This window comes from Mirounga leonina, unplaced genomic scaffold (assembly GCF_011800145.1).
Source record: "Mirounga leonina isolate KUSES-001 unplaced genomic scaffold, KU_Mleo_1.0 Mir_488, whole genome shotgun sequence".
NCBI classification, from domain to species: domain Eukaryota; kingdom Metazoa; phylum Chordata; class Mammalia; order Carnivora; family Phocidae; genus Mirounga; species Mirounga leonina.
In genome coordinates, this window is record NW_023270777.1 from 6216820 (window position 1) to 6288908 (window position 72089).

Consider the following 72089-nt stretch of genomic DNA (forward strand, 5'->3'; position numbering starts at 1 on the left):
GAATTTTGTTTATAGTGTTCCTTGACTGGCAGATACCCTGAGTGCTTGGCAGAAATAAATAAAAAAATGGAAGCAATTATGAACTTAAGGAAAAACAAATAGTTGTACAGGATCTGTTTAGTGGTGAACAGTATTTATATAGTTATAATAATGAAAATGCTAGATACGGATTTCACAAAAAAATTGAAATATAATTATATTGGGAGAATGAAGGAAAGGGAAAAGAGGGTATAAGTGAGCTAGATAATAGGGAACCAATAGTTAATGTCTGAAATTAATAGAAGAATTTCTAGTATTTAGAAATTTGAGATTAAATAACAGTGAAAGTTAAGGTTCCTGGAGCCCTTTGAAGGAGTTGCTTCCTGGGACTTGAAGGAGTAAGAGAAAGGTTTAGTAAAAATAAAAAATAATAATAATAAATAATAATAATCCTTTTAGCCAAGCCTCTAAGCCAATTTTTTTTTTTTTTTTTTAGATTTTATTTATTTGTTCATGAGAGACAGAGAGAGAGGCAGAGGGAGAAGCAGGCTCCCCGCTGAGCAGGGAGCCCGATGCGGGACTCGATCCCAGGACCCTGGGATCATGACCTGACCCGAAGGCAGACGCTTAACCATCTGAGCCACCCAGGCGCCCGCCTCTAAGCCAATTTTATTGGAATAGAATATTTTGTTTAAAATAAAACTCAAAACAGAAAGGTGGTGATAAAATAAATTATGCAAACACAAGCCACATAAAAACATTCAAGGCAGGGGAGCCTGGGTGGCTCAGTCACTGGGCATCTGCCTTTGGCTCAGGTCATGATTCCAGGGTCCTGGGATCGAGCCCCGCATCGGGCTCCCTGCTTCGCGGGGAGCCTGCTTCTCCCTCTCCCACTCCCCCTACTTGTGTTCCCTCTCTTGCTGTGTCTCTCTCTGTCAAATAAATAAATAAGTAAATAACAAAACAAAACAAAAAAACATTCAAGGCAAAAGATATATCAAATATTTTTTTACTGAAGCTTATAGCCCACCAGGAAAATATAAAATCATGGATATTTGGGCCTCCCAAACATCATTAAAATAGGTAAATCAAAAACTGTTTCAAATTGCAGGAACAGTTGCCACAAACAACTATATTTGAGGCATTAGCATATCTCTTTTAGTCTTGTTAAATCAAAAAGAAGCAACAAGGGGGAAAGGATATGGAAAGAATTTAAATACTACTGGTAAAGTGGTTTTAATATGCTACACTATGCTATAATATGATAACATGCTGTCTGTTAAACAGAAATTGTATGAATCATGCATTCTTATTATGAATCTATAAAACTAGAAATAAATAACCAAAATGTAATAATAAAATAATGCCAGTCATCTGGAGATGTTAATGCACTGTCCTCAGGAGTTCTTGGAAGAAAGGAAACATTAATCCTTCAATGAAACTATATTTAGAAAGCAATGATAATGTGAACAGTACAAATTAAAACTTATGGGAAGTGGTTAACAGAGCATTGTTAAAAAATTCATAATCATAAATACCTTCATTCTTAGACAAAGTGAAATGAAGAAAAAATCGCTGACTCAAGAAATTGGAAAAAGAAAAATAAGAAAATTTAAAAAATGGAGCAGGTAATATAGGAAAAAGGAAATGGTAAAAATAAAATGTATATAAATAACAAATTAATGAATTGAGATTTATAAATAATAAATAGTAAAAGTTCAGCTTGTCTAATAAAAAATAAAGATCACTCATAAACATAACTGTAGGCATTAGAAAATATTTACAATCATAGATATCAAATAGATAAAATACATATTGTGAAAATATTTGGAAAGCTCAAAGCTAATCAGTTTGCAAACTTTAGAAAAATATAAATTAGAAAAGTTTACTAAAGTAGAAAATCTCAAATATTTCATACAGAGAGAAGTTGAAAAAAGTTAAGGTATTACTAGGAATAAATACGTAAATTCTACATACTTTTGTAGGCAAATTCTTTCCGACTTTCAAGGGACAGATAACCCCCGTAGTGTAAAAACTGCTCTACATTCTGTCACTTCTAATTGTATATTGGAAAAACAATCAATCTCTCTGAATCTCAGTGTTTTAACTCATAAAGTAATAATAATAAATATACCTGACTATCAAAATCTAAGGAATCGTAGATACACTTAAAAAAAATTCTAGACTTGGGCGCCTGGGTGGCTCAGTTGGTTGAGCGACTGCCTTCGGCTCAGGTCATGATCCTGGGGTCCCTGGATCGAGTCCCGCATCGGGCTCCCTGCTCAGCAGGGAGTCTGCTTCTCCCTCTGACCCTCCTCCCTCTCATGCTCTCTGTCTCTCATTCTCTCTGTCTCAAATAAATAAATAAAATCTTAAAAAAAAAAAAAAATTCTAGACTTGATAAGAAACTACAGGAATGTGGTCAATTATAAAATCTCAATACCATGATAATGTAACAGTCACATTTGGAAAATGTCACAGGGAAAAGGTCCCATTTACATGAATAACCGAAAATCCCAAAAAAACACACAACAAGAACGGTACAGGCGCACCGTGTGCTCAGAGTCGCAAGGAATACTTGAATAAAGAGACACAGATTGAGGATTTACAGTAGGGTTGACATGGTTTGACTGTGGAAAATATGACGTATGTGGGCAGTCTGACACTGAATTTATAATTTCGCTGTGGAATTTACTTTTGCATTTTGAGTGATTTTTATGAAAGTCCCGGCCAGACTATTTTCCATGACTTTCAACAAAGCAGAGTATCTACTGTCACAAGTTCTCTAGCTTACATTTATTTAGTTTTCTACTGAACACTAGTGAACAAATACATTTTCTGTGTTTAATTTGTATTATTAGTGGGTTTGCTTCTATATTCTGAAGAGATCTCCTCTTTTGCCCAAATGGTGACTCATATAAATGAAATACACAAGGGTTCTCATGATTAGGTCACCAAGGAGGCATGAGGGACCTCCCAAGAGGCCAGAGCAAACAACCATCTCGACCACTGGTCTGGCATTTGGGGCAGCGAGAGGAGGACAAGCAATTAGACATAACACATCTCTGTGTGAGCCCAGGGTGAATGCCAATTCCCAGGGATCTGTGTTTTCAAAAAAGACCCATGACATAAGCGATTACTGGACTACAGCTGCTTCCTCGGAGTCCCCCATAGCTGCTGCTTTATCTTTTGGCAGGAATTTGAAAACACTCTTCTCCCCCAGAATCTGGTCTAGTAACGGGGTTCCCAAGTGAGGAGGTGTAGCAGAGATCGTGGGATTTTAACTACAACTCCCCTCAGGCCAGAACAGTACCATGGCACTCCATGGGAGTGCGGGCACGAAGGATGGGCAGATTCTTCAGAACAGGCTAAAATGAATTTCACACACACATCCACCACTTGTATGTCTCCTGATATTTCCGTCTTGATTCATCTCTCTCTAATCTTTCAGAGACCATTTTTTTCCATTGTCTTTTCTAAGTGCATGTGATGCCCACGTTGGTGAGTACGGTGCTCTGTGCTGTTTTCCAGGACCTCTGACAATGCTGGCTTCATTACCATCAAAAGACACTGACTGAGCGCCATCTGTGTTCAGGAAATGGGCCTGGGAGCTAAAGGTACAGAAAAAGCTAAGATCGTTTCTGTTACTGAGAGGTGTACAATTTTTGTTGTCACCTGACTTGAAAACAACATCCAAGTAAAGCAGTATCAGCCAAGGGCTATGTGATGATAAAGGTGTTTAGGGGATAGAGGGGATGGTCACTGAGGACTATTGGGGGCCAGATGGGGAAGGGACAGATGGAGGTGCTGGAGTTTAGTGGCTGGCTTGGACACCTACATCCTAGGGCACTGGGGGCTAGAGTGCTGCTTTCTTAGAGGCTAGGAAAATAGCCCAAACCTCTACCCCATCCCACACTCTCACCTGCTGCAGACATACCCCAGAGCAGAATTCTGTGGGACTATGGCTTTCTCCCCATGAATTTAAGATGGCCGGACTCATGGCAGATCCTGGGCAGAGAGGCTGGGAGAGGAGTTGAGGGCCTAAAGTGAAGGAGGGCAGCCTGGCCAGAGGGGCTGGGGGTATGCTGAACCACATGGTCCCAAGAGAAGAGGGAGAAACACTGCAGGCTGAGGCCTTCAGATCTCAGCAAACCTTCCCACCGGCACCCCAGGGCCCCCACCTCGGAGCTCTGCTTCATTTCCACCTCCTTCATCAGTGAGGGCTGCAGACAGAGGAGAGAACTCTCCGAGAGTCTCTCTTCTCTCTCCAAAAACAGGATCATGTAATATGAGCTTAAGGTTCCATGAAATGGTCTTACCCTGCACACCTGACCAGAGTAAATTCAGGAGCCGCATTCCCCAGCAGAGAGCTCTACTTTGGTATAGATCCGCAGCAGGTGGAGCGTGAGGTGGGGTTGGGGTCTGGGGTGTTTGCAGCACCCCATTTCCCATCGGGCTTACACTGCAGTTACCCACACCTGCTGCCAAACCTCAGCACCTCTGTTTGCCCCTGCTCAGCTCTCTCTCACTAGCCCCTAGTGACCATTCTCATCACCCACAATACTTTCAGCATCCATGGTCTGCACGGTTCACTTGGCCAGCAGCTCATCTTGCTTTTCCTTGGAATTGTTTTTAAGTCATACTTATCCAGTAAATAGGCTGGGGATCGGACTCTGGCTCTGCCACTTTATAGCTTCCTTACCTGTTACCCTAGACAGGGAGGTGGGGGAGGGGGCGTTACCAAATCTCGCCCAACTTAACATCACTAGTCATTAGGCAAATGCAAATCAAAACCACAGTGAGCTATCACCTCATGCCTGTTGGAATGATTATTATCAAAAACACAAGAGGTGCAATAGCTAAGACATGCAAACAACCTAAGTGTCCCTTGATGGATGAAGGGATAAAGAAGTCATGGTCTATATACAGTGGAATATTATTCAGCCATTAAAAATGAGGAAATCTTTCCATTTTCGACAATATGGATGGACCTTGAGGGCGTTATACTGATATAATAAGGGCAGTAAGACAGATGGAGAAAGACAAATACTCTATAATCTCACTTATATGTGGAATGTAAAAGAAAAAATAAATGCATAGAGCGATCTGATTTGATCCGATTTGGAGGTGGGGATGGGGGACAGGTTTGGACGAAGGTGGTCAAAAGGTGCAAAGTTCTAATTATAAAGATTTTTTAAAAAGGGGGAAAAAATCCTCACCCAAAGAAAGAACTGGTTCTTTCCATGGCAAAACATGGCAAGACAAATTTGAGATAGATCTGGAAGGTTGAGCTCAAGTTCTAGGATTCACATTGGCCAGGAGGAGACTAGTCTACAAAGGGAGAATAATGTGAGCACTCTGGCAGAAGGGAAATCATGCAGCTCACTCAGAAAGCATCAAGGAGGGGCTCCTGGGTGGCTCAGTCGGTTGAGCATCTGCCTTCTGCTCAGGTCATGATCCCAGGGTCCTGGGATCAAGCCCCACGTCAGGCTGCCTGCTCAGCGGGGAGCCTGCTTCTCCCTCTGCCCCTCCCCCCTCTCATGCTCTCTCTCTCTCTCTCTTACTCTCTCAAACAACAAAATCTTAAAAAAAAAAAAACATGGAGAAGCCCATGTTGGTGTGAGTAGGGGAGCTGTGGAAAGGCACACCTGGAGTGTCCAGCTGGGGAGACTCACCAAGCCAACACTGAATGATGCTGAATCACATCCTGACCTTCCGGTGCCCTCTCTGACTCGTTACTCCCAAGTGTGGCCCATGGAGCAGTAATACAGCATCGCCTTGGAGTTTGTGAAAAGGCAGACTTCCAGGCCCCACCCTAGACATTCTGAAACAGAACCTGTATTTTCGCAAGATCCCATGTGACTCATGTGCACGTTAAATCTTGACAAGCACTGTTCTGTTGCACAGATTATTAAAAGCCCAAGCCTCCCTCGAAGCCTTAACCAGGAACAGAGGGCTCTCAAATGTAGCTGACAACTGGGTTTCCAGCCTTGGCCCCGAACCCCCATTTCCCCAGCAGCTCCCTGCATCATCCCCGGAGCTGGTGCATCAGAAGTTCTCACACCTTGGAAGGCACCATCAGCCAGACCTGGGTATTTACTTAACGGGCAGGCTCCTGGGCCCTGTCCTCCTGCCCTCCCCAGGCGTTCTGATGCTGATTGTCTGTCCCGAGGCTGGAGAAAAGCAGTGGGCTAGAAGGACCGCTTATCCTTGTCAAGTACAAGATTCTGGAAAGATTGGGGAGCTCAAAAATATTAATATTTCCTGTGTAAAAAAGCTCTGGATTGGTTGTATCGGTCTTTAACTTGCCCCAACCCTGCTTTAACTGGACATTTATCATAGTTAAAGTATAAATAATACCATTAGCCTTCCAAGCAATGATAAAATTAGCAGTGTAAACAAAGCAAGTAAGTGACCTTAGTCAGACCCCTAGCTGACTCTGACCCAACACCTACTAAGACGATTAGTCAGGGCAAATTTGAACAGGGCAAAGGGGCCCTGGGGAGGAGAAAGAGTCTCCCTGTTTATTTCCTGAGAACCATCCAATGCACAGGACCGGTTCCTAAAAAGTCTGCAGATGATTAGGGCCCTGGATGTCTAGAGCTTCAGCCCAGCTTTGTGCCAAACTCTGTCATGGTTAGTTTTCTCCAGGAGGAAAGTTCCTTCCAACTTAAAATTGTCTTGCTGTTAATACTCCAGCTCCCTGAGAAGGGAGTGCTGTGTCCCAGAGCTCCAGCGAGTCCCTATGCAGAGTGGGAAACCAGCCATGGTGGCCGCTTCCTTTCTTGGTGAAGGTGGGGTCCGGGCTGGGTGAATGAGAAGTGTGTCTGTTGGTTTGAGGCAGACACCCCTGCCAACCCTCCCCACCCCTTCCCAAGGGCCTTCTTAACTCGCACGGCCAAAGTGAGCTCCCCTTCCTCTAAATCGCAGGTTGGTGTTACTGACTTGGACCCCCTTTGTTGGGCTCCCTTTTCTGGGATCATTTCCTCTCTTATTTGCTAATTTCTTGACAGTGGAGGCCCTGCATGACACTTCTTTTTGTCTTCTGTGTTGAACTGACCCAGTATCTGAGTCAGAGGACCTGGCTTATTGTCCTGCTTTTAATGAGTGAAGGAGGGAAATGTTCCTTCCGTACTCTTTTGAGCTCCTCCTAGAAGAAGACAATTTAATCTAGCTCTGTCAGGTTGCAGGTATTCGGGGCCATTTCGACCAGGAGGCCGTGTGTTAAAAGGTCTAGTTTGCAGGTGAGAGCATGTGCATACACGTGTTTGTGTGTGCATGTGCGCACGTGTGTTTGTGCCTGTAGGTGTGCATGTGTATATGCATGTTTGTGTAGATATTTGTGTATGTGTGTTTATGCATGTATGCATGTTTGTGTGTGTCTACATCTGTGCATGCACGCACATGAATGCATGTGTGCATACAACTGTGTGTGTGCATGTTTGTGTGCGCATGGAAGTATGCACGTGTGTGTGTGTGTGTGTCCATTACTTTCTTCTCCTAGGCAGCTGGAACAGTAAGCTCAGAGTGTGACGGTCCCTCTCTGTCTGCATCCTCATCACACACATACCAAACAGACTCGAGGCTAGTTGGAAGGTTACTAGTGGCAAATAGAGCAAATATACACCATGCCCTGGCTGCCTGGGATCTTTCTGGCCCCTTCCTCCTCTTCCACTTCATGTCCACTAGCTCCAGAGTCATGCCGAACCCTGTTGTGGCAGAGCACTCAGCATTAGAAGTTAAGCTCACAAGCCCCACTTGCCGTGTCTCCCCACAATGACTTCTCATATGAAAACAGCTGAGGAAGGGTGTCTCTGGCTTGACCCCCTGACCCAGTTCCCTTAGTTCATACCCGGATCCCAGCTACTGTACTCCAGCCCCGTGCCTTCTTGCAAATCACATAAATGCTTCAAATTACAGGTTTCTCCTCTAAAATGGAGACCATGGTATTCATGACCATGCTCATGGAGATTTAAATGAAATGACATTGGCAAGTGCTCAGTATAAATTGTAGGAGCATATTCAAAAGGAAATCCCTTTACTGTCTTTCCCCTCAGGTTCAGTGTGGTTTCTTGATGAAACGAAGACAGTGAATCTTTATAGGACAGTTGATTGAACAAACAAGACGTGTTTCTTGACTACAATTGATGATTTAATGTGTCCATTGAGAAGTGATTTTATATTTTTGCATTGGGGTTTAATGGAGTATAAATACTCTGGTGGGAAGAGTGGGTGTATTTATCAATCGAGAGTTGGCTTCGAGGACAAATAATAAGACTCTGTCATCTGAGAAGTCAATCTGTTGGAGTTGGTGTTCTGGAAGGCGGCTCCCTTCATTAAACTAGTGTGGTTTTATTGCTGTTAACAAATTGATTTTTTTTTTTTTTTGCTGGACGTGCTTACTACGAGCTTGACCTCTATAAACATATTCTCGGCACAGAAAAAAAAGTGGATAAAGACACTGATGTATCCTTCCCCAAATCAAGCTCTTCTGCCTCATCTATTGAGGTTTCTGTGCCCAGGATTGTAGGAAACCAGACCCTGACAAGAAGGACAGGTCCTGATAGCCTGCCGTGTGGACGGGCCAGCAGATTTCAGCTCCGCTCACACAGGTGACTGCAGTCTGAGCTTGGAGGCGTGCATCTTCTCGCCGTGAGCCCTGATGTCCACTTGCCCACTGTTAGAAATCAAAGCTGGTTGAAGTCCCCCAGGAGTCCAGGCCAACCTCTTACAGCAATCTCTTCCTATCCCAGTTTCTTCTCTGCTGCCTACAAGCAAATTTATATCTCTTGTCTGCTAAAACAAAAACAAGTCTAACAAAATGAGATGACTTTTCTCTTATCCTATCTTCCTGCTTTTCTTGCTTTCTTTTAGTGTTTATATATATATATATATATATCTTATTCTATTATCTCGCTGCTTTTCTTACTTTCTTTGAGTGTTCTATGTACACGCAGAGTACTCTAACCATCCGATACTGTTTCTTAACCAACAACTTTCTTCTTCATCCCTTTGGCCCTGACCACTGTGCCCACATTGCTTCCTAAAAGTGGCCACTCAGCTGGCAAATCCAAGACCTGTTTTGTAGGATTCAACATCCTTGACCTCTTTGCAGCATTTGACCCTGTTATATATTTTAAGTTAGATGAACTGGGTCCTTTTCTCTTCTTGATGCTTTGATGTCTTGGGGCTTTGCTGACCCCGGAGAGACTCCCCTTTCAGGACTAGCCTGTTCCTAGAGAGAGTAAACAACTTGCCCTCAACTGCACTTTTCAGATGCTGACCCCCAGCCACCCCTTATATGGGGGGGGCTCCTGTTCAAGGCCACTATTCCCTTGTGCTAATCACCCAGGACGACTAGGTACCAGACGAGTAGGGCCAACCCTTGTGTCCTAGAGCCGGCTGAAATGATTCAGACTAGCCACCCTCAGCCAGATCACCCTTCTTCGCACGTTCTTTCCCACAGAAACCACAATATAGGCTCTTACTCATGTTTTCCCTCATTCCCTGGGTCTCCCGACTGAGTGTGGCCCTGCGTGCCATGCCTTATGTTTCTAGGGATCTGTGACTATAAAAACTGCTTCCATCATGAGAGTCATTTCCATGTCTGTGTCTCACCCTAACCGATTAAAACAAATCCCAGGCACCCTTAAAACATATATTCTCTTTTTGGAAAGTGACCCTCCTTTGCCTCTGGAAAGCTCTCTGGTCTACTGACTCCTTCTCCTTTGTCTTTTTGCATTGTTCTACTCTGATCTGCTTATAGAAGCTCTGAAATCAGGATCATACCTACAAGCTAAGGGATTTCTAACTGTGCAGTGAGGTAGATGGTAAACTAAAAATAGTTTTGTCTTTGTTGTCCTTTTTAATTTTTTTGGCGGGGTGGAGTGACAGAGAGGGAGACAGACCTGAGACTTCAGGACCTGAGCCCAAATCAAGGGTTGGGCATTTCACCGACTGAGCCACCCCGGCACCCCTTGCCTTTGTTTTTCTTAAAGGGAGTAAGGAAGAAGGGTTTAGGGAGGACAAGGGTTAGAATAAACTTGTAAGTGTACATTGAACATGCTAATTTGTGAGATGAAGTCAAAGAGCATCTTTACTTTATCTCCCACGGTCCCTTTAAAATTGCCCTTGCCTTTGGATGCAACTGGCCGGACCCGAGGTTGGGCACTTAGCTCCCATGCCAGTCTGAGTTACACAAATGCCCACGCAGTAACCTAGACTCCAGACTTGATTTGACATTGAATCTTTTCGCTCTCCCTACTAGGGCTGTCTAATGGCTGCCGAGGAGGTAGGTGCAGTCAGCTTTTTCTTTACTTCTGGTTCACCTCAACCATAATCTTATTAACGTCAGCTTATGTCCCTTGCAAGGCTGGAACATAGGAAGAAGGGAAGAGAAAATGACTACTCACAAGTCTGATTTGACCGAGGCTGTCCCAAGATGGCTTTGTTCTCGTTGTACCTGAGAGGGATGAAAGTTGGCTCTTCCTCCAGAGGGTGCTTTTCTGATCCCTTCAGAGACTCTGCTGCTGTTTGGCCCCCTGACTTCAAATCCTGGGCCTCTCTTGTGGCTGGTACTCCCCACTCAGCCCCTAGATTTCCGGTTGTCCATTCTAGACAGAATTTTTTCTGTTGGATTCCACTGCACTTAGGTTTTGAAATGGCTCGAGGGTGACATTCCCATTTAGGACCTACATTGGAGAGGAGCACAGGTGCTTCTCAGACATTCAGGCTGCTTTACCTTCCCCATGTTGTTCTTCCCAAATGCGGGAAACACATCTCGATGCTCCGAGTGGCCTTGCTTCAGCCCTTCACCAGGCCCGGGACTAGAGGAAGGCCCTGCGTTCCCCTGCCCCATTGGTGGGCAGTGGGACTCAACCCACCAGCGGGGGGCTGTTTCCCCAAAAAATCTCTTTCCTTCTCTTTGGCACAGAGCTTGGAAATGCTCTCCCTTGAACTTGCCTTTGCACCCTCTGTTCCTCCAAGTCAAATCTTTCTCATAGCACAAAACCTATTTTTCAGCATGAAAGAAATGGGAGAGGGGTTCTTAACTGATATCTAAATATACCTCTGTTTTTAATGATCTTCCTTAAATGTGTGTCACTATATAGATTCAAAATTACATACACAAGGTCTGTAGGTATTCTGTTTCTTCTGACAAGTGTATTGCAAAGAGAAGTCAGACTTTCCTTTATAACGTTTAGTCACCATGCCTGTGCGAAAGTTTCTCTGTTTGGACAAGGCCCTGGTCTAGGTGAGTGATCCTCAAGCATGGCAGCACATCAGTATAACCCAAGGGACTTATTTAGAATTCACACACATCAGGATCTAGTCCAGGATCTAGTTACTAAATCAGAGTCTCCAGGCCATCAGTGTTTTTATCAAGCTTCACCTGTGATGATTCTCTTGCATTGCTAAGTTCACAGGTCTCCTGGTCAGAAATACCAATGCTACCTTGAAGGAAAGAGACAGTCTCTGATGGGCAAGTCTTATAAAACTTTAGTACTCCCAAGGAGCTCCCCTGTACTTCCTTGGGAGTACATTCCAGCAAAGTCATATTTTTTTAATTTCTTTGTCACGAGGGCTTCTCTTTCATTCGCTTTCTCTGCTCTGGAAGAGGGAGCCACCTCCAGGTTTATCCAGTTAGCTTCTTGTTGAATTTGTATCCGTTGTTATGGATGTCCCTGTTTAACGGAGTTGCTAGGAAAGCCTGAATCATAACCTTCAACCCCATGGTTTTTATGTTCCAGTGCTAAGTCCCTTATTAACCAGTTTATCCACTTGTTCTTTACTAGGCTTGACTACTTGGATCTCTGCTGCCAATTCTCTTGTTTTGTGTCTTGGTAGCCTTGGGGATTTTAAACATTTCACCCCTTTCTCTTTCTCCTTAATCAGAGAATTGAAGTTCTCCATGGTTCTCATCTGTAACCTCTGGATATGAAAAATGATACCAAAAGTTCATGACCATTCAAATGTTTTCCTGATCTGCTATTTTGATTTTTGTCTTCAACCAATGGTGAAGAGCTCTGTTCTAATTCAGTCTCAGCTTTGATGCTGAAGGTTATTTGGGGGTCTCCTAAGAAGTAGGTGGTAGCAGCTAAAGCAGGACACATAGCTGGAGATGAAGGTCTTGGGTGCTGGGAAGAATTTATACCTCTCTTCTTCATCATCTGTGGAATCTAAATAATTTAAAAAAAATCTAAGTCTTCTGTCTGTTTCCGATCTTCCCCAGCCTTCAGCAACTTTTACTTCTCTATCCGTGTAGTTACTAGAGTTATTCCTGTCAATTGTAAATCTCCACAGCCTAATTCTCCCCCAGCCCACCCCAGCTCCTTTCCAGCTTCCTGTTATTTGCAGATCGAAATCCAGAAGCAAAGCACTCAATTCCTCTACAACCGGTGCCAAAGTGCATTTCCAGGTTTGACTTCCATTTCTCCCTACTCTGCCCTGAAAATCTTCCATTTGTCATGATTCTCCAAAAATGCCATGCCCTTTCATGGAACATGCTTTTCCCCATGCAGTTCCCTTCTCCATGACTGGAATTGGGAAGGGGAAAGGGAACTCATGAGTTGAGCTGCTACTGTGTTCCAGGCATTCTGATAAATGGGCCATAAATGGTCCATGAGAACCACTTCGGATTTTTTTTTTTTTTTTAAGATTTTATTTATTTATTTGAGGCAGAGAGAATGAGAAAGAAAGAGCACATGAGAGGGGGGAGGGTCAGAGGCAGAAGCAGGCTCCCTGCCGAGCAGGGAGCCCGATGCGGGACTCGATCCAGGGACTCCAGGATCATGACCTGAGCCGAAGGCAGTCGCTTAACCAGCTGAGCCACCCAGGCGCCCGAACCACTTGGGATTTTATTCTAAAAGCAATGGAAAACCTTTGAAGGATTCTTAAAATGGCTTTGAGGAGGTATAATTAATATGCAGTAAGCTGAACGTGTGTGTGAAGTGTACAGTCTGATAAGTTTTGACATATGACTGGACCCAGGAAATTATCATCATGCTCAAGTTAATGAGCATACTTATCCCCCAAAGTTTTGTATGGTCCTTTATAATACCCCACTCAGAACCTTCCCTCATTGCAGCCACTGATTTCCTCTCTGTTATTATCGATTAGTTTGCATTTTATATAAATAGGATTAATTATTTGCATCTTTACACAGTAAGTACTTGTGTGTGTGTGTGTGTATGTGTGTGTGTGGCTTGGAGGTTTTTCATAGATATCTTTTATCAGGTTAAAAAAGTTCCCTTCTTGTCTTATTTTACTGAGAGTTTTTTATCAGGAATGGGTGCTGTGTTTTGTCAAATGTTTCCTCTCAGTCTTTTAAAATGATCATTTGTTTTTTTATTTTTATTTTTTAGTCTGTTAATTGATTGCTTTGAAAGTTAAGCCAAAAGTATATTCCTGGAATAATCCCTACTTGATCATGACTTATTAGTCTTTTTATATATTGTTGGATTAAATTTGCTAAGATTTTGTTTAGAAAATTTGTACCTATATAGTTTTCTTATAACATCTTTTTCTGGATTTAGTATCAGAGTAATGCTGGCCTAATAGGATGGTTTGAGAAACATTCCCTCTTTTCAGTTTTCTTCAAGTTTGTTCAGATGGGTATTCTTTCTTCTAGATGTTTGGTAGAATTCACAAGTGAAGTTGCCTGTACCTGAAGTTTCCTTCATTAGAAGGTTTTAAACTATGAATTCAGTTTTTAAAAATACAGAATTATTTGGTCAAGTTCCCTGTTTCTTCTCGAGCAAATGTTGGTTTTACATCTTTTAAGGAATTTGTCCATCTCTTCTGAGTTTCGCATTTATTGACATAAAGTTGTTCGTAAGAAATAATGCTTTTAGTATCTGTAGAATCTGTAGTGATGTCACACCTCTCATTCCCGATATTGCTGACGTGCACTTCTCTACCCACCTCCACCACGCCCCAGGAGTCAGGCTAGAGTTTTATCAGATTGATTGATCTGCGCAAATAATCAGCTTTTTTTGGGGGGGGGGGTTCTGTTTGTTTTCAAGGAGGAAGCTACACACAGGGTATGAGACCCATTCTCAGGCTTTTTTTTTTTTTTACTCTGGTGGGTGAAAGAGAAATTATTTTCTCTTGTGTGACCTCTGAGGAATTGTTCTCTCTAATCCTTCAAATGTTTCCCCCCTGCCTCAGTTTTCTCACAGGTATGCACTGAGCAGCACACAGGGAGGACACTCTACTAAACTCTGGAACTCTCTTCTCTCTGGAACTTTCTTCTCTCCAGTACTCCTCCCTGAGCTCTGGTTTCCTTGGTCTCTTGGACACTTAGTACTGTCTCCTCAACTCAGCAAGACCACTGAGCTTTCTGCTTCCCTGTCCCTGTGCCATGGCCTGGAAATTCTTTTCCAACATTAAGCTGGGGCAATCATACGGCTTTGCCTTGTTTCTTGTCTCTCAGCTGTCACTCTCCTTCATCGCCTCATGCTTAATGCTTTGAAAATAATTGTTGCACATATTTTGTATCATTCTTTAGTTATTTCATATAGGAGCATAAATCTAGTCCCTGTTATTCCATCTCTGTCAGAAACAGAAGGCCCATCCCTTTGAAGGATTTTAAGTAGAGGAGCAAGATTAGACCAGTTGAGGTTTAAGAAGATCATACACTTGATCTTTGCCAAAAGGCCAAAAAGATCATATAGACTGCAGCGTGGAAAACAGATTGGGAAGTGGGAGAATGGGTAGACTATTGTAGGAATGCAGGCAAGATGTGGTTGGTATTGAAGGTAGATTTTTGCAGCGAGCATGGAGACAGAGGACAGATCCAGATGCCTTTGGAGATAGAATCCACAGGGCTTGGGTGTAGAGTGGGGAAGAAAAAGAAGAGTCAAGGTTGCTTCCTAGGCTTTTTCTAGACCAGCTGGGCAGATGTTGAAAGTGGGCAGGTGACATGGGGGGAGGGCATTGTGGGAAGGCAGAGGTCAAGGGTGACTGTGCGTAGACTTGAGATGCCTCTTTAATCATTCAGGTGGAGCTGGTCAGAAAGGCAGAGGGCCATAAGAATGTGCAGCTCCAGGGAGAGGTCAGGACTAGAGACAGAAAAATAGTCATCTACATGTAATTGTTCAAAGCTCTGGGACTGAGTGTGGAAGAATGTAGGTAGAGGAGAAAAGAGGACCCAGTACAGAATCCAAAGGGTCTTCACCAAACGGTCAGGGAAAAGGAAGAGCTTCGATGGAGACCAAGAAGCACCTGTCTTCCTATAATACTTAGTTCCTTTAAAAACCATGTATCATTCCATGTTATAATTACCTGTTTTTCCACCTGTCACTCAACTAACTGGAGAGCCCTTGAGGTCAGGGGCACTGTCTTACTTTGTATCACTCCTGTCTCACATAGTACCTGGCCCACACTGGATCCTTCCAGTGAATGAATGAATGAGGTTAAGAGATGATTGGTGTCAGGTCAAAAGGACACAGGCTCTTTGTAGTCCGAAGGGCTCCAGAAGACAATTCTGGGAAAAATGAGGCAAGCTCAGGGAAAAAACAAATGGTCCAGAAACATTCCCATGAGCCCCTGATGTGCACACTGGAGAAACAATCTCTCAGGTGACTTCCATGGATGTGGTGAACATGGACGGGAACTCTCTGTCTGGCTTCCTGCTACAGAACTCATGAGGAGACAAAACAATGTGTTGAAGTCGGGCTTCCTTGGTGGAAGGACTATTCTTTTGGTCTCTTGTCTGTTTTCAAGCAGATCAAAGCACGTCTTATGAAATGTTTTGGCCTGAATTAGAATTTAAGATGCACAAAGGTCCAGAGTGGACATTAATAATAATAAAAAAAATCATTTTGACCCTTTTGGACCAGAGGCCCACCCCAGGGGTCGGAAGAGGCCAGGTGTATCCCTGCCAGCCCCCCAGAAACATAAAGATGTCTTCCCCGAGGAGTCGGGCTAAAGGTTACTGACAGCTCCCCGTCTACCCCCTGCCATGCTGGAGAGCCAAACCGCCCTCTCTTGACTTACGGGACTGGCAGACACAGTGACAGGAGCCTGGCCGAGGAGCCTGGCTGACATCCTGGCCAGGAGTAAAATCCGAACAGAGTGCTGTAGAGAAAGGCAACCGTCAGAGGTTAACCACGACATTTACGGTTTCGTAATTTCTGCCGAGAGCCATGGTCTTGGGTGCCCCACAGTCCGCAAGCTGAGCAGACCCTGAAAGGTTTTAACTGTCCAGTTGAAGCTATAATAAAGTTTATTTTCGTTAAAACGTGAAATGAGTCTGAGTTTGGATTTTTCAGCCTGGTGGCTTTGTGTAAACAGTTTACTTTACATCGTTTTTGGCTCTTTTTCAATAAACCACCGTGATAATCCCATTCACAGACAAAACAGATCACAGATTAGCAGACAGGCCGCTGTAAAACAGCGTGTTACCTGCTCTTCGTGTGAAATGTAAAGGTCTGTTTTTAAGAAAGGACTCGTCCATCTCTGTTCTCTGAGTTGAAAACAGGGTTTCTCTGGACTTCTATGGAAGACAAGAAACATTACATTGTTTCGCTCCTTTTTATACCACAAAAATAGATTTTAATTAAGCACATAAAGTGAGCCGGGCTAGGAGCTGTTATTTTCCAGAGAAGGCATGCTGGCTTTATTCAAATTGGAAGAGACCCCAGGAGGATGCCAGAATCACCTATTGCTTACATTTCATTTTAATGTGCTCAAGTTCAATAAAAGTTTATCATCTCCATTAAACCAGTACCTATTGGAACTGATTTAATCTCGTTAGCACAAAGAACCACATGAAAGAAAAATCAAGTCCCCAGGACAAGATTGTGCATAGCATGGTTTGCGGGTATAAATTACATAAAAGAAATGAAGTACCTACTAAAGACGAAGTGCGTCTCACCTGCTCTCGTGTGTGTGCACGCGTGTGCATACGTGTGTGTGCACGCGTGTGGTCGTGCCTTCATGGCTATCCACAGATCCACACACTCAGCTCTGCGAGTCTCTGGCTGCCTGCCACAGTGCAGTGCGCCCGGGAGGCTGCCAAGCTCGGGAGTCCTGAGCTGCTCAGTGTCACAGCATTGTGGTGCTCCCACACCGACCGTGAATTGTGTGACATGTGAACAAACAAATGTCATGCAATCGGGGTGCTAGTCAAGCATCCGCTGGCAGCAGCACAATGAGGACATATATCTTGACTCCAGCCCCAGAGGCTACACAGAACGCACACAGACACACGCAGACACACACATGCCCTCCCCGAAGGGGAAAGGGTCAGCTTGCTCTTCGCTTTCAGCCTACTCCTTTCCATATACCAGAAAGCCTCCCGAAGTTCAAGCCTGGACAGGAAGGGAGCCCAAGAATCCAGGGATGTTCGGCCTTTTAGTCAACGTGTGGCTTGACCGGGGAGCCTGGGCCACGAATGACAAGTTGGTGTGGGGGTAACCGGCTTCCCACAGGTGTTTGCTCCCCTGAGACACATCTGACGGGCCAGTGGATATAGTAGATGTGGTCTGGGGTCTGAGCTCAGTGGAGACAAGACTGCAGGCGGAAGCTGAAGGACCTGGTTTCTCTGGAAAACTCTCTGAGCGCTCTGGCACAAATAGAACTTCTTAAGGCCCCAGGTGAGAAGGGCATGGGAGAGAGCATGTGTTTTCCCCCAGTGTTATGCCATGAATCAGCGGAGGCTCTGGGAAGCACAGCCTCATGTTGGCACTGAGTGTTTTGTAGCTTTGGGAACAGAGCGTACCTGTCACCCTCTGCACAAACCTCATGTCTTAGCTACAGGGATCGTAGTGTGGCACAGCTTTGAAAGCTACTTGGCAAGGAAGGGAGCCTGGAGTGGAAGAGTATGTGATGACATTCTTTTGGATGCCTGTGATTTTCCCTCGGGATCTCTTGAAAATACCTGGTTAAGCTTTGAGTGGGGGATTCTAGGTCCCTCGTACACAGGATGGAGCATGAGTCGTGGAGGACTGAGTGGGTGTGGGTTACAATCCTCTTGACTCCCATTACTCATTGATCGAAGAGAGATTTACAGACCCTCTCTTGAGTTCCAGGCATACCCAGTAGACCTGTATTGGTCAGCTTGGGCTGCCATATTACACCTTTCCATGGCTCGGTGGCTTAAACAACAGAAATTTCTCCCTCACACCCTTAAAGGCTGGAAAGTCCAAGATCCAGGAGGCAGCAAGGCAGCTTTCATTCTGAGATCTCTGCTCCTGGTATGTAGGCAGCTTCCATCTCAGTGTGCTCACATGGTCTCTTGTGCGAATGCAGGGGGAGGGAGAGCGTGGGAGCTCTCCGGGGCCTCTTAAAAGGGCACTGAGGCCATGAGACCGGGGCCGCACCCCCATGACCTCATCTAACTGGATTTCCCTCCCAAAGATCCACCTCCAAATTCTGTCATATTAGAGGTTGGGGCTTCATGTATGGTTTTCATAGCACAGATGCTCAGTCCATAACATGACTCTGTGGAGGAGGTCATGGTCCCCCAAGACCTTTACAAAACAGAGAGGACCACACAGCACCCTGGGGAGAAGAGTTGGCAGCATCAGCCTCCTCTCCTCTCTTACCTCTGCTCACTGAGCACCATTCATGTGCCTGTGTCTGTCTCTCGAACATGCCAAGTTCACCTGCTCTTCCCTCCTCTGGAATCACCTTGCCCGCCTCAAAACATCCTGGCCATCTCAGCCCTCAGCTCATGGCCACCTCTTCACAGAGGCCTCTCCCACCTTCCTGTGGGACTCTCGCCCGCTCTCATATTTAACCTGGTGGGTTTTTTCATAGCACTGAGAACTAGGGAGAAGTATTTTGTGTATTTGTCTCCTTGTTGATCATTTGCATACTCCCAGCAATGTGGGCTCCATGACAGCAGGGACCTAGTCTTTCAGAACTATTTCTGGGTCCCCAGAAAACTAGGACAGTACCCAGGCATGGTAGGTGTTAACAAAGAAGTGTTGATGAATCCCAAGTATCACAAAGACACAGAGTACACCCAAGGGGCGGGAGGGGTGGCGGAAACTAACCCTCTCTGGGCACCTGAGATGGACCTTGTAGGATGGGAAGGATTTTGAAGATGGACATATGGGATGAGGAAGGAAGGTAATCCATCTCTTTGGCTCTGGAAAGACCACATGCAGATTAAATTTTCCTTCCTTCCTTCCTTCTTCCATCCTTCCTTCCTTCCTTCCTTCCTACCCACCTACCCACCTACCCGCCTGCCTACCTACCTACCTACCTACAAGCTTCTCTGGAGAGAAGATGGTCTTATGCTAGAATATCTGAACTTTGGCTATCAGGAAGTTCTTCTCGATGTCTGACTTTAAAGCTGAACTTCTTCCTTCACCAACTTCAGCCCCCTATTATCTGCCTTTTATTAGAAACACTATAAACTCTATTCATCAAGCATTCAATGGCAACACTGTAAACTCTATTTGTCATCCTTTACATTGAGAAAAAGTCCATGCAACTGAAAAACAGCAATACTCCTATTTCCAATGTCCTCTTTTAATTAAAAAAAAAAAAATGCTAAGTAATGGGGCACCTGAGTGGCTCAGTTGGTTAAGCATCCAACTCTTGATTTCGGCTCAGGACATGATCTCAGGGTCATGAGATCGAGCCCCATGTTGGGCTCTGCGCTGGGCGTGGAACCTGCTTGAGATTCTCTCCCTCTCTCTCTCTCTGCTCTTCCCACTTACGCATGCTCGTTCTCTCTCTCAAAAAAAACCAAAAAACAAAAAAACTAAGTAATACTGGGTCAGGGGCAGGGAGCAGAATTGTGCTTTACGATGGCTCTCGGTTTGGCCTTGTGTTAGGGAAGCTTCTTAGGTTCTCATTTGAGTGGGAAGTAGTAGGAAGAGCAGAGCAAAGGGGCTTTGGGGAACACCGTCGCTCTAGATACTTGTTCTAAAGCTTCATAACCTGAATCCTCAGGGCACAGGCCCTGTTCTGAAAGCTTTGCTGTGCAGACATTCATTCAGCACACATTTGATGGCATCGCCCAGAGGCCCGACATTGCGCTTGGTGCTGACTCATCCGTGGAGGTGAAGGAGACGTGGTCCCACAGCGGGGCAGGCGGAGTAAGGCCTGAATCCTGTGGGTGGGACTTACGTGTATAGAGTGGCGCATGGCAGAGACAGAACAAGACTTGGAAGGCCAAATAGAGCCCTCTGAGTGGTGCCTTTCCAGGACGCTCTGGACCACAGGCCTTGGTTTAGCCTGGCGTGTAACAAAGCCTGGGCCAGGGTCTTCCAGAGCTCCTCAGGGACTCGTGGCCACGTAGGCAGGGCAGGAGGTGCCCTTTCTCCATGAGACAGCCCAGCGTTTCTCCTCTTTCCCTAGGGCAGTGCTCCTAAGGTCCTCTCGGTGGGTCAGCTTTGGTCTTCTCTAGTATACAGAAAACATAAATTAAGGTTCAAAAGCAGGACAGCAGCTGAGAGCTGACTTTGAAGCTTAGGGCCTTAGGTTGAAGGGAATTCTCTTGGCTGAGTCACAAAGGGAATAAAATGCCATCATAAGGAGAGTAGCTTTAGGTTTTCACTTTATCTTCAAAATAAAAGATTAGGGACACAATTCTGGTTGAGATGGCTAAGCGATGCCTGTATAATTGAATTTCATGCTCATTATTTCCCTCTGAAGTGGTGTATACAAGCAGTCATTGGAAAGCAGGTTTAACAAATACACTGGCCAGGGCCCTGCTGAACTTTACACCTTTCCACAATTTTCCACGTTCTTTCAGCCTCCCCGGCTGCCGTGCACGACCATCTGAGGCGGCGCCGATCTAGCCGGTGCACCAGCCCAGTTCGAGAGCAAGCTTCTCCTCCACCAGCAAACTCGTCATAGGATCTGAACATTTTATTTTCTGCACAAGATTAGACATGGTCCGGGGGATATTTTATGCTGCGTTGGGTAGGCAATTCGCCTGGAGCTTTGACATCTCATAATTGAGCTGTGTCCGAGTCTGAAGGGAGAACACACCAAAGCTCTGGGATACTGTGCATGTGTGGGGGCCGGGGGGGCCCTCAGGAAATCTTTGGACCTTTTGCTTAATTTTGATATGGACCTAAAATTTCTCTAAAAAAATTAAAGTCTTTTTTTTTTTTTTTTTAAAGAATATACCAGAGTTATTGCTGTGATAAAAGAATATACCAGGGGCACTGTTGTGTTGTGGGCCCAGTCTTTCTTACTCAGCTTCCTTTTTTTTTTTTAAAAAAAAAAAAAAGAAAGAGGCCTAAAGGAGATTGTTCAATGCCAATGAATGAACTGCCTCTCCTGAAAATCCAGGAATTGATTTGGAAAAATTCTCAGCAACTTGAAAATGGCCACATTATTATTATTTTTTTTTAAGGTTTATTTATTTTGGAGAGACGGAGAGAGAGCATGAGTGGGGGCAGGGCAGAAGGAGAGGGAGAGAATCTTAAGCAGACTCCCCACGGAGTGTGGAGCCTGCAACGGGCCTCAATCTCATGACCCTGAGATCATGACCAAAATCAAGAGTCAGATGCTTAACTGATTGAGCCACCCAGGCTCAGTTGGTTAATAATAGTATTATTATTACTAGTGTCAAATCAAATAAAGCTTGATTTGACAGTAATAATGTCTGTAGATCCCGGGGCGGGGGGCCTCCTGGATGGGGAGATGGTCGAGTTTCTTATTTGGGCCCTGCTGTGTTCACAAGAACTTTGGGGACAAAGACTCCCATGCACATCTTTCTTCCCAAACAAAGGCTTCCGATGCAGCCTTCTGACAAGGTGCATCCTTGAAGGTTCCGTTGGAGCAAGGGCAGGGTTCACGGGTCTCCCATGTTGACGGCAAGGTGCCGTGAGTCTTCTCTAGGACAGAGGCAGGGCGACCCTACAACATGCCAGTCAGCCCTGTGATGCTTCCCGTACATTATCTGAGAGGCATAGGTATCATCATCCTTACCTGCCGTGCTTCTCGAACTTTCTTTGGGGAAAGACCGGGGCTGGTTGGGTTTTGGGAGGCTTTAAAAATGTCTCCTTTTTCTCTCTCCATGTTGTCACAGACATGTATTTTTGGTTCAGACCCTGTGCAGAGATGAGCCCAAGGATCATGCCCGTAGATGTTCTAGCAAGAGCCGAGTTGCTACAAAGTGTTGCTAAACTCACCTCCTCAAGAGGCACGTAGCTGTGCACCAGCACCTGATCATCAGAGAAAGGAAGCAACCCACCTCAGCTCGTGCAGCTGATCTGCAGGTCCAGTCCAGGTCAGGATGACTCCAGCACCTCTGTTCTGTATCTATCCGTGAAAAACGCTATGAAAAGTACAGTTGACCCTTGAACAACATGGGTTTGAACCGCGTGGATGCATTTATATGTGGATTGTTTCCAGTAAATACAGTACGGTACCATAAATATATTTTCTCTTCCTTACGACTTTCTTAATAACACTTTCTTTTCTCCAGCTTCCTTTTTATGAGGATACAGTAGAGAGTACACACAACATACAAAGTATGTTTATGTTGTTGGCAAGGCTCCCTGTCCACAGCAGGCTATTAGTAGTTAAGTTTTGGGGAAGTCAAAAGTTATACGTGGATTTCTAACTTCCTGGGGCAGGGGTTGGCACTCCTCAGCCCCACAGTGTTCAAGGATCAGCCCTAATTATGCCAGAATTACTAAATTTCCAGTGAATTCTCGTGGAAATGAAATGGGAGGAAGGAGAACCTCTCACTTCCTGCAACTCTACTCTCCTGATTCGAACTAATCAAACTAATCAGGTGCATGACCCCCAACCCTTCCAGGGAGGACCAGGAGTCTTGGTGGCTGTTCTCCCATTTTCTTACCAACCTCTTCCCTGCCGCAGCTCCCCTCACTCACCCCTTCCCTCCAGTCCCTTATGGTGGAGCATGGAATTCAAGGAGGTGAGGGGGAAGAGCAGAATCAGAAGAGTGAAATAAATTATAGTGTCCAGAGAGCCCTCAGGAATCCAAACATAGTAAAATTATTATGTTTAATGTAAAAATTGAACTTAAAATAATTCTGCTCTGTGTTTAATAACAACAGGTAGGGCTCAGCTAAGCCAAGTCAGCCAGGTCCTCTCGGCCAGGCGGCCTGACTTCTCTTAGCGAAAAGAGAAAGCCAAGGAGAGCTCTTGAAGGTTAATAGAATCTATCACCTCCTCAAGAATGCAAACTGTATAAATACTCAGGTTTTAAAATAAAATCCCCCAAAGCCCGTGTTGCAAAATGAGGTCAGCCTGGTCTGGCAGGGCCTTCTGTGCTGTGTGGCAGTGTGTCTTGTGATCAGAACATCCCTGACGTGTAGACACAGCCTTTGCCTCTAGATTGTATATTGAAACCAGAAAAGCAGAACTCCCATAGCTCAAGTTTATAGAAATCCGTGACAATGTTTGAAGTAGTTTAGTTGAGACTAAAACAGTCTGACATCACAGCCTTGGGGAAGACGATGGAAATTTCTTAATTTCTGTGGAAAATTGGAAAAAAAAAGTTCTGCTCAGGTGTTCCCACTGGCCGTTCTCTTCTGGGTTTGGAAAATCACACGGAGGTACAGAGAGCCTGCTTAAGATATCAGCCAGGTCTTAGAATGCCATGTATCAGCCTGTGCTGGTGACTTTCCATTTGCCCACCCACCCCGATTCATTCTCCATACATCTCTGCTTTGCCTGGAGCCCAAGAAACTGATCCCGATGGATTGTATTACTTGGGCTCCCCTCATCTCTGACTTCAGCTGGATTTGGCCAACAGGAGCCACCAGCGGGAGATTAGGGGGCAGGAGGAGAGAGAGGGCAGATGCAGGTCCCCATGGGGCCTCCTGTTCCGTGTCTCCAGCTCTCTGCAGGCTCTCCCAAACAGTTCCCTCCCATTGTCCCTTTTTGGCCAAAGTAAGAGTTAACAGTTTTCCACTGGGTGACTCACTACAGACCCATCTGTTTTCTATAGGACCAATCTGTTTTCTATAGGGACTCTGGGTGATAGGCATACTTGCCCCTTAGCCTTAAGCTCCTGACCAAGAGTTTCTGTGTCCCTATCTTAATTTGTGTATCGAATACTATATTGATTGTGTGGAGGATAAATGAGCTAAGCTCATCTTGGTAAGAATGACGACAGAAAAGGGTCATTACTTTCTATCTTTCAAGCATTTTTTTTTTTTTTTTTTTTTTTTTGCATTTTCCTTCCGATCATTTGTTGATGGTAAAAGGAGACAGTGCTTTATTAATTTGACCTTTTTCCTGTTTCTGGACTGATCTCATCCTCATAGGCACCCACCTATCAGTGGCCACTCACCTAGGTCCAATCCCATCTGGCCTGTTGGAGCATTGTTGATATCCTCGCCCTGCCCTTTGGTCAGAAAGTTTCTGCATTCTGTCCTGACCCCTCTGCTGATCTCTTGACACTTTCAGGCCCTCTGTATCCATCACCAGAACTTACAGGACCTCTAATACCCTCCACACCATATACCAAGTATGGGCAGCCCAGAGTCCACCTGCAGCCCATCTGTGTAGATGCCTACCTGGGCTCATGGGCTCCATATTGGTCTGGCACCCAGTTAAACCTGAAGCATTTGGAAGGTGCTTAAAATGGTCCCTGTCTGTGGCCAGAGAGGTGAGGAACGAGCTGCCTTGCAATGGGATAACCCTGACTTTTTGTTTTTAACCTGTTAATGCTCTGACAAAGATTTTGAACTCAAGGGGATGGTCGGGACTCATGCTCCTGACTTCTTGTTCCTTCTCCTCCTCTTTTCTTTCCCTTCATAGCTCTTGCTCATGCACCAGACTCATTCTCCACTTCCTCCTAAGGCATTCAGGGGCCCCTTGCTTGGGCTATCGGGTTTTACCTGCTTGGGAATTATAGTAAAACTTGATATTTGAATCTCCGAACTCTGCTTTTAATAGGTCAGAGGAACTTGGGAGGTGGTAATCTTTTTCATTTCTCAACAAAGACTGGCTTTCGAGATTATCATTTCTGTAGGAAGACTTAGAGCTGCAGGACTCCTGTGTGTGTGTATGTTCTCCCCTCCCCTGCCCCTCTCCTTCCTCTCTCCCTCTCTCTCTTTCTTTCTTTCTCTCAACAAATACTGATCCAGTGCCCACGACATCCACGCCATTCCCATTTCCTTCGCAGTACAAAATAGTGTCCATTGTAGTGTTTGGAAAGCGGCCTTACACACATACTGGGTGTGTTCCAACAAGGAGAATGGGACCTAGAACAAAATTACTGTCAGACATTTTGGTAGGATGTTTTGTTTTGTTTTTCCTCATAAGAGCTAGATCCTGTGTGTAACTTTAATCGGAGCCTGTAAATGTTTTCATGATATTATAGACACGCAGATTTTATAAACATGTGTTCAGGTCCAAGAGATGAGAAGAAGAGACACTCATCGAAATCTTCTGGGCAGGGAGGGACGGACAATGTAATTACAGAGCGCAGTGGTAGTAAATCCGTGTGTCATCTTTCTAGAGAAGTGACGGCACTGCTGGATATTTTGATGGTGAATCCATAGCATCTGTGCCTCTTCCTCTTTCTATGGTCACTGCTGGAGTTCAGACCCTCAGCTCCTTACTTGCCTGATAACGTCAGCCTCCCTCCTTCTCCCTCTCCCAGCTTGCCCATAATTCCCCACCAGTCTGTGTTCTGTTGTGCAACCAGAACCATCTGGGGAAGAGGGTGGACCTAATTTTAGAATTTAGTTTGGCCCTCATAAGCAGTAAATTTTAAAATTCCAGCAACATTTTTTGAAGCTAAGGGGGCTGCTATTAAGGGATGGGTGACTCAGGAACAGGCCAAAACTTATTCCCTGTAAGTCCTCAGGGCTGCGGTGTGAGAGGGAGGGAGGAAAAGGATGGGCAAAGGACTTTGCAAAGTGGAAAGGTTGGATATAGCCTTGAAAGCTGAGGAGCAACGAGGAAATCACATCTCTCCCACCCTCAGAGTTGACTTGGGCTGGAGATCGCCGCCGCTCCCAGGGGTCAGGCAGGTGCAGTAAGTAGGTGCTGTGGGCTGCTCGTAGGAGATCATACACACTGGCTGAGCAGGGAAAGCCCCACTCATCCGAAGGGACCACTGTTATTCAGCTCCAGCCACTGGAAATCTTCCATTTTCTTCCAAATAAACTGGAAGTACGGGCTTTTTAATGTAAAATGTTATAATTTTTGCATGCCAAACTCTTGGCTTGGATTTGGCCCTGTCTGGGACTTTCAGTGTGTGATTTCTTGTTTATACTACTATACTATATCTGAGATGTGAGGGTGTTGGTGGTGCTGGTGATGGGGTGTGTGCGTGTGTGTGTGTGTGTGTGATTAAACAGTTACCTTCTAGAAAATTAGGAGGGTGAAAGTCTCTAAATCACCTTGAAGATGAGAGGCCTGGAAGTGTCTGTGTGTGTGTGTGTGTGTGTGTGTGTGATTAAACAGTTACCTTCTGGAAAATTAGGAGGGTGAAAGTCTCTAAATCACCTTGAAGATGAGAGACCTGGAAGTGCTCCCTCCATCTCAGAATGCTCCTTCCCAAGTTTCCTTTATCCCTGCCCTTTCCCCTCCCCCACATGTAGGCACATCAAGGACAGACCACTCTGTGGGACACTTTCCTGCTCCCACCTCCCTTGGAGCACTTTCTAGCTAGCGTAACTCAGGCTTGGAGAACAGGCCATGACTTTTGGGATACCACCAACCTGGGTGGACATGGGGTGGCCTTTCTAGAAAGCCTCACAGTGGGGATTAGAATAACGAGTTATTTCTGCAGAGAAAGGTTGACCTGAGGAGTGGGTAGCAAAGGGAGGAAGTGGAGCCTCATGGAGCTCCTCACTTGGGTTTTAAGAAAACTCATATTAAACATACGTGTGTGAGTTTCCCTCCATGTGATGGTTTCGGTCTAATGGAAGAGACCAGTGTTTAAAAATCAATCCCCTAATTAATGAGGTGAGTGCAGAATGAGGTCCTAGGATTATGTATGAACAAAAGAGACTGACCTGGCCTGGGATGGAGAGGGCAGGCATCAGAGAAAGCCTCCCAAGGAAGTGAAGGGGGATCGGGACGATGGGCGAGTTAGCCCTGGGGCAGGGCAGTGGGGAAATATTACAGATAGAGGGACCACTGTATGCAAAGCACATGCTGGGAAGAAGCGTGGGCATTCCGAGAACTGACAGGAGGTCAGAGTGGGCAGTGGGTCAGGAGCAAGGCGGAGCATAGGGGGAGGATGACCTGGAGAGAGAGCAGGGCTTCTCTGGGCCGGGACTTTTATCCCCTGAGCACATGGAGAAGTCCAGCCAAGGTTTTAAGTAAGGCAGGCATGCTGGCTTCAGTGTAGAAAGCAGATTAGAGCAGAAGGCACAGTGAATGCAGGGAAACCTCTGGAAGGTTCTTTAGGCTAATATGTTTTGGACTCTTACCATGTGCCAGGTACTGGTCTACATTCTTTGCAGCATGAACATATTAAATCCTCACAGAGCCCTATGAGGTAGGCATTATACCCATTTTGCAGGTGAAGAAACAAAGGCACAGAGAGACCGGCTTTCCCAAGGTCAGCCCTCAGGTGCGGTGCTTGGACCAGGGCAATGTCAGTAGAGACAGTGAAGGGGACAGAGTTGAGGGAGGAGATTATGGATGGACGCAGAGTGTGCGGGCCAGGCATTACCAGTGGAGATCTCCAGCTTCCTGGCTTATGCTGGAGGATGGATGGAAGAAACCCTCCTTAAAATTGAGTAACTGGGGAGGCGCTGGCCACACAGCTAGTAAGAGGAAGAAGCAGAATCCGAACTGGGCATTCTGGCTTTTGGGGGGCTAGGATCTGTGCAGCAACAAAAGCTCAACTGAGTAATGTAAAAGGTTGAATTGGCTTTATGGAACAAGTCATGAATCGGGCAGCAGCCCTTCTAGCAAAGAGAAAGAGGCTCCATGGAGCAGCAGAAAAGGAAAGGTTTTTCAAGGCAGATGGGGAGCGGGGGTGAGGGGAAAGGAAATTATTAGCAAAGAATGCACTGTTTTAGGCAAGCTTGCTCACCTAAGGGGAACAGTGGGGATCTATCGGGGAATTTCCTAATGCTGACCAGGAAATTCTGTGTTGACTAGGTTAAAGGTTGCATTGCTGGGGGAGGCTGAAACTGCAATTAGGTTAGGTATTAAGTTTTGGTTTGCTGACATGGGGCCCTTAACATAAGGGACTCCATTTTGGATCTGTGGCTTCCTTTTTAGTGGCTCTTGACCAGTGCAATATGATGCATTTTTTCCTAAATATATTGTGGGAAGAGGCAAGAGACATAGCATGCTCCAAGGCCAAGAGCATAGTTAAAAACCTCATTAGAAAATTTTCTTTTCAGGGCACCTGGGTGGCTCAGCTGGTTAAGCGACTGCCTTTGGCTCAGGTCATGATCCTGGAGTCCTGGGATTGAGCCCACGTCCTGCTCCCTGCTCAGCAGAGAGTCTGCTTGTCTCTCCCCTGGCTCATGGTCTCTCTTTCTCTCTCTCAAATGAATATATAACATCTTTAAAAAATTTTTTTTCTTTCCCCCGGAGTCATCTTGGACCACCAGCTGCCAGTCATCTTTCCCTCTGTGACAGTGTAAGACTCCCAGAGAGGGCTAACAGGATCCCAAGTTTATTTGGCCATTGGATGTGTGACTTGGGCATGTAGCTCTTCTCTGTCCCTTATTTTCCTTATCTCTGTTTAATTTTACCTTCTTTGTGGGATTCTTACAAGGATTAAACAAATCCATCATCTGTCTATATCTTAGAATAAGATCTGGTATACAGCAAGTGCTATTGTACGTGCTTGCTACTATTATTTCTGTGGTTATTGTTGTTAACAGCGTTAACATTTGTTTCTACTCTGGTGGTGTTGGTTGCTTTAACACACCCTCCCCTTCCCATGCTCCGTTTTCCAAGAATTATGTTAACTTTCGTTCCTTGTACTCGCCCCGCCCTGCCCAACTCTGGATATTCTATCAGGACTCCTCGTTTTGTGGGAATTGTTTGTAAACTTCTGCATGTTGATCATCCCCAGTCTAAATGCCCTGAGGGAGGTCTGACATTGTGGCCGCAGTTCCCATCCAAACTGTCCAGCTATTTCAAGTGCCCTGAGTCCCTCCTCACTTAGAATCCAGGGCAATGGTCATTTCTCCCTGGTTGCAGAATTAGTGCAGATATGGGGACATCGGATCAGTTTTATCCACGAAGGCCTGGATAAATGCCCCCTCTTTTGCTCCTTTGGATCCTCAAGTCCATTAGTTGATTGACTCTGCAGGTGAAATCAAGAAGCATCCTTTACCTGTAAGCACAAGGCCCTGCGGTGGGCAGGGTGGAGGGTTAAGACGCAAGCTTAAAATCTGGCTTGACACAGTTTACACTGGACACACGTGGAGAAAGTTGAACAAATACTTCGGGATGGATTAGAACAGAGATGTCACAATTTGCAACATTTGTCTCCTCCCTTTTTCTTTTCAGAGACATAATGATGAGAATCATAGTTCTCTGGCGTCTGTTGGGCTCTGTGTGTCAGGAACTTGAAGCTCTTGGCCTGTATTATCTCATTTGACCCTAAAAAAAGACTGTCATGGGGGCATTTGTTAGCATCCCCACTTAGAGACGCTAAGGGACTTTCCTAAGGTCACGCCGCATTGGAATACTTGCATCATTAATTTGAATATCATCTTGGAGGCCAGAGAAGTTTGCTCCATTTACTACTATTCTTCTCCATCGACAATTCACTGATGGTGGCATTCTCTTGTAGACAATGTCCACTGATGGTGGACAGCTTCTCTTGTAGCTTTCTCAAAGTGTCCTTGATTTTTCACATACTTCCCTCCCCCATGGAACGATTTCTTCATCCTTCAGTGATTTAATATATGTTCATCATGTATTTACTCTGACTGAATTAGTTCCTAAAAATTGCTGTCTTTATGGGAAGTGGTCTAAATAGGTAGGTCAGAGTTCCTCGAGTGGCTTCACTTAAATGAATTCTGGCAACCACTAGAAAGAGGTCGCTGCAGAAGAACAACGTTTGCAAACTTTCCTCCACCAATCCAACTAAAAGAGCAAAATAGAAGTTTTTGAAAACAGCCAAAAAAAAAGTAAGGAAAGAAGGAAAGAAAGAAAGAAGAAGAAGAGAAAAAAGAAAAGAGTGTGCTAGTAGTATTCAAATCAAAGAGTGACTACAGTCTCACCCCATAATCCTGGAGTATCATCTGGAAACCAGAGGAATGGACCACTGTAGGAATCAACACATAATATCAACACCTTGACCACACCAGAAACTGTAAGGAGGATGAAGATGATAGAAGAAAGATGATAGAAAAATCTCCCTGTTCTGTCCAAAACCAAGGGAAGTGGCTTAAGGAGAAGGAAGAGGCAATCTAGGTGAGAAAAATAAACCAGTCAACTAACATGAAACAACAAACATGGTGGTCACTTTGGAATGGATGTTCTTCCTAACTAGCATGGCTTAACTTTGAGTCAAGAGAGGCTGGAAAAAAACAAAAAACAAAAAAAAACCTGCTGGAGTTTACTGAGCTGTTTTCATCTGGATGGGAGAAGAGCAAGCACATCTGCCAGAGCTAATTATCTCTAACAATAAACTGAGATACATCAGAATGGAAAGATGAAAGAAGAAAGAAAGAATCCCAGAACCAGAGAAAGAGCGGGTAAGCACGGATGAGATGCACCCCACCTCCTCTGTGGTCAAGTGTTCGTTCATGGTACATGTCAACACTGGACCTACCACCTGGCTGGTAGGGCAACGGAAGGGGCTTTGGTTTAGAGAAGAGGCAGTGACCTGGGAGAGGATATGTTTACAACTGTCTCCATCAGAAGTGAAGACGGGATGGCAGTTTCTAAACTGGGACCAAATTCCCAGACATAAGGGCACAGACACAGGATATTTCCATAGCTAGAAAGGGGAAATATTGCAATAAAATTTTTAAAAAAGATTTTATTTATTGGTCAGAGAGAGAGAGTGAGAGAGCACAAGCAGGGGGAGCGGCAGAGGCAGAGGGAGAAGCAGGCTCCCCACTGAGCAAGGAGCCTGATGCAGGACTTGATCCCAGGACTCGGGGATCATGACCTGAGCCAAAGGCAGATGCTTCACCCACTGAGCCACCCAGGCGCCCTTGGCATAGGATTTTTTTTTTTATGACTTTATAATACAAAGTAATGGAGACAAAATTTACCTATTATAAATGTGGGTGGCACCAGATAATCCTCCCCCTGCTCCTCTCCTCTCCAAACAAGGAATGATAAAATATGCTCCCACATTATAGAAAAGTCTACGCAGGACTTCCTACCACAAAGGTGAATAACATGAACAGAAGCCACAGTGGCAGCCATGTACAAATACTGTGCACTTTCCCCATCCCTTATGCCCACAGAAGAAATGTGGCATGCAGAAGGTTGATAAAAAAATCCATTCCTCTTTTTAAGCCTGCTAGGTTTTCATTCAGATATAAAAGCCACAGTCTGGCACATTCACATAATCAAGGACTCAGAGAATACAGTTCGCACAAGGCAAGGTTTTTAGGTAAAATATAGGATTCCCAGTTAAATGTGAATTTCAGATAAACAATGAATAATATTTTAAGATAAGTGTGTCCCACATATTGCATGCTATACACTTAACACTAAAAAAATTATCCACTGTTTATCTAAAATTCATATTCCACTGGGAGCTTTGTAATTTTGTTGGCTGAATCTGGCAACGTCAATACAAATCATTCTGAACCATCTATTTTATGAGGAAACTTAGCCATTTAAGTGCTAAGCTGATGGGGGGAAAAAAGAAAATCAAGAAGCTGGACTCTAAAAGCATTCGTATGAGCATCCACTCTATTTAAGTACAGATCCAAGGGGAAAAAACTGGAGAATCATGATTTCAGAGAAAAGTATATATATCACTAACCTTCCGAGAAAACATACACTATCAATATACATATGTAAATGTGTGTGTATGTATAATATGTTAAAATGCTCAGCTATTCCAACACAAATTTGGAGGAGGAGGGATGAGCTGTGGAAATAAGTGAACTGCTTTTCTTACCTCCCACAGCAAGCAGCTAGGAGATGCTGCTCTATGTTAAAGTTGATTAATGAAGAGTGAGCATCAGAGGAGACTCACAGCTTAGGACTGGCTTGGGCTCCCAGGTCAGGAAGTCTAAACTGTGGTCTGAAGGTACATTTGGCTGCAGAACATCAAGACAAGTTCCATCTGACTTCACCAATAAGTGAGACACATTGACTCACATAACCGCAGGGTCACACTTGGTTTGCACACTCATGACTCGTTTGACTCAGGGGCTCAGCTATGTTCTCAGGAATTGGTGTCTTTGCCTCCTTTGCCTTTCATTCCTTGACATCAGCTTCATGCTGGGTGGGGGACTGCCAGCCATGGCCGCAAAATCCCTGCCAACAACATCTGGGATAATATCCTCGGCCAAATCTAAGGATCTAGAGAGAATGATATTGCTTTCAGGTCTTTCAAAAGGAGTGAGGAACTGCCCCGCACCCCGCCCACTGCACGAATCTCTCCGAACCTACTCCTTCGCCCCTTGTATCTTACTGACATAAATTGGGTCACATGGGCCATTTCTCATGATGAACGTGAAGCTGGTTAATTTAGGTATGAGTCACATGCCCTACTCCTAGAAGTAGGGAGTGGAGACAACTCTCCCCATACCTGGGCTGTGCTGGTGAGGAGTGGGTTCACAATAAAACTAAGGTTATTACCAAGAGAATGGCAAATGGACTTGGAGGAAGCATCCACGTGTCCACTGTAAGTGCCGTAATCAAGATTAGTTTGAAAATATGTATGGGAGGTGCCTCATTGACAATCTGTTGTCTTTCTGTCAGTTCCCTCAGCAAACTTTCTCACCCACCTTAAAATACGGCTTTTTCTTTCTTAAGCCCCAGATAGGGTTTGTTTGCCTGCTTTTAGGGGGCATATTATATAAAAAATGAATATCCAAAAATACTAGCTCCAAATCTAGCATGATGGGAACAGCAGTTTATCCCCTCCCATGACATGCTCCCGGGGCATATGATCATTGAATGGAAGAGTAAGTAGAATGATCTTCACTATTTAAATGATTCTTGATCTTTCTGTCTTCGAGGAGCATGTCTGGTAGGGTAATTTAAGGTAAATACGCCGAAACTATGTTTACTATCTTAAGTTATAATCCCTGTAGGAACTAGGGGAAAAAAAGAGTATAAACCTTTCAAGTTATCAGAAAGAAGGAATTTTTTTGTTGTTGTTGTTGTTTTAAAGAAGAAACAGACCAGAAAATAAAAGATACTAAATTAAAAAAAAAAAAAAAGCAAGGGTTTGTTAAAAGCAAAGTAGAAAGTAAAGTAAGAAATTTAAAAATCCTAGAAAAAGTGGTACTTTATAATGGTAACTGTCACAAATTCAAATGCTTTAGGATCAATACACACAAAGCAGCCCCTGAATAAAGAGAGGGAACACTAGACAGAAACACACAGTAACATGCAACTTTCCCTCATGCTTTTCGACACATGACAACTTTAAACAGAAAGGAGTAAGATACAGTGAGTCTGACTAATGTAACAAGGATAATCTAATAAATGTGGAACAAACTCCAGATCCTGATGAAACAGAAAATAGGCATTTTTTTCCAGGTGCCACAATGATATAGTAGGACATTAAAAAAAAAAAAACAATAAATTCAAATAAGTAGAAATAATACAGACCTCATTCCCTTGACTACATTGTAATAAAGCATAAAATCGCAAAATAGAGTCAAGCAAACAAAAATCCCGAGTACTTGGTAGTCAAAGAGAAAAAAGGAAAAGAAAAAGTCTTAAGCTACTTTTGGATCAATGAGAAAATTCAGAGCAGAACTGCACATTTTCTTAGCCATAAAAAACAGGGGAAAGAATACTTTTGCGGATAAAAGGGACATTCACAGTCTTAAATACATCATGAAAAGTAAAATGAGAATTGGGCATTCACATTATGGAGTGGAAAAAAAAAACTGGGTCTAATAAATAAAACCAGTAAGTGGCAGGCAGTTAAAAAAATTAAACAGATAAATCTATATCAGTTAAGGAAAAAGGGAGAAAGCACAAACAGGCAAATTTAGAAATGAGACAAATGAAACAAACATAAAGATGTTCCTGAAACAAGAAATAAGAGGATGCATTTTTAAACTCCAGGCAAAATGTGAAACCCTGATATAAATAATGACTCCCCCCCCACCCCCGGGAATATAGAAACAACCAAATTGACGTCGGAAGAGAGAAAAAACCCAAATAGAACCAATAATCATGGACAAAATTGAAAAAGTTTTTAAAGATCTACCTTCACAAGAAGTGTCAAATCCAGATAGTGTCACAAGGAAATTCTAACTTCCAACGAGTAGAAAGATCCACTACTATTATTGTTGTTTCAGAATGTAGAGAACAGAACACAGAGAACAGGGAAATAATTAGTTTTCAAATTTTTCTTCAAAGCCAATTTAACGGTAAACACACAGACACGGACATATAATGACAACTGTGGAGAACAGTATCAATTACATTTAGGCAGAACCTCTAATAGCATGTTATTAACAAATATAATTTACCAATAATGTCATAGAATGCCTCCTCACAATCAACTCGATTTCATTCTAGGAAAATGAGGATAGGTCCATACTAGAGAATTCATTGCCATTGAATTAGCATTTTAACTGGTCAGAGGGGGAAAGCATATTATCAAAATGATTCATGCCTAAAATATATTTGACGAGCATACATTCTTAATGAAAGCTCTCCAGTAAGATAGTAGTAGAGGGATACTTTCTTACTATTTTTTATCCACTTCCCTCCCCTGTTCAAATCCAGCCAAATGCTTAAAGGAGAAATTGTAGAAGAATGTCCATTTTCATGGGGAATTAAGGTCAGGAACAGAAATGGAATCCTCCATTTTGCTCCCTTTAACATTGCTCCAGAAATTGGAGGCAAAGCAATTAGACACAAAAACAAAATGATGAGGAGACACTTTAAGAGAGCAAACTCGGGGCACCTGGGTGGCTCAGTTGGTTAAGCGACTGCCTTCGGCTCAGGTCATGATCCTGGAGTCCCGGGATAGAGTCCCGCATCGGGCTCCCTGCTCAGCGGGGGGTCTGCTTCTCCCTCTGACCCTCTTCCCTCTTGTGCTGTCTCTCATTCTCTCTCTCAAATAAATAAATAAAATCTTTAAAAAAAAAAAAGAGAGCAAACTGCTCTCTGAACATTGAACACCTGGAAAACACAAGAGAATCAACATGAAACCTATTAAAAGTAGATAATTTGGATATATCCAAATCAAAGGCTTTTCTTCATGCATATGATAGCTTTTTAGAAAGTACACAAATTGTTAATAAAAAATGATAACACTAATGTTTATGAAGTGCTCCTGTGTGCAAAAACTATGAAATTAAATGAGTTCATACGTGTAAAGGGCTGAAAACAGTATATAAGTGTTAGCTATCATTGTTATTAAAACTAAACCTAGTGGGGCGCCTGGGTGGTTCAGTCGATTAAGCGACTGCCTTCGGCTCAGGTTATGATCCCAGGGTCCTGGGATTGAGGGTCCTAGGATGGAGCCCCATGTCTGGCTCCCCACTCAGCGGAGTCTGCTTTTTCCTCTCCTTCTGCCTCTCCCCCCACTCGTGCTATCTCACTCACTCTACTGTCTCAAATAAATAAATAAAATCTTTAAAAAAATTATTTAAAAAACCAACAAAAAACTTAACCTAGCAAGAAATGTGTATGGCCAAGATGAAGAAAACTTTAAAATTCTTACCAAAGGATATAAAAGCTTTTTCTTTTTTTATTTAATACAATTTAATGTCCACAGATTCTTGTGCTGTTATCTGAGCATTTAGTGAACGTTAATAGTGAATCACCCAAAACACTACTAGCTCAAGTGATTTGCCATGACTCAGAGCTCTGGCAGGGAGGAAATGAGGAAGCTTCAAATAATGAGTCAAGGGCTTATGATGACCGCACATTTTCATGACCAAGGAAATGTAATTAAGTGGAAGAACAAAGCTTCCATGGATGTCTGATTGCTTATTAATCAATTGACAGTTAAGAAGAAACCAAACTTTTGGGACCAGTTTTTCCTGTGTACAGTAGACTTTTAAGACTGCCATTTCTATTTTTTGCTTCTGTGAGATTTCATTTTTGGCTTAAAGTCCAAAAAGACTACTTTGCAATGTATAAAATTCAATATTACTACCTTGAACTTCTGAGCTTTGTCAAGATTGTTCCAAGTCAATTGCAGCATGGTATTTTCTTCTAAGTCTAGACTTTTTTTTTTTTTTTTTGCTTAAAAATTATTTCAGAATGCCCTACTCACCACCCCCACCACATTTCAATATTATGAAATTTGATTAATTACTTAGATTTAATTCATCAGAGATTCAATATTTAATTTTAAAACCCAACAAAAGTATACCATTTTTAAATAATCTCATTTAACATCTATTGAATACATACGTTTTATATAAGTTAAAAACATTAAGACATTAGTTTTTGCTTGAACTGTTACTAAGCCCTTGGCTACATTCTCTTGGTGACCTGTCATCTTGATTCTTTGTTATCAGTGTTGGTGTGGTGGTAGCCTTGTCATCAAAGTGATGGCTTACCAGATCAAACTTCAAATAATCTGAATGAATCCAAGTGCTGAAGTAGTTTAGGTCTAGACCCCCAGACCCAGACTCAAGAAGAGTTTGGGGAAAGCAGCAATACACTATAGAGCTACACTTTTCCTTCATAAAATTGTGAAAGAAAGCTAAAAATGCTCAACTTGCCATTATTTCCGACATTTGCCCTAAGAGGTTTCTTTTAAATAATAGGCTATTTTTAAGGACTTTTTAAGTTCAAAGCAAAATTGAGTGGAAAGTACAGAAACTTCCCATATACCCCCTGGCCACACATATACACAGTCTTCCCCACCATCGACATCTTCCACCAGAGTCGTATCTTTGCTACTCTCGATAAACCTACGTGGACATATCATTACCACCTAGAGCCTACAGTTTACATTAGGGTTCACTCTTGGTATTATACATTCTATGGGTTTTGATAAATGTTTAATGCCATGTATCCATCATTATAGTATCATACAGAATAGTTTTCACTACCCTAAAAATCCTCTATACTCTGCTGATTCATCCCTCCCATCCCCCTAACCCCTGATTCTACTGTCTCCATTATTTTGCCTTTTCCAGTGAATCATACAGTATTTTTCTGACTGCCTTTTTCACCTACTAATACGCATTTAAGTCTCTTCCATCTGTTTTCATGGCTTGAGAGCTCATTTCTTTTTTCATTTTTGAATAATATTCCATTCCAATGACCATAGGTCATTTATCTATTCACCTACTGAAGGAAATTTTGGTTGCTTCCAAGTTTGGGAAATTATGAATAAAGTTGCTAAAAACATCCATGTGCAGGTTTTTGTGTTGACATAAGTTTTCAGGTCATTTATGTAAATATCAAGGAGTGTGATTGCTGGATTGAATGGTAAGAGTATGTTTAGTTTTGTGAGAAACTGCCAACATGTCTTCCAAAGTGGCTGTACCATTTTGCATTCCCACCAGCAATGAATGAGAGTTCCTGTTTCTTCACATCTTTGCCAGCATTAGGTGTTGTAAGTGGTCCAGATTTTAGCCATTCAAATAGATGTGTAGTGATGTCTCATTTTTGTTTTAATTTGTGATTTCCTAATGACATATGATGTTGAGTACCTTTTCATATGCTTATTTTCCATCTATTTTTTTGGTAAGCTGTCAAGTTTTTTGACTCATTTTAATCATGCTGTTTATTTTCTTATTGTTGAATTTTAACAGTTCTTTGTATATTTTGGATAACAGTCCTTTTTCAGATATGTCTTTTACAAATATTTTCTCCCAGTCTATGGCTTGCCTTCTCATTCTCTTGCCAATGTCTTTCACAGAGCAGAAATTTTAATTTTAAGGAAATCCAGCTACTTAATTCTTTCTTTTGCAGATTATAGATTCTTCCTTTGGTCTTGTATCTAAAAAGTCATCACCAAACCTAAGATCTTCTAGATTTTTGTTCCATGTTATCTTCTAGGAGTTTTATACTTTTGTGTTGTACAGTTAGGTCTGTGATCCATTTTTAATTTCTTGTGAAAAGTATAAGATGTGTGTCTAGTCTCATTTTATTTGCATGTGGATGTCCAATTGTTATAGCACCATTTGTCGAAAAGACTACCTTTGCTCCATTGCCAAAGATCTGTTGACTCTACATATGTGGGTCTAATTCTGGGCTTTCTAGTCTTTCTGTCCTGTTTGTCTCTACTGTTGCCAATACCACATTGGTACTGATAGCTCTAGTAAGTCTTGTAGTCAGATAGTGTCAGTCCTTTTTGTTCTTCTTCCATATTGTATTGGTTGTTCTGAATCTTCTGTCTCTTCATATTAACTTTAGAACCAGTTTATCGATATGTATAAAATAACTTACTGGGATTTTGATTGGGATTGTGTCAAATCTACAGATCAAGTTGTGAAGAATTGACATATTAATGATATTGAGGCTTCCTATCCATGAACATGGAATATTTGTTCATTTATTTAGTTCTTCTTTGATTTTTTCATCAGTTTTATAGTTTTCCTCATATATCTCATACGTATAGTGTTAGATTTATACCTAAGTATTTTATTTTGAGAGATGCTAATGTAAATGGTATTGTGTTTTTAATTTCAAATACTGTGTATTCATTGGTGGTATATAAGAAAGTGATCAACTTTTGTATTTAACCTTGATCCCACAACCTTGCTATAATTACTTACTAGTTCCAGAAGTGTTTTTTGTCAATCCTTTTGGATTTTCTATACAGACAGTTATATCGTCAGTAAATAAAGACGGTTTTATTTTTTCCTTCCTAATCTGTATACACAATCCTTTTTTTTTTTTTTAAAGATTTTATTTATTTGGACAGAAAGATAGAGAGTACAAGCAGGGGGAGCGGCAGGCAGAGGGAGAGGGAGAGGGAGACGCAAGCTCCCCGCTCAGCAGGGAGCCCGATGCGGGGCTCGATCCCAGGACCCTGGGATCATGACCTGAGCCAAAGGCAGACGCTTAACAGTCTGAGCCACCCAGGAGCCCCTGTATACATCCTTCTACACTACCTCTTGATTTGGTCTTAAATTCTTTTTTAGTAAAATTTGTATTTTTAACTCACGGAAAAGCTACCCTTTAGATTTCAATGAGGCATACTTTTGCATTTTCTTATGGAAGATTTATATTTTTTTTGCAAGCATTGGGTCTTTGTAATTTTTTATATACCCTCACACTTTGCTTTGCTTTTAGTAAGATGCATCTTTATGTCCATGAATTCTGTAGTGTTGTTTTTTTTTTACACTTTTGATTTTCTTCATGGATCATTATATCCTTTCTTCTTAATCTGAATAATTTTACAATGGATTCTTTTTCTCTTTGCTCTCTTTTATGAAGATGGAAATATTATCAAAGTCATACTATTACATCATGGAGATTTGGCAAATATTACTTGTTGTTATAGGATCTTAGATATAGACCAGCCTTAGAATTTACTGGCTTTGGTCTCTTATCCCACACTGTCCCTGAGAATTACCATCAAATATTTTCTTGGATTGCTAACATTTTTTCAGAACTCAATAAGGCACAGAAAATTTATCCCACTGTTGGGGATCTCTACGTGTTAGAAAATCCTTTATCTGACTGAACTAAGATCTGTCACTCTGAAAATTTCACCTCTCAAAATTTTGCTGTCCAGATCCACAAAGAACCAACACCATGTATCTTCTGCCCATTAGCTTTTTTGTATCCATCATGGTTTTTTCTTCAGTCTCTCTCTTTTCCAAGTTAAACATGCCTGTACCTTGAAATATTCCTTGGAAGAGATGACTTCCAATTCTCTTTATCATTTTGCTTCTACTCTATAAACCATTTTTTAACTTACAAAATATGGAAACCATAGTGTGTGGTTTCTTAAAACAACCTGTCTTGTCCTGATTGGATCACCTTAGTGTTAGAAATGCCTATTTCGGGGTTGATGGAGAGTAAGTGGTTCCCACGAAGGGAATGAACTTGAGGAACAGGTAGGTGAGGCATCATTAGCTCCTATTTTACAGATGGTGTATTGGAACGGGTCACATGCCAAGGGTTGGATGTAGAATTCAGAAAGTTTTCCAGTCTGCATCGGCACTTAGAGCATTTTTTACATAGCAAATCCCCAACAATGGTTTGTATGTGCTCTTGGTGGCATATTGCAGTGGTTCACAGAACCTCTGAGATGAGGAGTAGGTTTGAGTATATACTCAAGACTTGTAAGCCACCTACTTCCTTACAAGAACCAGAAGGACTAAAACTTGGCAAAGGAGATGCTCATTTGGGAACACAACTTATGAAAACCTTCTCTGATGTGTGCAGTAATCCAGCTACACAGTGTTGTTGATATTTTAATGCAAGTTTTGTTCGCTTTTCCTACATGGGTGTTATTATTACTACTTATAATGTGATTGATAATATAACTTCTCCAAAGAGTTGCTGAATGTGGGAAGAAATCTTAGTGCTTCAACTTATTTTATTATTTTTTACCCCTTTTATTATTTTTTTTTACAGATGATAAAATAGAACCTTTGAGAGATAAAGTGACTTGGCTCAAAGTTTCTTAATCTTCTAAATTTGCCATTCCTACTAAATAGCCCTGACATGGAGCAGAGTGGTGGAGGAATCAGAAACCAGCAGAGAGGGAGAAAAAAAAAAAAAAAAAAAACAGCCACAGGGAGTAGGCAAGGAGCTGGAGGATTCAGAGTTTTATAAACTTTAAATTCCCAACTGCTACACTATAATTCTGTCTTGGGAGTCCATTATAAGGAAGTCATTTTGGTGAGTTGGATGAGGTCCATGGAAGATGTGCTTTGACATCTAATTTGTGTGTTATAGTGAGATGCCATTAAGATTCTCACAGACTCTTTGGAATGTGGGGAGGGAGGATGTGTTTATTTTATAATTCCACAGTTAATGCTTCTGGTGTCTAGAAGCTTCCACTCATTCATTCACTCATTCACTCAAGCACATTTGATGAATGCCGATATCTATTTTGTATGACACACCGTGTTAGATGCTTTGCATTTAAAGTTGAATAATTCAAGTCTTGAATTAAACCATTAAGGTAAAGAAATCCATTCTTCACTGCCAATTAAGAAGACTTGCTTTTTTAACTAGTTTGTTTTGTGTTGATTCAGAAAACCAGTGGACTGAAAAAAATAACTGTTTTGCTTAGAAATTTGGTACCCAGGGGTGCCTGGGTGGCTCAGTCAGTTAGGCATCTGCCTTCGGTTCAGGTCATGGCCCCAGGGTCCTGGGATCAAGTCCCATGTTAGGCTCCTTGCTCAGGGGGAGTCTGCTTCTCCCTCTCCCTCTGCCGCTCCACCTACTTGTGCTCTCTCTCTTGCTGTCAAATAAATAAAATCTTAAAAAAAAAAGAAAAGAAATTCAGTGCCCATGTTGTGTCATCAAGAAAGAACTTTTAACATAGCAATTCCTCTTCTAGGTATTATCCTAAAGATATATTTGCATGTGTCCAAAACGATGTATGAACAGGGTTATTTTTGCATCATTGCTTTTTTCTTTAGTGGAAAAAAAAAAGTTCAAGTCAACTAAATATTCAGTAATGGAGAACAGGTTAAATAACGGATACACAATGGAAAAAATACACATATGTGAAATAGAACCAGCTTATTTATGTATGATAGAGAATTATCTCCAAAAGATGTAGATTTTATATATCTATCTGTCCATCACCTCTAAGTTTACATTTTGAAAAATTTCAGATACACAGAAAAATTATGAGAATTTTAAGGTAAATAGATCATACAATTTTCACACAGACTCACTAATTGTTAATTATAGGCTTTTTTTTCTCCCTGTGAAACTGTTTGAAAATAAATTATAGACATCATGAAGTTTGTCCCTAAATACAGAGCCATACCATCATCCACCTACGAAATTTAGAATTGAAACAGCGGTATCATCTAATATACTGTTTACATTTCTTGGGTATTCTTGGACAAAATTATTCTTTTTGGCTCTTTTGGGGGAGATCTAGGGTTCAGAATCTGGTTGTCATGTCTCTTTAGCTTCTATGTATCTAGGTCAGTCCACCTGCTGTTTTATGATAATGCTCTTTTTGAAGAATACCAGCCAGTTGTCTTGTAGAAATTTTCATAATCTGGATTTGTCTATTTCCTCATAATTAGACTCAGGTGAAACATTTTGTCAAGAATACTACAAAGATGCTCTCAGTGATGCTAAGGCGGTTCATTTAGATAAGATTGTGACTGCCAGACTTCTCCATTGTAATTCCCTTTGCATTTAAGAACATATCTGTTTTGGGATGAAAGGTGTTCCCTCCATATTCATATGTTGAAGTCCTAACCACCAGTATGTCAAGATGTAAGCGCATTTGCAGATAGGGTTGTAAAAAAGTAATTAAAGTTAAATGAGGTCGTATGAATAGGTAGTATTCCAGTCTGACTTATAAAAAGTATCCTTACAAGAAGAGGAGAAGAGGACACAGAGAGAGACACCAGGGGCATGCATGCACAGACAGAAGACCATGTAAGAAGAAAGCAAGAAGGTGCCCATCTGCAAGTCAAGGAAAGAAGCCTCAGGAGAAACCAACTCTGCCAGCACCTTGATCTTGGACTTCTAGCCTCCAAAACTGAGAAAATAAATGTCTGTTATTTAAGCCCCCAGCCTATGGTACTGTGTTATGGCAGCCCTAGCAAGCTCATCCAACATCGGGATGGGGTACTTTGAGACCACATGAATATGCTCACAACACTTCACTCAGTGGAGCCTGATTACTTCTTCATGGAGTCTTGTCAAAGCTTACTTCTCTGAATGATAAAGTCTTAGATTTGCTCCAGCTCTTACTTAGACTTGGCTGGCTGTAGTCTCTGTTGATTCTGGCCCGAATCAATTAGTACATTGGAGGTGGCAAAATAGTCATTTTCTAAATCCACCAGTCCTAATCTTATTACCTAATGTTCTTCTCAGAGAAGAACCTTCCCCTTTCTTTGTGTTTTACATGAATCGATTTTTAAAATTCAGTACATTAACAGCCATTATCATTACTTTTTGACGCTCTCATAATTCCCAAATGTGACCCTGGGAAGCCCCTTCAAGCTGGCTTCTGTGTATTTCAACATGTCTCTATATAAAGCACTTCCTTGCTTTCCAACACAACGATAAAATGTTTCAGGACCATTTTGTATTTTGTCTTTGACTTAGAGCCATTTTCCCAAGATTCCCTGAATCCCTTCAGTGGGGAGTAGAATTTAGGAACCCAGATCTAAGCACTCACAAGGTATGCTCATCGCTTGTAGGGTGGTCACAGTTCTAGACCTTTGTAGTGGATAAAGCTAGTTTATATTAATACTCTTCATCTGTCCCCGTCTGCTCAGGCTGCCATAACAAAATACCGCAGTCTCCTGGCTGAACCATCAGACGTTTATTTCTCAGGGTTCTGGAGGCTGGAAGTCCAAGATCAAGATGCCTGCCAATTCCGTACCCTCGTGAGGACCCTCCTCCTGGTCTGCAGATGGCCATCTTGTGACTGTGTCTTTACATGGTGGAGAAAAAGCAAGCTCTGTTCTTTCTTCCTCTTCTTATAAAGAGACTAATCCCATCACAAGGGCCCCATTCTCACCACATCATCTAAATTAGCTCCTGAAAGCCTCACCTTCAAATACCATCACATTGGGGGTTAGGCTTTTAACATAGGAATGTGGGGTTGGGATGGGGACACAAACATTCTGTCCTTAACATCATTTTAATCCAACAGTGCAGGATCCTTTCTTTTTTCCTATTTTTACTTCCTTTCTCTCACATGAGAACCCTGGATTCCCAACTACATCAATTTATTTTTTTTTCTATTCTACAGTACACTTGCAATAGACTAGGTAACATTCAGATTTCCTTACAGTTCTTATCCTTAAAACATGCCCCCCTTAAAGATATGGAGTCGGAATAGGCTGGGTTCAAAAGTTACTGAAATTCCTTCTTTTTTTCCTCTCTCTGTACTTAACCTGATAGCAATTTGAGATAAAGTTATTTCATTGGTCTTTCAAGACTTTTCACTCATAACTGTATTATCCATTGAAAAGAAATAAAAAATTTGAAAGGAAATTATCCATTTTTGTTTCTGCACACTGTTGTGCACATTCATTTGTTGCCTTCATGTAGGCACAACTGATAGGATTCCATCTGATCCTAAGAAACACCCAGTTAGGGTTACCTTGACTTCCTACTTTCTCAACTGGTGAATCACTCAAGCACGGAGGCCACATTTTCCGAGCCATTTGAATCACTTCCCCAGGATATTTCCATGAGCCATCAGAGTGCATACTTGAGCAGTGTCTTGATGTACTTGTTAAGTTTCTTAGGAATTTTTTTTAATGATTCAATGCAGTCTCTCTCTGAGCTGCATATTGTCACTTTCAACATTCAGCAGATGTATTTGGCTCATGTGCGGTTTTGCTTCTCACAGATGGGGAATTTTTCATTCTTTCTGTTCTGCCTGGTACTAGAGGCGTTTTCAGTGAAATGCTCTCTGTGGCTGTAGATATCACTGCTGCAGCTTCTTCCTTGGTAACAGGATTTTAGTCCACATTGTGGACTTTTCCCTTTAAGTGCCCTGTGATGTTGCTGTTCTAATGATAAGTTGATCGTTTTTTGTGTCTGTGGGTGTACGTGCACCTGCTTATGTTGTATTACAAGAGTGATTGCTTGGGGCGCCTGGGTGGCTCAGTCGGTTAAGCAACTGCCTTCGGCTCAGGTCATGATCCTGGAGTCCTGGGATCGAGTCCCACATCGGGCTCCCTGCTCAGTGGGGAGTCTGCTTCTCCCTCTGACCCTCCTCCCTCTCCTGCTCTCTGTCTCTCATTCTCTCGCTCTCAGATAAATAAAAATCTTAAAAAAAAAAAAAAGAGTGATTGCTTACTCTTTGTCATTCTAGAATCCAGGAATCCAAGTTATTTGACAAACGCAGAGAAGTAAAGCCCAGAAACCATCCCCGGGGTAGAGGATACTTATTAGTACCCTGGGTGGAGCAGGGTAATACTACGATGTAAACAGAAAGAACCTCATATCAAGCATCAGGCCACCTGTATCTCCAGCCCATTCTTGATTTTGTTTTTTACTAATTCACAGGTTCCTTCACTCATTTGTTCAGTGAATATTTATTATCTACTCTGTGCAAGGTCCTCTTTTGCGTGACCTTAACCAAGCCACCTAACCTTCTAAGTAAGACATGTATTCATTTTTAAAAATAGACTTGCTTTTTTTAGAGCAGATTTAGTTTCACAGAAAAATTGAGTGGAAGGTACAGAGATTTTCCATGGATCTCCTGCCCCCACACATGCATAGCTTCCACATTACCAACTTCCCCACCAGAGTGGTCTGTCTGTTAAAGTTGATGAACCTACATTGGCATATCATTATCATCCGAAGTCCATAGTTTAGGGTTCATTCTTGGTGATGTATATCTGTGGGTTCGGGAAAATGTATAATGGCATGTATCAATGATTATAATATCATACAGAATAGATTCACTGCCATAAACATCCTCTGTGTTCCTCCTATTCATTCTTCTCTCTCCCTGGCGAGAGCTAATTGTTTTGCTGTCTCCATAATTTTGCCTTTCTGAGAATGTCCTATAGTTGGAAATCATACAACGTGAACCTTTCATACTGGCTTCTTTCACTTAGTAGTATGCCTTGAAGTTTCTTCTGTGTCTTTTTGTGGCTTGATAGCTCATTTCCTTTTAACACTGAATGCTGAATAATATTCCATTGTGTGGATGGACCACAGTTTATCCATTCACCTACTGAAGGACATCTTGGTTGCATCCAAATTTTGGAAATTATGAATAAAGCTTCTATAAACATCCACATGCAGGTTTTGGTGTTGACATCTGTTTTCAACTCTTTGGGTAAGCACCAAGGAAAGTGATTGTGGGATTGTCTGATAAGAGTATGTTTATTTTTATAAGAAACTTCAAAACTGTGTTCCATTTTGTGTTCCTACCAGCAGTGAGTGAGAATTCCTGTTGCTCCACATCCTTGTCAGCATTTGGTGTTGTCAGTGTTTTGAATTTTGGCCATCCTCATAGGTGCAGTGGTATCTCACTGTTGTTTTAACTTGCAATTTCCTAACGACATATGGTGTTCAGCACCTTTTCATATGCTTATTTTCCATATGTACAGATATTCTTTGGTGAGGTGTCTATTAAGGTCTTTGGCCCTTTTTTTTAAAGATTCTGTTTTTTTGAGAGAGAGAGAAAGCACGAGTGGGAGGGGCAGATGGAGAGGGAGAGAGAATTTCTAGCAGACTCTTCACTGACCATGGAGCCCAGCGTGGGGCTCGATCTCACGACCCTGAGATCATGACCTGAGCTGAAACCAAGAGTCAAATGCTTAACCTGCTGTGCCACCCAGGTGCCCTTGGCCCATTTTTAAAATCATGCTATTTATTTTCTTATTGTTGAGTTTTAACATTTCTTTGCATATTTTGGATAGCAGTACTTTTCCAGTTATGTCTTTTGCAAATATTTTCTCCTAGTCTATGGCTTGTCTTCTCATTTTCTTGACAGTGTCTTTTGCAGAGCAGAAATGTTTAATTTTAATGAAGCCTAGTTTACCAGTTCTTTCTCTCATGAACATATATTCATTTTTACAGTGAGGCTAGTATTACCTGATTTGTGTATCTTACAGGTTGTTTGTAGTATGAAAGTATAGGGTTTTTTTTTTTAATTCTTTGAGACACATGATGGTGGTGTGTGTTTGTGTCCTCCCAGATTCTAGCATGCTTATGTGCTTTATTTTAGTCATGGAACTATGGTGTGTGGTTTTCCGAGTGTGAGATGTAGGACTAACATGAATTTCTCATTTTTTTCTTTCACAGGTACGGGCAACATTCCCTAGAGTGGACACTGCATCAGCATGGGGCCCAGAGTGAGAAAGATCTTGGAACAGAGCCCCAAGCCCATCTGCAATGGATACATAGCATGAGAAACAAACTTCCTGTGACTTTAGCCCACTGAGAATTTCAGGATTATTTGTTACCTCAACCTCACCCGACGTATCCAGTCTGCTACAAAGGATCAGAGAATTGTGATAAGTTCATTAAAGCATATTACAGACTGTGAGAGGGAGTGACACTGGTCTCATACTGGCTATAGACAACAAGGACGGATGATCCGCAGCATGTCCCACTCTTGCCACAGGCTGAGGAGCACAAGGGAATAGAATGGGCCGGAGATCATCTGAGGCACTGCCTCTGGTTGGTGGTGCTGACGGGTGGGGTCATGTCAGCATACAGATCATGCTCGTCACCACTGGTGGTTCACAGCCTAATTCTTTTAGGGCATGACATAGCATGGAACTCAGCTGGGGGCAAGAGGAAAGGTTAATGGAAGTTCTGCTTTCTTACATCTTTAAAAATGGAATGCTTTTCATCCCAAAGGGCCCTCTCAGGCCTGATTCATAGAAACAAGGAGCCATGGCCTGAAATTACCTTACTATAAAAAAAAAAAAAGAAAGAAAAGAAATTCCCTTACTATGCTTCAGGCCCGGAGGAGCTCACCGTATGGCAAGTGTGCTTCCGAGTTAAGGAGGATGGGAAGAGAGAACATGTTTATTAAGCACATATTATGTGCCCAGCATCGTACCAGGCTTTCTGTTGACACATTAGCTTTGAACCTTAATACCAACACTCCGATCCCTAGGAAGATGAGTCTCAAAGCAGTTGAACACTTGTCAAAGGTCTTATCCAGGAAACGATCAAGCAGGATCCAGAGCTATGTCTGGGTGACTCTAACACCTGAGCTTTTGCTGTGATCCCATTCCTCCTCCCCCAGGACTTGTTTTGTTGGGGCTAAAAAGTGAGGATACCAAAATGGAAATTTAGGTCTTTAGGGAGATTGCTGGAGAAATTAATTCATTAACACACTGCACTCCTGGGCATTGTTTTAATTCAGACCCTCGGGGTTAGAATTTGCCTCCAACGAATTGAATGCTGACTGTGGAGGATGGCACTGGAGAGGGTTTCCAGATGTTGCAGAGAAACTACTGGCAAATTGAAATGTCATAATGAGGATGACTAATCTGTCCACGATGTCACGGGAGTTCTGCTGCCCTGCGCACGTGAAGCTGTTTTCTGGGACCTCTGTGGACCTCGAGGGCTGATGCCCACCCAGTCAGAGGTAAGACCTGTGGTCTTCTTGACCGGGGGACTCTGTGGGGTGGTGGTACTCAGCACAGAAGGGACCAGACTAAACTGTACTCACTCATAAAGATAATCACACACACTTCTGCTAGACATCTTGGACAGAGTGCCAGCGAGAATTCTTCAGGGTCAGGTTTGCTCCACCAAGTGTTGCCTGATTTAAAAATAATAATAAAATTGATGGGGAGGAGAAGGGCCTGCTGATCCTGACTTCGCCTGTGAGGCCAGTGAAGTCCTTGAAACAGAATAACAACAACAACAACAACGCATGGACTCTTATGCCTGGAGCCTCTGAGTGGCTTCTGGCTTCTCAGTAATTATGTAAATGCTCCTCCGTTCAGTTGGGGGCTGAGAGAGAGACACCAACAACCACAAACAGAAACCTTTTGGAAGAGCCTAAAGATTTAGCCATGGCACGTCTCCCATTTTCCATCTTTTATTTAACTCCTTTGAACTCCCACTGATTTCCAGGCAACGCTTTGGAATTCCATTTTTAGCGCTGCCTTTTGAATTATTATTTTTTTTCCCCCCGTGGCGTACAAATCTGCTACGGAGACGGCCTCCCTTTATTATTAAAAAATTTTTTATTCTTCATTATTGAATAATGTCCGTTGGCAGAATGATTTAAAATGACAGACCCATTTGAAGAAGGAAATGAAAGTGATCTGTAGCCCCAGCTTTCAGAGACAATCACTATTAAGGGTTGGGTGTATTTCTAGCCAGGATTTTTTTCTTAATGTGCACATACTTTTTTTTTTTTTTTCTTTACATGGCCAAGAGCGTGCAGCTCAGAGTCCCCTGGGGTGGGTGGGAGGCAGTCTGGAGCCTAGCTTTACCTCAGATGGACCCGCATTCAAGAGCTGGCTATTAATTAGTGATCAGTGGGGCATGGGGCAAATCAGCTGTTAGGATCTGTTTCCTCAATAGCGTATGGGATGCTATATTGGTATGGACTGCTTATAGGTTTGTAGATGGGTAACTGATACAATAGACTGAAAGCCTTTGGATAAGTGACTGGCAGTTAGTAAATACTGAATACATACTACCTATTATTGGCATTTCGCTTTTTGCCCTTAAAATGTCATATCGTAAACACTTTCCCATATTATTAAATTTTTTTACAATCATGATTTTTAATAGCTCTATGAATTTATATTTTATGAATAGACTAGAATGATTCCTCTCTTACTGAATATATATTCAATATTTTGAGTTCTGTACATTATGCTCTAATGGGAATCTTGATAGACTGATGGTGCCTTGGTACTATTTATTATGTTTTTTGGATCATTTCCTGTAAGTGGGATAACAAGATGGGAGGCATTTAACCATTTTAAGTGTCTTAATACATATCGAAGTGTTGCACCTGTTTGCGCTCTCACTATGTTTGCTGCCAAGTTCAACCTTGAGTATTATTAGGCAACTTTATTAATTTTTCTGATTTTAAAATCCAGCCTATATATTAAATCATCTTTACATTCTATATGTTTTGCGAGTTCTAGAGGAGGCTATTTAAAAGGCAATCACATTCATTTGGATGGATCTTTCTACATAACTGTCTTTGGTGCACATCATCCCATCTTTGGTCCTCTGATTTTACAGTTGGGCTGTTTAATTTTCTCTGTCACTCAATCAGTTAGAGTATGTCTTCATTTTTTTTTTTTTAAAGAAGGTTTTATGGATGGTATGATTTCTTTGGCATTTTGTTGTTTTCACATATAAAAGAAAACTTGACTAGTTATAAAATTCTTGGGGTAAAACCACCAAAAATAATTTGTCTCTAAGATGGTGAGTCATCTGGTAGAAATAGAAAATGTATAAATGAACAGTTGGTTTTTCTTCTCAAGAGCTACCAGAATCCACAGGATGGTAGAACGGGGCTCTTCAATAGAACTTTCTGCCGTGGTGGAAATGTTCTATGTCTGTGTGGCTGGTGGCCACCAGCCTCTTACAGCTACCGAGCACTTAAAATGTAGCTAGTGTGATCGAGAAACTGAATTTTTAAAAACTTAATAAATTTAAATGTAAATACACGTGGCTAGTGGCTTCTATCTTGGACGGCACAGTTCCAGGAATACAAAATGGAAAGGAACCTTAGAGGCTTACATCAGTGTTATTGCCTTGTGTGGGTCATACTGCACGTCAGGGTCTGTTTCCCCATCTGTGAAATGATAGAGCTTTCTCAGGACTACATGATAAGTTAATGTTAAAGCTTAGACCAGCTCAGTGTTGTTTGCTTCATGTTGGGCTGTGATGCCCCTGATTCCCATGCCTTTCAGGCTAATAGCTTTGGTTTTTCTTACCAGCCTACCTAAGATGGCATTCCTAGACATTTCTTACTCCCATATCCTACTTAAGTTTTCTTTCCTTATCACTACCTGAAATCCTGTTAAGTATTTCTATAATCAAACATTTATCTGCCCCCCCCCCCCCGACTAGGAGGTCAGCTCCATGGAGGCAGGGGCTTTGCTTCTTGCCATATTCTCATTGTCTAGAAAGGGCTCAGTGTGTGGTGGTTACTCATGACGTCTTCGTTGAGTGAGTGGAGGAGTGAAAAGAAATCTGTTAATCAAGTTCATTTGGAGGAAGCTTACAGTCAGGTGGGATGGGAGGCAGTTGGAACTGCTTTATCTGACCACACAGAGATTTTAGTTTTTAGTTAACAGCTTAGTTTCAATTTCAGATTTTATCTTTTTGAGCTGCATACCGTCAGGTAGTCATGCTGTCCTACAGAGGCATTTTTCTCCCCAGTTAAATGATGAGTCCCAGAGGACAGCTCTACTTTTATTGGGTTTTTTTTGGGGGGGGGGAGGGGTTGATGTGATTTTTTTCTACTTTTATCTTTATTGCTCCCCCTACACTTGGGTCAACCTTTAGAGAAGGTCGATGTGTTCATTGGAAGGGATCCCTGGCCTAGGAAGAACTTTCGTTCCCTGGAATCATTCTCAGCTAGATGTGAATCTGTGAAATGGGCAGGTACTACCTGCACCATAGTGCTGATGTGAGGATATCAATGAGGTAACGTGGGAGAAGCTTCCAGGACAATGCCTATCGATACGCATTGCCTTCTCCCTAACCCGAAGGTTATACCCAAGCGGAGGAGCCGTACTCCAAATTCAGATTTTCTGTCCCAGAGTACTTCGTTCTTTCGAACCTACCAGGCTCGGTCTCCGGCCTGTCTGCCTGACCCCAACTCAACATAGCTAAGTTGGAGGGAGAGTGGGTACGGGGTGGGGACCGATGACACTATTGTCCATGGACTATCCCAGGCCAAGTCTCCCACATCTCGAGCAGCTTGCATGGATGTGTAGAGGCCAGGCTCTCCCGAACAGGCCAGCTGTGGTCAGCCTGACCCAGCACCTTGCCTCATCTAGCTGCACATCTCCTCTGAGAGTCTATAAATGCCGAGGAGCCCTTACAATGAAACCCTTCACAATGGAGTGCCTGGCTTTTATTGAGAAAAGCCAATCCCCTCCCATCTGTCATTTGGCACTTAGCACTGTAGTTATTCTAGATGAGTGAACACTTGTGTTATATTTTCCAATAGCAAAACTGGGGTCACCAGGGTGCCTGCTATTTTAGCCAAATCCAGATGGGGTTTTCCTATAAACAAGTGCACATGGAATATTTATGCCGCCCATGGCACCTGACGCCTGAATACTTAGGACTTCGAGGTAGTAGCCACTCTTCCTATAAGTCACTCTAGCACACAAAGTAAATATTTTAATATAGCCATGTCACTGTTTATTATAGAATGGCTTGGGCCCAGGTCTTGCCTAATGCTTGGTTAAAAAGTCAGTTTATACCATCCTTTAAAGTGAATCAAAGAATGCATAAACGCCACTCTTTTGTTACTCAGAACTCTGTTTACTTTACTTTTCTGTAAACCTTGTGAAATGCTTGCTTACAGAAAGCTGACAGATGCCAGATTTGCTCATTAACTGGAGGTGTCTTCCAAGTCAGGAAGGTGAGGTGTGAATGTGGGAGGTGGGGTTTCTTTGCTCAGGGCATCTCCCAATGCCCGCTGCCCAGGGGGGCCCACTGTCTTGCCCCGGGGATCCTGACCACTAGCCACCACCCAGTGAATGGGATTGAGAGGCACCAAGTGAGCCACTGTGGCTCCTACATCAAGTCTGTCCTCTGCATTGGAACAATGAAGTCCACTTGGACAGCCCGAGACTTGGAAAGACTTTCAAAATCAGAGTCTAATTCCCTGCCTTCTGTGATCCTATTAATTGCAGGAAAACCTCGTGATATTTACCAGTTCTTAGCAGCATTTAATTTCTAAGCTTCACCCTGAAGGCTGGGACATTTCTTACAGGCATGGCAATTGAAGTGTTGACAGCTGCTTTCCAAGGGGCCTGAGATGCTTAATGCTTATGTTCTTGGTTAACTAAGAAGGTGTATAGTGGGTAAATCAGTGCATGATATAAAGTCAATTATGATTTTTAGATTAAAAGTCAGTGTTTAATAAAACAGCATTACAAATCAGGTAACAAACAGAGATACAATCCATAGCAAGGTTTAAAGGAATAGAATCCTTTAAGAATGACTCCATGATGTGTTGTCAGTCATTTCCTTGAGACAGAGTCTGTCCCAAGCAGTATTTATAAAGTTCCCATGAAGCTGCTCTAGGCTAAAAGGAGATTAGCTACATGCTGGTGGTAATTTCCACTGGATTGTTGATTTTTTCTTTTTTCCAGCACAAGATGCCACTTTTGATTTGGTAAACTCTCTTCGTGAGCACTTAAAGTACATCTCCATGGAAGTTCTGTTTACACAGAAATAATATTTATTGCTTTTTACCAGTTATGGTAGTCAGAACAATGCCCTCCCCCCAGGATGTCCAGGTCCTAATGCCTGGAGTCTTTAAATATGCTATATTGCATGGCCAAGGGGAGTTCAGGTTGCAGATGGAATTAAGGTGGCCAATAAGCTGACCTTCAAATAAGGAGATTATCCTACATTTTCTGGGTGAGCCCAGTGAAATCGCAAAGGTCTTTAAAAGTGGAAGAGAGAGACAGAAGTTAGAGGTCAGGATGATGTGATGTTGGGAGGATTCAATCCAGTGTTGTTGGCTTTGAAGGTGGAGGGAGGGGGCCACGAACCAAGGAATGTGGGTGACTTCTAGAAGCTGGAAAAGTTAAGAAGAGAGATTCTCCCCTGGAACCTCCAGAAAGGAATGCACCCTTGCCAACACCTTGATTTTACCTATCTCTATCCTAGAGACCTGTAAGATAATAACTTTGGGTTAAATTGCTAAATTTGTGGTAATTTGTTACAACGGTAATAAAAACCTAACACATCACTTATGAGAGGGATAGACATGCAAGGAAAAACTTTAGAAAATAGGAAAATGTCTGCAAAATAAAATAAAGATTGCCATATTTGACCAGGCACAAAGAGACTTAGTAACTTACCTCCAGTTCTTCGTTACTTTGCACACATTATTTTGAAGATTATAGAATCACATTGTTACCCCATCTGCTTTTATCACCCAGCATTATCTTGTGAGCATTTCCCCACACCTTTAAAAGTTACAAAAAACATGTATTTCATATTATAGATGTCCCACAGTTTACCTAATCCAACTCCTACATTTTGTTTTTTTGTGTCAAATATATCTGTATGTCTCTGGTGATTTTCTTAGTAAAAATCCATAGAATTAAAATTACTGAGTCAAAAATGTATAATTATTGTTACTTAGAAAAATACATGTTAGCATATTGTTATCCAGAAAGATTGCATTAGTTTATGTCTCACAGGCAACATAAACTATATGTTTTTCTTCATCATTGACAAACACTTGACCATCAGTTTTTAAAATTGCCATATTGAAAGGTGAAAAAGAGTAATTGATTTGATCTGTATCAGCCCAGTGTGGGGCTTGAACTCTTGACTGTGAGATCAAGACCTGAGTTGAGATTAAGAGTCGGACGGATGCTTAACTGAACCACCCAGGTGCCCCTGATCTGTATTTTTTTTTGATGACGGATGAAGCTGAACTTTTTCTAGAAATAATAATTAGCTCTTTGTTTTTCTTGTTTTGAGAACTGCCTGCTTATGTCTTTTTGTTTTGAGGTGTTATATTTTCATATTGATTTGTAAGAACTATTTATATAGTAAGGATAGTGACCCATTGCCTATACTATATAGTGCCAGTAATTTTTTCTGACAATTATTTGCCTTTTATTTACTTATGGTTACTTGGTCATATATTTTTTATCTTTCTGTATGCACACATACCTAGATATATACACATTATATACACACACACTTTCATAAAAATACTGCTGAAAATCCCACACCATAATCCTAGATAAAACCACTGTTACATTTTTTGGTATCTATCAGATTTTTCCCCACAAAATGATGTATGTATATATTTATGTAAAAAAGGATCACGTTATATATACTCCTTAGTGATCTGTTTTTAACACTTGACATCAGATTAGTTTTTGTGTAAATACATGTTGATCTCTATTTCTGACAGTCGTATTGTATTCTAGCTTATGAATGTACCTCAGTTAGCATTTTAACAAATCCTCCATGAATTGACATGTAATCTACCTTTGATTTTTCAATATTTATCAACTACAAAGCTTTCCGAACACTGAGGTGGTCAGAGAAGAAAGATGGCAGGTCATGAGAGCTAATGTTAGGTGCCAGGCACTACTTTATATATATTAGCCCATTAAATTCTCTACACACCCCACTCTGTTATTTGATGGGGTACTACTCTTATCTTCCTCTTCAAATGAGTCAATAAGAATAGACAGCTAAAGTAACTTGTCCAAGATTTAGCTGGGTGGTAAGTAAAAGTATCACTATCTCTCTCTTCTCCTGCTTATTCAAGAGGAGCGTGCAGTCCAGATATCTGTGTTTTAAGCCATGAAACCAAACTGCCCCGTAAGAAGTGCCCCAGGACAGTGGACTTTAGAGAGCCAGCAAGAACAATGTCTGATGTTCAGTATTAGATTGTTTCCTGTTCTGTGCTTGAATCACCTTCCAGTAGCCTCAAACATTCAGTATAAAAGTAATTCGCATAACAGTTTTGTATGAGTTGTGCCCTGGGGAAAAGGGAGAGAGCATTATTCCCACCTGGGGAAGAAGCAGAGCAGAGGTCATTGCTACAAGGTGGGAAGGTAGCTGGGGGTGGGATGGGGACACCTAGGGGTGACCCAGAAGGAAGCTCATGGGTAACACACCTACTCTAGGACATCTTGAGATTTAAAACCAGAGTGACAGTGGAGAATATGGGAAGACTTGAAGAGTTTGAGAGAATTGTTGCAATGGGACATGTAGATTTCTACTCCTTGTAATGTTCGGAGCTTATATAAATGAGACCTACCACCTTGACGTGCTGGCTTCCTTGGGACCCACAGGCAATGCAGTCATAATTAAATCACCTTAGATGCTGATCACCCTGCACAGGGCCTCAGCTAAAAAGAGGAGGACGCTAGTTGAAGGAATAGGTTTTTTTTTTTTTTTTTTTTTAAAGATTTTATTTATTTATTTGAGACAGAGAGAATGAGAGAGAGAGAGCACATGAGAGGGGGGAGGGTCAGAGGGAGAAGCAGACTCCCCTCTGAGCAAGGAGCCCGATGCAGGACTCGATCCCGGGACTCCAGGATCATGACCTGAGCCGAGGGCAGTCGCTTAACCAACTGAGCCACCCAGGCGCCCGAAGGAATAGGTTTTAATTCTACTTGATTTCGTCCTGTTCTTCTCTCCGTTTTATATCAGCCCCTCTTTAGCTTATGCATATCATTTTTCATCTCTTCTTTTTCTATTTGTTATATTTTCATCTCAACCTATTGTCTTAAGCCCCAAGACCCTCGCTTGCCCCAGCCCTTTCGTCTCTCCTACTTCCCCTCCTTTCAGCGGGTAATAGCATGGCCTCAGAGATTGAGATCTGGCCAGGGGGAGTTCATTTGATTTGAATTTAATGGCTTATATTTATGTGTGTGTTGGAGTCCCTTCTAAGAGTTGAGTGGCTGCTCGCTCTCCGGGTGTAGGCAGGCTTCTAAGGAAATTCCGACTGCACTCTGTCCCAAGCCACCCTCGATGGAGACAGTGGGGCTCGGGGTCAGAGTTTATCTCCTATCATGACATGACTGCGTCCCCAGATGTCACCTAGAACCTGAAGATTTAAATGTAGGGAACCAAAGTTAGTCTGTGGAAAGTTCTTCTAAATCTTACAATGTGGGAAAAATATATATATATGTGTAGATATCCCAAATTTATAATCATCCTAACAATTTACATAGTATTACCAATGTTCCTGGAAAGCTAAAAGAAACTTTCAATTGTCATCATTTAAAAAAGTGATCAGGGACGCCTGGGTGGCTCAGTCATTAAGCGTCTGCCTTCGGCTCAGGTCATGATCCCAGGGTCCTGGGATCGAGTCCCACATCAGGCTCCTTGCTCAGTGAGGAGCCTGCTTCTCCCTCCCCCTCTGCTGCTCCCCCTGCTTGTGCTCTCTCTCTCTCTGACAAATAAATAAAAATAAAATAAATAAAAAAATAAAATAAAAAGGTGATCAAAGCGTGGACAGACAAGAAATGTAGGGAAAATATTATGGAATCATGTTAGGAAGTGGACTATTAAAAATATTATGCAAAATTTTGGATTTTATGATGTTTGTATATTTCTCAGTTTTTAAAATTTGGAACTTGTGATTTATCTTCTCATTCTAAATGAAATCTCATTTGTATCTAATATTGTATTCTTTTATCTAAAGAGGATCCAACCATTATGTGAGTTCCAACCCCGAGACAATCCAGATCTGCCCCTGTCCAGCTGGTCCCTCTCCAGTGGGTCTCCAGTCCAGCTGGCCTCCTGTCCAACAGGCCCCCTGTCCAGAGGCTCCCCTGTCCAGCTGGCCCTCTGTCTAGCTGGTTGAGCTCTTCCATCTCTGAGTCAGGGGCCACACTTGGTGGGACCTCCAAAAACCTGTTACCCTTTTCTGAGGCGGGCTCAGTTTCATAAAGCAAAGCAAAGCTACATCATAAAGTGAGACCTACACAGCTTTTTCTCAGCCTAGCTCCATCTGTCTTATACTAAACCCTGTTCTCCCATATCTTGGCATTAAGTTCTCTATTCGTTTAATTCATCAACATTACTGTGCAGTTTTTTCTTGAGTCTTGTTGCAACTTTAGCAAGAAGTTGAGAAATGCCCACAGGAGGGGGTGTTACGTAGATATCCTTTGAAAACAGAAGCTTCCGTGAACTTTTAAGTCATAGTTGGAACATGCCTAGACATCCTCTAAAACCATGTCCTGTGTTTGGCAATAACTGTTTCATAGGAAGGCATTTATTCTGATTACCCAGTTTAGTTGTCTTCCTTGAACTTGTATCCTTTTCATGTATCTGGTGGCTTCCTTTCTTGTCAAACTGATAAAGAATGGGAGCTGGGAGGGAACATGAGCTTATCCCACATTGGCCTTTAAAATGGATTCTTTCAGAGACTGATGTGAATTCTGGTTAAATAGTTCTGGTCTGGATGGAAGAAGAAAGGAAAGGTTTAGGTTTATGACACGTGGGGGTTTAGGTGTATGATAGTTTTGACCTTACAAATAAATGCAGAGATCCAGAAACTGGGTGGGGAAAAAAAATGAAGATTGCTGAAGCCAAAGGAAGCTTCTCAGAAAACTTTACCTCTTTCCGCAAAATTGCTTCATTGTGTTTGCTGTGGAGATTAGCAGTTACCTGGAACAGAGACCCTGATCTCTGCGAGCCACAGTCTCTCTCGCTGGGATCCTGACAGTACACTGAACCTTTCGTGTGCGTGTATGTGCGTGTCTGGCATGTCAGCCAGGGTTAAGAGTAAGGAGAGATAAGCAGCATTATGAGCTTCCCATTCAGGGTCACCTCCAGTGCCAAGGAATAGGCGATATATCCCAGATGTGCCCCTTGGCTGTCCCCCAGTTACCCTTTGCCTTCAGCACACTCCCTCTGCGTTACGAAACTTCCAGTAGTTCTGCTATGGCCTGGCCTTGTACTTCATAAATGCAGTGGCGTTTCTATGTCAGATCGGCTTTTGTTTCAATATAGATTCATCAACCTTCTCATAGCCGCTCCTCGGAGTTCCCAGTGCCTCCTGAAATTTCCTTTGTTTCCAGTGCTTGTTCACTGAGTCATTCTTCATTCATTCATTCATTCATTCGCTCGACAAGCTTTTATTGAGCACCTACGATGTACCAGCCTCTGTTTCCGATGCTCAGGACGCAGAGGTGCATTGGAGGGAGAAGACAAGTCCTGGTCCTCATGGAGCTTAATGCTAGTGGAGGAAAGAGACAGGCTGTGTTTGATTCATTCTGAGATAGTTTCACATGCGAACATCTCTGAAATTGAGATGAACTTCACATTTCACTGCTGTTGGGTGGACAGTGCTCAGACGCAGCTCGCCTTCACTGCCTACACACGTGCAAACTTGGCCAAAACTCTTACACCATCATCAGTTCAGTTATAGTTTTCTTGGCAGTTGAGGCAAAGGTTGAATTCAATCACCTTGTAAACATCTTCAAAGAGATCACATTACGATTTGGCTTTGAAACAAAAAGTTACTGTGTAGACCCAAAGGTCCGGGAGTGGGGCATAAATTTAGTCAATAGAGAAACAGATATTCCTTCTTGGAGGAATGGATGTGATTCCATCTTTTCTTACAAAACAACAATCAGGCTTTATGGGACTTAAGGAAAGAACATATCCACACACATGACAAGATGCCAAACAACAGAAAGAAGCCAAACAAGGCGCCCAATCCTCTAATATTGATGAAAAATTTCCAAGTAATATGAGGCTGTAAGGGATTCTTACATCCTTCATGATTCTCATGAAGACTTATACCTCGCATTTCAGTGGAATGGGTTTTTGAAATTCTCTTTATTAGTGGTATGTAAATTAATGGTGCCTTACATGTGATGGTATTTTCGATCTGGTGAAATTCGGTAATAAGACATCAGGTAGTGACAGTTGTTTTAAAGAAAATTAAACATCTTATTTTGGGTGGAGCAGTAAAGGAATCCTCTTTGAGGTGAGAACAGAGATCGGCATCCACTTAGGGGAGAAATTGTGGGTTGACCTCAGAAAAAAGGATTCCAGGTAGAAGGTGCTACATTGTAAGACTGAAGTCAGGATGCATTTCAAGTGTTCAAGGAACAGCAGAAAGTTCTGGGAATTACCTGGAGATAATTCAGAGATGGTGTTGGGCAAGTTGCAGATCACATGGGGTCCCAAAGGCCATGGTGGAGATTCTGGATTTTATTCTGAGTTTTGTGGGAAGCCATTTGAGAATTTTGAGCAAGAAAGTGATATTATTAGATACATGCTTTAAAAGATGGGTTTGGCTGCGACTGAAAATTGACTGCAGGAGGGGCGCCTGGGTGGCTCAGTTAAGCATCTGCCTTTGGCTCAGGTCATGATCGCAGGGTCCTGGGATTGAATCCCGCATCAGGCTCCCTGCTCAGCGGGAAGCCTGCTTCTCCCTCTCCCTCTGCCCCTCCCCCTCTCCCTCTGCCCCTCCCCTTCCTCGTGCACTCTTTCTCTCTCTCAAATAAATAAAATCTTAAAAAGAAAAAGAATGTGTGTCTGTCCCATATATAATGCTTATATATATAATGCTCATATATATAATGCTCATATTATATATATGTATTATAAGAACAGATACATATATACATTTACTGTTTAATAAAGGATAACTTTAAATATTCATATACGTTATGTAATTATGGAATATAAATATGTCATTTATAAATTATAAATGTATTAAAATCTCATTAAAATATATACATGAAATGTATATAATGAGAATACATATATACATTCTCATGTGCTCATATGTATTCTATATATACACGTGTTGTAAATAGAGAACATATATATAGAGAGAGGGAGAACATAGATAATATAGATATATACACATATATATGATGAGAATATATAGATTCGCATGGTGTACAATGAAAATGTCTGTACATTTTTCCTCTGAAGGTTTTTATGTTTTTTGGTTTTTTTCTTAAGATTTTACTTTTAAGTAATCTCTATACCCATCATGAGGCTTGAACTCACAACCCCGAGATCAAGAGTCTCACACTCTCCTGACTGAGCTAGCCAGGCACCTCTGAGTAAGGTTTTAATACCAGTTAATCACAATTTTGGTTGTGAACCCAGGGCTTTTATTCCTTGAGTGAGTAATATGAAGAGAAGTTGGGATGGTTATCTTCTAGGCGGTTGACCTGCTTATTTTTATGACTTATAAATGGCCTGCTGTTCCCCCACTTTCCTTGCAATGCCTTAATCCACGGCAGAAAGTTCCCTGGGAACACGTGCACTGCCCCGCTTGCCCCTCGCCTCCAGCACCATTGTACTAATGACTCCCTCTAAGCCAAGAGAAGGTGCTACTTGGCATAAAACAGATGCCTCCTTCCAGCTCAGCTGTGCTCAAGACGTGCTGCCAAACAAGATCATCACGTTCTCTCATCACTATTTCAGACCCAAAGGGAAGTGCGGGGCTCAGCCCTTGTGGGGAATGAGCGCTGACTGCCAGGGATTCATTCTGAGTTAGGGAACCCTGGAGGAGGCTAGGTGCAGAGACCAGAGTCACCTGCTTCTCCCTTTTGCCCTGTTCCTCAGCCTCCCCTTTCCCTTTCCACCAGACCTTCAGGGTCCCATCTCTCCCTGCGCCCTTCCCCACCTCTTTGCAGACTCTTCTCTACGTGGGAGACCTTGCCAGTCTTTCCACAGAACCCTTCCCACCCTGCCACACCTCCCCCCACCCCATTTCAGCTTCTCTGTCCCGTGTCCCGTCCCTTCACATCAATGAACTTTCTTAAAAGACACGGGTTCTATGCTGATGACAGTTACATGTGGACAGTGGCTTTCTCTAGAAAACACATGAAACCCGTTTTCTATTGCAATTCCCCTGAGCAGGACAACATGCTGACCTCTAGCTGAATAGCAGTGATAAGCCTGGCCCAGGGACCCGGTCCTGCGGGTTTGGTGGACCTCTCCACCACTTACCAGCTGTGGGATCCTGGGCAGCTTCATTTCTTGATCATTTCCCTCCACGAAGAATTTCTGAGTGTGGCCCTGTGTGAGTCTCTGCCTTAGCCACTGTGGATACAAAGGTTCGCAAAGTCCCTGCTCTTGTGGATCTTCCATTCTATAGGAGAGACCTCCTCATAAACTATGAGCGAGGAAAGCTCTTTCTCTTTGGGAATTAATATTATAATTCCATGTTAGCCTACATTTAATTCTCTTAATAATCCTTAGGGTAACAGCTATCAGTGTCCTCATTTTAAAGATGAAGAAATGGGGCACAGACAGGTTAAGTAAGTGCCCAAGGTCACAGAGTTAATAAGTAACAGGACCGGGAGCCAAACCAGGTACTCTGGCTCCAAAACCTATACCTTTGACCAGCATCATCTCTTTTCTTCTCTGCTGTTTAAAGTCTGGGGTTGCAGTATCTCATTCCTGGTTCCTTCAGCCCTTCCTTTGATGCTATGGGCAACAACAGAATCCTTCCCAGGTACGCGGGATTATCTGTATTATACTTGTATCATCTACATCTTCATCTCTGTCTCTTGTTATCTTCACTTACTTTTAATTTCTGAAGTTGATTTGAGTTGGGTTTCTGTTACCTACAACTGAAAGAGTCCGCCACCCAAAAGCTGTATCCAAACATTCTGAAATATGTGTATCATTTGGAAGAGACCCCCCAGGCCCCATCCTTCTACCCCATGACACTGCTTTACCAATTTAACAATTACTACCTTAATATAATTTTATTTCTATAAGCAGCCTTTTCCTCACAGACTCAATGCTTAGGGTTAAGTGTGGGTAATTGAAATTCATCTAGAATTATCTTCTGAGTTCACTGTGACTTTGACCCTCATGGTGTCATGACCTTGGACAGTTCTGGCTGAGTTCCTCACCTAGAAACTACCCTGGAACTGAAAACCACTGAAGGGTCTTATTATATTGATGGCTACTTATCATTAGTGTTATTTATAGAACATTGATTAAAAGCGGTATCAATATAATGTTTTCTGTATGAATTGTTACCTGAGTAATTAATTCATCAGCTTGATCCAGACATACCATTGCATCTTTGTCTTAAGTACTCACATCCATTCATAAGAATCCCCTGTGAAGCTCCTAGCTGCATATTTGCATTGTCCGAGAACCTCAGTCCAAAGGAACAACTTCTTCCAAACGAGGAGCAGAGAGAATACTGGAACATTCTGACTACTGTAGTCTGTTGTTTCTTTTTGTATCCCACAACTACATTGGAAACTGATTCTGCATAATTTGACGGTTCATTGTCCCCCCCCTTTTTTATTCCTTGATATACCTTATTTTTTATTTTTATTTTTTTTATTATGTTCAATTAGCCAGCATATAGTACATCATTAGTTTTTGACATAGTTTAACAAGCATGCAGAGATATATGAACTGGTACTACGGAAATAGTGTTTGTGCAAATCCACATCTCCTAGACATGACAAAGACAGATAACTTTTGTCATTGTCCCCTTTTGAATGATGGTTTGCTGGCTTATATCCCTATACTTGTTGAGATGGTTCTTCCCAGTGTGAGTTCCCAAGGTTATGGTCTCTTCTAACTTACTGTGTATAATCCAGTTCTTCGTTCTCAGTGCACCAATGTCATTGCCCTGGTGGCTGGTTCCAAAGAAGCTTCATGCCAGAGAAAAATCAGACATCCTTGATCACCGATGAGACTCTTGGTGTCCTTTACTGCCAAGGGACCTCAGTTTGCTCAACTTAGGGCTATCAGAAGGGGGAACTAAAAAATCTGTTTGGTTTTTTTAAGATTTTATTTTATTCATTTGACAGAGAGAGACACAGCGAGAGAGGGAACACAAGCAGGGGGAGTGGGAGAGGGAGAAGCAGGCTTCCCGCCGAGCAGGGAGCCCGACGCGGGGCTCGATCCCAGGACCCTGGGATCATGACCTGAGCCAAAGGCGGATGCTTAATGACTGAGCCACCCAGGCACCCCAAAAATCTGTTTTTGCTCAGGTAGAGACTCCCACTTTCTGGGGGAATGTGACAGCTACTCTGGGGAATGTGCACATTCGCCCCATCACTGAAGCTTGGCCTTGGTCAGATTCCACTTACTTGGTATGAAAGTGAGAGTGCTTGGAATAAAGGAAATGTCCCTGTATTCATGCGAGGATACTGATGTAAAAATGTTGGCTTGAGCCATCCTCAAGTGGAATTCCGTATCTTTCCCCATGCTTTGCAGGCCTAGGACCTATGAGGGTCCCCTCATCACCTGTTCTGAGGATTCCCCTACAGAAGGAAGAAAACTTGCCCAGTGCCCAGGGGATGAGTGGGGGTGGTCAGGGCCTCCTGCTGAGAAAGGATTGTGTATGAACCATCTGGGCAGGACAAGAAGGGGTCTGTATTTCTCGGTCAGCAAGAATCAATGGAAGAATATCACCTGCCAAGACTCCCCAGCCCCTCAGCTGCAGTCTTCGAATCAGATGTGAGCCAATAATATGTGAGCCATATCTCAGAGGAATCTGGAAGACATTTCTTGCCTTGATGAACTTCCAGGTAGAAAAATGGAAACTCCTCTGTGCTCTGTTATATTTCCAGTATACGGAAGTGACCTGATGGGAAATGACTTTAATATTTCCAAAAGATGCAAAGTGGTCTTATTAACAGAATTAGGGAGCTCTGCCAGCATTCACAGTGATCTGTAAAGGCCTATTCACAGAGCATTTTTTAAGATGGACAAAATCACTCAAGATTGGGCTTTCTGTACAAAAAAACACTCAGATGAAAATGCAGAATCATGTCTTAGGGTGACAGTAATGCAAAAGTTGTATTCAGTATGTTGCACATGAATATAATATGGGAATCAGTTGGGGTCACAGTATCTCTGGTCTCAGATATCTGGATATTCCAATGCAAACAGTGTGGGAAAAGGCACTCTATTCCAGCAGATTCAGAAATATATCACAGGTATGTATTTGCGATTTGAAAGCCATTTTCAAATACTTGATGAGACTCATTTAATAGCATAATGCTTTTTATAAGAATCCGATCGAAGAGAAGGGCAAAATGGGTTGCGCACTGGTTTTTAAAGGCACGCTTGTTCAGTCGCTCATTTTAAAAAATATGAAACAACCACCAAGCTCCACTCACTATGGTAAAGGCTGGGGATTGACATATGAAAAAAAAACAATGGCTCTTATCTCTAAACAATTCAAAATCAAATGGCAGAGGTCTGCACAAGTAGAGCATTATATTAGGAAGTCATATGGCCGAAGAAGAAAGAAAGAAGTGAAATCGTTGTTGAGATACACCTTGAACTCTGTGGCCAAGGCAATGCAGACACAGTTTGGCAAATTCATTGTGGATTTTGGGATACAAGTCTCTTGTAAGGGTAAATTTTATCCCCAGCCCCTCAGCTGCAGCCTTCGAATGGGTTGTGCTCAATTTACCCTTTTTAAGTATACAGTTGAGTGGTATTAAATACATTCGTATCATTGTGCAGCTGTCACCATCCATCTCTTCATCTTGTAAAATGGCACTTCTGTCCCCATTGAACAGTAACTTTCAGGTCCCTCCTCCCCTGAGCACCTGGCAACCACCATTCGACTTTCTTGTCTGAATTTGACTAGTATGAATCCTTAGAGAAGTAGAATCATAACAGTATTTGTCTTTTTGTGACTGGCTTCTTTCACTCAGCATCATGTCCTGAAGGTTCCTCCATGTTGTAGCTTGTCTCAGAATTTCTTTCCTTTTGAAGGCTGAAGAATATTCCATTGCATTTATATACCACATTTTGCTTATTCGTTCATCCATCAGTGGACAGTTGGGTCATTTCGACCTTTTGACTATTGTGAAGAATGCTGCCTAGAACATGGGTGTGGGGCACCTGGGTGGCTCAGTTGGGTAAGTGTCTGACTCTTGATTTTGGCTCAGGTCATGATTTCAGGATCGTGAGATTGAGCCCCACATCGGACTCCACGCTTGGCAGGGAGTCTGCTTGAGATTCTCTCTCTCCCCCTCCCTCTGCCCCTCTCTCTCTCTCGTGCATGCGTGCACTCGAGCTCTAAAAATAAATAAATCCTAAAAAAAAGAACATGGGTGTACCAATAGATCCTGCTTTCAGTTCTTTTGAGTATATACCTAGAAGTAGAATTTTGGATTATATGATAAATATGTTTTTATTTTTTTGGTGAACCCCCATAGTGCTTTCCATAGCAGCTGTGCCATTTTACATTTCCACGAACAGTGCATAAAGGTACCAACCTAATACATTTTTTAATTCTGTTGTTGCTAATAAGGATATGAAGTTTGTGAAAAGTAATTCAGCTTATATTTACTAAACGATACTGTGTTTAAGGATCTCTCTGAAGCATAGCTTCAGAACCCAATTTTTAACAAGGAAAGTAATTATCAATATGAAAGTCATAGATAACTAAGAAAACAGATACTATTTGTGCCCCAAATTCCTAGTATTGTACAAAATGATAATATTTCTTAATTTCTGATGTTATTTAGGGAGCACTGATTTCAAACATTGAGGGGGAAAGTGGACAGGATTCATTCCTGGCTACACAGGGCAAAGACCATCTCTCACATTTAATCATTTATTTTTGTTTATAGTTCACCTTGTTCTAGGAAGATTATACGAATATTTACAAGAATACACTTATTAAAATGAAAGCTAGAAAGCAAAACAGCAAATTTAGAATGGTGGAAATAAGGACACACAAATGCCAAACAGAAACCAACCACGTGTTATAGTTAGACTTGGAATTTACCTCTTCTTTTCTCTGGTGAAAAAGAAGACACAATTAGTTACCTAGTTTCTGTCATCAGATACCAGAGGAACATTAAATTCTAAAGCTTTGTTGCTCAAAATGTGGTCCTTGGATCAGCAGCATCAGCATCAATGGGAAGCATGTTAGAAATGAAAAAATATCAAGCTGATCCCAGACCTACTGGAATAGAATCTGCATTTTAACAAGATCCCAGGTTTTATATAGGTTTTATATGTACACTAAAATCAGAGAAGCACTGTTCTAGAAGGCGTCCTTCACCTGGGATTTCATACAGGAAATATACTTACAGGATTTTTTTTTTCAACAAATGCAGTAAATCACTGAATATATGTTTCTTACAACAATTTTTGAAATAATAAAGGATATAATAATAAAGCCAAACCTAAGGCAAAGAGTTCTTAGACATGACCCAGCACCATTCATAAAAGAAAAATTTGGTAAATTTCATCCAAATTTAAAACTTTGGCTCAGAGAAAGACCCTGCCAAGAGGATGGACAGGCTACATAGTCTGGGAGAAAATATCTGCAAACAATATATCTCAGAAAGAACTTGTACCCCAAATGTATAAAGAACTCTTAAACTCAACAGTAAAACAAGCAACTGAGTTTAAAAAGGGGGGATGAAGACTGTTATGGGCTGAACCGAATTCGAATGTTGAAATCCTGACCCCCTCCCCATATTTGTATTTGGAGATCCTTTAAAGAGGTGATTAAGTTACAACAAGGCCGTCACGGTGGGTCTGCTTCAGTCTGACCGGTGTCCTTATGAGAAGAGGAAATTTGGACGCACAGACATCAGACGTGTGTGCACACAGAGGGAAGACCACGTGGGGACGCCACGACAAGACAGCCTTCTGCAAGATATGCAGGGAGCCCTCAGGAGAAACCAGACCTGCCGATACCTTGATCTCAGACATCTAGATACCTTGATCTCAGACATCTAGCCTCCAGAGTTGTGAACAAAATAAAAATAAATTTCCTTTGTCGAAGCTGCTCAGTTTGTGGTATCTTATGATGCCCCAGCTACACTGATAAAGACGTGAACAGACCCTCCAGCAAAGATCATGTACAGATAACACACAAGCACACGAACAGGTGTTCAGCATCCCTGGGCATTAGGGAAACACAGATTCAAACCATGACGGACTATCCCCGCACAACTATTTCAACAGCTACAAGAAAAAGGAGTGATAACGCAAAAGGCAGGCAAGAACCTGGAGAGGCTGGTTCTCTCTCACACTGCTGGTGGGAACGTCCAGTGATACAGCCACTACGGGACATAGTTTGGCAGTTTCTTATCAGAGTTCACATGCATTTGCCATACAGCCCAGCAATCACGATCCTGGATATTCACCCCCAGGCAAGTGAAAACTAAGTTTCACTCAGGAACTCATGCACAAATGTTCATAGCAGCTTCCTTCATAAACGGGAGTGTGGGAATTTGCAAAAATTTAGTGCAGAACCAAACACAGGATAAGTAAGTTCTGACTGCCTGACACCAGATCGAAGTTTTGGAAAATATATTCAGTATCCAAAGGTAAGCAGTGCATCTGAGACAGGACCAGAGTGGGACCAGCAGAGACAGCCTGGCGGTGTTTCTAGCTGGCATTCAATGTCCCTGTCTCCTAGGGGATGACTCTTTCCCTGGGGCCATCTTAAAGGCACTGTACAGCCTAATGAGCAGAGAAAGAAGGGAGTAAAAACAGTTCTTTGACATATCTGTGGATTCAACCTTTAGAAAATGCTTACCTCACACAAAAAATATTATAATGTAAAGGAAAAAAAAACCCAGACTGATAAGCAGGCTATGTTCAGCTGTGCTGTTCGGAAATGGTAATGGAATAAGGATATATCACATTAGACATTTACGATTATAGGGCAATCATTAAAAAATTGCTGGTAGGAATGTAATATGGTACAACCACTCTGAAAAGAGTTTGGCATTTCCAAAAATCTAACATGCACTTACTCAACAATCCAGCCGTAGTACCCTTGGGTGACTCCATGAAAAATAAGAGAGAAACTATTAAATGGAAGGAAAATGAGAATAAAATGAAGCAAGCAAGTTTTGCCTTTCCAAAACTGTTCCAAATATATTCCATTTAAAGCTATCCCCAATCATATCAGATAGGTTTAGGCAGTTAAATTGTCCCTATTGAGGATACCTTGAGGTACAGCATGGAATAAATGCTTAGGAAAATAATTTCATTTCTAAGCAAAGCATTTTTACGCCTTTGTCTATTTGGATTCAGACTCATCTGGGTGTTTCTTCTTACTAACATGGCACATATGTCTACAGCTGGGGAGGTGTTTCTATAATTGCTTCCATTATAAGTAAACCTATGTCTCTGTGTCAGAGAACCTGAAATTACCTTGCCCTTTTTATAAACCCATGATTAGAGATAAAGCACTGCAATAAATTCACTAATTCAATTTCACAGTGTTTTCAGATTTGATAAACAAAGCTGATTAACTCACAGTTTTATTCACATTTCACTGTAAAGCTTGAGAAATTATGAAATATTAATCACATTTTCCACATTTCCCATGTGGGCGACAACATGCAGCTTCCTTCTAATAAATATCCCCCTAATACTTAATACACAGAATGTATGGGAGAATTTCCTTACACTGCTGGTGGGGGGCCTGGCTCCAGGCCCTTTCCTAAAGCCCTGTTCTGATGGCTGTTTGCCTCGTGTTCTATTGTAGAGAGTCCCTGTTTATTGGAAACTGGTCTCTGGACCTACTCACTTGGATGCCACCACTGGCCTGGCAGATTTTACCAGGTGGGAATGAATGGATTTTCCATAATGTAAGACCTTGTCACAGCATTCCAGTTCAGGAATCTCATTGTTTAACCAATACCTGAAGTCGGAACCTTTTGGAAGATAAATATTTAATCTTTTGGCTCTCTATCACAAACTATCAAGGCTTCCTCAGCAAACTCCACCAGTCTTTTTAAAGTAGAGGCAATGTATATTGGTAAAACTGAGCAGATAACAAATAGTGAAGGCGCTTTTTTCACTTCTGTACTTTAAATATCTGAAAAAGACCAGGTCATGTAACTGGGAACTTCAGTGAAGGTTCCAGACTATTCTCTTGTGGCTGAGTTTTGGAAATAGTGTAGTGCAGGGAAAATGTTGAGCTAAATATCAGACTACGTGAATCCAATGACAAGCTCCATTTGGGCATATCACCATACTTACATATAGAATGTTTCTTGTTGTTGGGGCGCCTGGCTGACTTAGTCAGAAGAGCATGCCACCCTTGATCTTGGTGTCATGAGTTTGAGCCCCATGTTGGGTATAGAGATTACTTAAATAAATAAAAACTCAAAAAAAAGAATGTTTCTTGTTGCTTGGTCATCATTAAGGAAGATACAGTTTTATTTAAATTATAGTATCTGCTTAATTTTAACCACCTTGAAGTGAAAATGTGCTAATATAAGTCATCTATCTGATGACACATCTAGTTTGAAAAGAACAGTTTAATGTACCTGTTTGCAATTCTATTGGATATATACCTGAAGTGGAATTGCTGGGTCATGGTAATTCAGTGTTTAACTTTTTGAGCTTTTGCCAAGCTCTTGGCCGGAATGGCTGCAGCATTTTATATTCCCCCCAGTAATGCACAAGTGTTCCAATTTCCCCACATCTCACCAGTCATCATTATTGCCATCTAGTGTCTGTGACATGGTACCTCATTGAGTTTTTGATTTGAATTTCCCTAATGACTAACTATGTTGAACATCTTTTCATGTGCTTCTTGGCCATTTGTATATTTTTGGAGGAATGTCAGTTCAAGTCCTTTACCCATTGGGTCGTTTGTATTTTTGTTGTTGAAGTATAGGAGTTCTTTATATATTCTTTATATATTTTAGATACTGGATCCTTATCAGACATATGATTTGCAAATACTTTCTCCCATTCTGTAGGTTATCTTTTCACTTTCTCAGTAATGTCCTTTGATAAACAAAAGTTTGTAATTTTGGTGGAGTCCAGTCTGTTTCTTAATATAGCTCCTGGTTTTGGTATCATATGTAAGAATCCATTGCCAAAGGCAAGGTCATGATTTATATTTTCTTCCAAGGATTCTATGGTTTTAGTTCTTATATTAGCTCATGACCCATTTTGAGTTAATTTTTATATATGGTGTGAGGTATGCTACGAGGTATAGGGGTCCAACTTCATTCCAACAGTCAGCACCAATTGTGGAAGAGACTCTTTTTTCTTCATCGAATGGTCTTGGCATCCTTGTGGGATATCATAGATGTATGGGTTGTTTTGCATAAAATGAAGCAAGCAAGTTTTGCCTTTCTAAAACTTCAGTTCTATTTTGTTGGTGCATATGTTCATCTTTATGCCATTACCACACTGTTTTCATTACTGTAGCTTTGTAATGAGTTTTGACATTGGGAAGTGTGAGTCTTACTTTGTTATTCTTTTTCAAGATTGTTTTGGCTCTTCAGGGCCCCTTGCAATTCCATAGGAATTTGAGGATTAGCTTTTCCATTCTTAAAAAAAAAAAAAAAAGCCATTTGCATTTTCATAGTAACTACATCGAATCTGTAGATCTCTTTGGGTAGCATTGCCCTTTTAGCAATATTAAGTCGTCCTGTCCATGAACATGGGATGTCTTTCTTTGTTTAGGTCTTCTTTAATTTCTTTCAGCAATGTTTTATAGTTTTCAGTCTACAAATTTTTCACCACCTTGGTTAAGTTTATTCTCAGGTGTTTTATTCTTTTGGATGTTACATTAAATGAAGTTGGTTTTATAATTTCATTTTTTGGATTCCTCATTGCTCCTGTGTAGAAATCCAGCTGATTTTTGTGTGTTGATCATATACCCTGTAACTTTGCTGAATTTTAGTAGTTAGTACCTCTAATAGGGTTTTTTATGTGTGAATTCTTTGGAACTTTCTATGTATAGGATTGTATCCTCTCTGAATAGAAATAGTTTAGTTCCTTTACAATTTGGATGCCTTTTTTTTCTTGCTTAATTGCTCTTCCAGTACAGTGTTGAATGGCAGTGATGATAGTTGACACATTTGTCTTGTTTCTGACTTTAGATGAAAAGCTTTGGGTATTTCACATTGAGTGTGATATTAGCGCCTTTATCATGTTGAGGAAGTTTTCTTTTATTTCTAGTTTTGAGTGTTTCTGTCATGAACTGATGTTGAAGCCAAGGTGAAAGTGTAAGATCTTCTCAGGTCTTTTATGAGCATGCTTCTTCTTTTTTTTTTTTTTTAATTCTTATGTTAATCCCCATACATTACATCATTAGTTCTAGATGAAGTGTTCCATGATTCATTGTTTGTGCATTACACCCAGTGCTCCATGCAGAATGTGCCCTCCTCAATACCCACCACCAGGCCAACCCATCCTCCCACCCCTCTCCCCTCTAGAACCCTCAGTTTGTTTTTCAGAGTCCATCGTCTCTCATGGTTCATCCACCCCTACGATTTCCCCCGCTTCATTCTTCCCCTCCTGCTACCTTCTTCTTCTTCTTTTTTTTTTCTTAACATATATTGCATTATTTGTTTCAGAGGTACAGATCTGAGATTCAACAGTCTTGCACAATTCACAGCGCTTACCAGAGCACATACCCTCCCCAGTGTCTATCACCCAGTCACCCCATCCCTCCCACCCCAACCCCCACTCCAACAACACTCAGTTTGTTTCCTGCGATTAAGAATTCCTCATATCAGTGAGATCATATGATACATGTCTTTCTCTGTTTGACTTATTTCACTCAACATAATACCCTTCAGTTCCATCCACGTCGTTGCAAATGGCAAGATCTCATTCCTTTTGATGGCTGCATAATGTTCCATTATATATATATACCACATCTTCTTTATCCAGTCATCTGTCAATGGACATCTTGGCTCTTTCCACAGTTTGGCTATTGTGGACATTGCTGCTATAAACATCGGGGTGCACGTACCCCTTCGGATCCCTACATTTGTATCTTTGGGGTAAATACCCAGTAGTGCAATTGCTGGATCATATGGTAGCTCTATTTTCAACTTTTTGAGGAACCTCCATACTGTTTTCCAGAG